The 72089-nt window shown below is 38.8% G+C and overlaps 1 protein-coding gene across 2 annotated transcripts; it reads right to left on the bottom strand.

The window, feature by feature from the left end:
* Positions 1-25986: 25986 nt before the first annotated feature.
* Positions 25987-55952, bottom strand: LOC133872797 (uncharacterized). Of its 2 annotated transcripts, none has more exons than XM_062310409.1 (10): positions 55663-55952; positions 55099-55260; positions 54860-54962; positions 52934-53046; positions 33307-33375; positions 32317-32432; positions 32141-32195; positions 26859-26979; positions 26483-26541; positions 25987-26371 (listed from the first exon to the last, which is right to left on the bottom strand). In XM_062310409.1, exons 2-10 carry the CDS (start codon positions 55237-55239, stop codon positions 26270-26272), a joined length of 879 nt encoding a protein of 292 aa, XP_062166393.1. In that variant the 5' UTR covers positions 55240-55260; positions 55663-55952; the 3' UTR covers positions 25987-26269. The 2 variants fall into 2 exon arrangements, with proteins under 2 accessions (XP_062166393.1, XP_062166392.1); XM_062310408.1 differs by having other exon boundaries at positions 26483-26625; positions 55663-55950.
* Between the last annotated feature and the right edge of the window lie 16137 nt (positions 55953-72089).

Here is a 72089-nt window from a genome sequence, read left to right as displayed (position 1 = left end):
GAAGTGGTTTTTCTCTTCACAGAGTTTTCATTTCGTAACAAATATCTTGTCTTATTTAAATTCCGCATTTAAGATATTTGTTTGCACACAAACACACACACTTGGTTAAATTAGAAGTCAATAATTATTTTCACTATCCACGGTAATGTTTATGTGCTCCCATTGGATAAGTTATTGAATATTGGATTTTAATTCGAAAGGAGTTAAATAAATATTATTTATGTGATCTTACAGATTTAGATGTCTGAGTGCAGAAACCTTCCACCTAAACGACAATCCCAGTATATGATAAGAAACCTGAGGTATGTAAATAGAAGTAATTTCATGATTATGATAATTTGATATCTAGTATTATTTCGAGGTATAGTCATGAAATGCTTTTTGGAGATATAGATTTCAAAATCCAAATGCTTAATACCTTGACAAAATTTATGGTTATCAAGTTGGTATATTTATTAAGCCCTCTACAAATATTTCATGCGCTTAAAGATAGTATTTTCTATGATCATAATAAGGATAACCTGAGGATCAAAAGATAAACATTGAGTGTTGAGGTTTATCCGATTAACCCTAGAATGTAAGAAAAGATATGTTATGACTAATGAGTATGTATTAATCCAAATTTGGTATCTTTTGAAGATAGGTTCATAAATTGTAGATTACTGATTTATATATATAATTGAGGAAATTAGTCGATTAAATAATTTGATGATAATTGGAGAGATTACCTTCCTATGCATCTGATAAACTTTGGAGAAGTTTGTATATATTACTTGATGAATTATTGAGGTTTTCTATAGCTTAAGTTAAAAATTGAATATGTGATTCATTCATTCTCTTGGAAATCCTTTCTTGATGGACAAATATTTTAATTATCAGATTTGAGGATTGATTAACTATATAATTAATTGGATTGATATTAACGATCTAATCTAATGATTTTCGAGGATGATAGTATTTATGCAGGGATAAGGAAAAGGTCATGGTACTATATAAAGAAATAGAAGTTTGAGGAATTGTGATAATTTTATAAGACCATATTATTTCCTCGCACATCTTTGATAAGATTGTTTAATGAACTCACAAAGAGGACCGCAATACATTGAGGTATGGATTATTGATCATTTAGGTATTTTTAGATTTACATTGCTAAAGTTTTGATAAGGAAAATGGTATATGATACCCTATAGGATATTTGGATCTGCGAATTTTGAAGTTATATAGGCAATGGGTTGCTGATTCAAATTTTGAGATAGGAATTTTGTAATAATTAAGGAATTAATCATTTGAAGAGATATTGATATCCAAGCCTTTCATTTTGAGGTATAGATATCGATATACATGGCATATGATGACTAAGATTGCTTTGCTTTGAGTCCTAAGTCATATGAATTAGTAAGATGATAGGTCTCATTTTATAACCGACACTAGATTCATTGTCTTCTTTCCTATTACTTGAATGGTCGATTGATTATCATTGCCACTGTGATTGTTTGATTGATTGATTAATTGTTCTTTGCCACAATTGAACAACGATGACAAGGAGAACTGTTAGTTTTTGTGTTGGCTATATTCTGTTGGACAAAATCACTTCTATGTAATGTTGCTACTTTCACAGGGATGCTGCTTTATACAAAGTCTACTCTTTAGCTATGTTCTTCAAGAAGATTCTATGAAGTTTTCAAGTAAGTCTATTTCGATTCCCTGTTAGCCGTCCGGACGACGTGGTATTCCGTCCGGACGCTCATCTGTCAAAGCATTATCCATCCGGACGACGAGAACTTTCCGTCCGGACGCCCATCAGTGTCTAGAAGCTTTGAACAGTTCAAGTTTGTATCCATCCAAACGTAATGGCAAATCGTCTGGACGCTCTTCAGAGTTTGAGAAGATCCCAGTGTTCTAGTGCATCTGTCCGGACGACGTGGTTATACCGTCCGAACGCCATTCAGTGTTTGACAAGCATTAGGGTTTCTGACTCAAGACACAGTTATGGGAAGACGGTTGCTACCGTCCGGACGATGTGTGATCCCGTCCGGACGATGTTCTCTATAAGGCAAGATGTGCATACAAAGTTCAACCGTCCGGACGGCAGTCTTCATGGTTCGGACAATCAAGCTTCATATATGGAAATTGCGTGCACCAGTTCAACCGTTCGAACATCAGCCTTCAGGGTCCGAACGTTCCAAAGCCTTATTATGGTAATTAGTTGCAGCCGAAGTGCAATCGTTTGGACGCTAGGGCAACACCGTTCGGACGCGGCCTTGTTATGGAAGCTTTCAATGCTATTTTGGAAAGGTAGTTGCAGCTTACCGTCCGGACGCTCGGTTAAGCCGTCCGGACACCCTCCGGTATTTTGATCATAACTTTTTACTCAAATATCGGATTGGGACGAGATCAGCGTCATTGGAAAGCTAACAAAATATTCTGTAAATTGATCATCTGGACGGCCAATAGAAGCGTCCGGACGGAAACATCTGGCGTCCGGACAGCCCTGCGAAAATTCTAGAATTACTTTCCAGACAAGGAAAAGGTTGCCCGTACGGATGGCCAAGGCTCCCGTCTCGACGCGCGTGCCTCAGACTCCATTTTTTACTCAATTTAGGCCTTCTAAAGCCTATAAATAAGGGGTTCTAGGCATGCATTCTACACAAAATTCGGTGGTGAATTCCTTATAGCTTAGAGAGAATGTTTAGGGAGATATTGAAGATCTGCTAGCTCTCTAGCTTTGCCAGTGTGTGATTTGATTAGCTGTAAAGTCTATCTTAGGGGTTGGCCCTAAGGTAAAAGATTTCATTGAAGACCCATTCACCTGGTTGGGAGGCGTTTGTGTTAGGTTACACGTTAGAGTACAAGGTACGACCACTGCATCAAGTGTATGTGAGTGCTACTACTTTGTAACTAGCTTTATCTTCTGAATAGTGGATATCCTGGGTTTGGCTGCTCCGGAGTGGTTTTTCTCTTAATTGAGTTTCTACTTAGTCAACAAAATATTTGTCTCCTTTAATTTTTGAATTTAATATTTTGTTGCACACTGTTCACACACACTTGCTTTGTGTTAATTAGAAGTCCAATATTTTTCAAGAACGATGTCGACAAAGGCATGCAACGTTTGGAACCTAGAAAGATTTCCTACACCAGTGAAGGATAACAAAAACCCTTACGTCTTGACAAGCCGCGCCTTGAAAAAGGTAATCTTATCTTAATCTTCGCAAACATACGAACCATTGGATTAGAGACTAGCCTAAAGAAACACTGAGAAGAAGCAATGGTCTGCAAAATCAGAATCACACATCCTTAATGCAAATACTTACGCTCACACCAAGAAGACCAAGAGTTAATATAAGGCAAGATTGCTATCAGTTAAGCATACAAGGTAAGTACATAAACCCTTTTGGTTATATTTAAAATTGAGTAGAGCTAGTACTCAACTTTTTGGATTAAGAATTTATATCCTTAAGAAGTACAGTATTAGCATGATAGCCTTATTCATATAGAGTTAGTACGCATCAAGACTTTTGGGTATATATTGAGTTATGAAATTGATTTAATTTTTGGGGCCCTCGATTCCACAGTTTTAGTTATAATAAATTTGAGGATGAGTTAGTATTTATTCCGATTCATAGTGATTTTGAACTAATGCTTAGGCTTAGTGATGAGTTTAAGCTGTTTTGGCTATTGAGTTGTGATTATGGTACTTATGAATCTTAAAAATATCCAACATTTTATCTCAAAATATATTCCAAAATATTAAATAGCTTAGCAGTTAAATAAAACTGAAAATAATGTAAAAGATGAAAAAAATACCTAGAAAGGAGATAAAATGCACAAAAGGATGAAATAAGCTGAGAACTCGTGAGAAAACACGAGAAAAAGCACCAAAAAAGACATAAATCTCAAGATAAAATTGAGAGAAAAGTAAGGGAGATGCAGCGGCTAGGGAAGAAAGCAATTCTTAAACCTGTAGGGTAATCAACCGGACGCATCACTAACCCGTCTAGACGCAGGCTACCACATAAGCATACGGCAGAACCGCGCGCGTCTAGATGTGTCACCTTATCGTCTGACCATCTGAGCCACACCCATCCAAACTGAAGAGGAGGCCGTCCCGACGCTTCAGACTGAAAAATAGAAACTAAAATTTGCAGAAAAATTATTTTCCCTAAAGTCAGCTTCAGAACACGCATGTATAATCAATTGATATAGGAGTCAGATAGCATTTCAAAAATATTCAGAGATATAATTGAGAGTTAAGAGTTCAATTAGCACAAAATTCCTTGTAGATAGAAATTTTAAATAAATTACTCAACTCATGCAATACGTGTGTGTGTAAAGACTATCTCAATAAGGTTTGAAGTTTACTGATATGACTCAAACCAACTAAATTTTCTAAACAAGGGAAAAAATTAATGACAGATCAGTCAAAAGTCAAACCTTATTTTACTAGGGCTTAGCAACCCTCATCTGATACACTCCCCCTAAGATGCAGCACTTTTCTTTTACTTAGTTCTTTAGTGACCGTCTATTTTCGCAATGATTTGGTCACTGGCTGTTTCTTTAAGGACAAGTTCAAGAACAGATTTACAGCACAATAAGCAGTGGATCTTTTTATTTATCCATATTCACTGATTTTTTGAATGTTTTTTATCACTTGGTGCTGCAACCTAGAGAGAATGCTAGAACTTTTAGGTTCTAGGTTCAACTAGCAAGTTGGTCAATTTGACCGTCTTACAAAAAATCCTCTCTCATAAGAATCTTCAATAGCAAAAAGTCAGAGACAGAAAAAAATAAATAAATAAATAAAAAAATCCTTAGGGGAGCCTTGGATAGTGCACAAAATCATCGCATGGGAAAAGTAATTATCTAGTATTAGGATGCAGAGGAAAACTTGGCAGATATTAGGCATCAACTCTCAATCATAAATAAGCATAGTCAATTAATGCACAATGAACTGAGATATCAAGTAAAAACACATGCAATATCTGCAACGCCAAGAAAAGAAAAAATAAAATTCCTGCATCTTCTCCCCCAATTTTTTTTTTTTTTTTTTTTTTTTTTTTTTTTTTATTTTTTATTAAAACCAACAAAAACATGCTACAAAGGTGAATAGACAATTATAAACCTAGCATGTGGTAAGATCAAACCTGTCTTCAAACAGAAGGGATCAAAATTACCAATATAGAAAAATAGTCGCCCAACGTGCTTTTTCTGTCATTCCTAAATAGCACCTGCAAAATTTTCTCAAGAGCAATAAGAGAAATAGGGAGCAAATAACAAAGGTTCCTAAATTGCAAGGCAAAAAAAGATATGACATGTAGAGAATAATGCAATGCAATCAAACTTGATGCTCTAGGATTAGGAACCAAATCCTAGGCATGTGTACCCTCACCAACTAGGTGAGTCCATTCCCCCTCAAAGGGTGAATGTCTGCCTCCTTTCTAACCTATGCTTGCCTTCCTTGTGGTGGTTGTTGAGAGGACTTCATCTGATGATTCATCCACTATATTATACTCTGCATCCATATAGGCAGCTCCCTATAGAATTGATCATCCTCAATCTTCTGCGGCTTCTTCATGAAGTGCCTTGAGTTGTTAGTATTGGGTTTGCCATTCTAATTGGTAGGAACAAATCTCTGTTGATGCCGCTGATGTTGAGGAGCCTGACACCGTTGGGCCTGGTGCCTTGGAACCTAATGCCATGAAGCTTGATACTGAGCCAGAGGTCTAGTGCCGAAATTAGCTTGTCTTGGCACCTCTTTCTTGACCTTTGATCTCTGATCTTTGACAAGAGAGCACTAGGGTCGGATGTGCCCGCTTAAGCCATAGTGGTGGCATATAAGAGGTCGTCTAATGGTGGGGGGTTCTGAGTAACCGATATATCTTCACCAATTACTTCTTTTCCTTTGTCCACAACTGTGAGTGGAGGCTCGGGAACTGTGGGCTTGACAAACACAGTCCTAGAAGTAGAGGGAATTTTAGAGGGAGGAGCTACATACCCGAGTCCGGTCTTGTCTGTTGGGCTCTTCTGGATTGACAACATATGGGTTAGCCTTTCATCAATGACCCTTTCCAACTATAGTTGTGTCTCCAATAGCTTCTCCTCTAGATCTTGTATCTTGAGCAGCAGCGAACTCTTCTCAGTCTGTAAACTGTTCAGCTCGTGACTGTGCTACTTACGAGTCTCCCTCAACTTCTCAAACTCTACATAGAGGATTTTATTGGCCACTTTGAGTTCTTCCCCGTCTTCATCACTATGCTCAGAGTAGTAAGAATCCTCATCTTCTTCATGTGGAGCCACAAAGGCTAGAAACTGATCTGGAGCAGGAGATTCTTCTTCTTCGAACTCATCACTGAGAGTCGCATTGTAGGCCTTCCCTTTTCCTTGCTTGAGGTTTCCATAGTCAGCCCGTATATGCCCAAAGCTTGAGCATCCAAAACATCTGGGGCCTCTTGGGACTTTCTTCTCAACTTTTTCAGGTTCAGACTCTTTAGTGGCCTTCTTTAGTCTTTTAGAGAATTTCTTCTTGAATTTATCATTCTTCATTAATCTCCCAAAATTCTTGGCCAGTATTGCCACTGCATCTTCTTCTTTCTCAAAGTCTTCTTCAGATGAGATTTTGGCTTTCTTCTTAGATGCCTTAAGGGCAATAGTCTTCACCTTCTTGACTACGGGCAGGGAAAGCTCATAGGTTTGAAGAGATCCCACCAACTCTTCAATCTTCATCTCTTCTAAATCTTTGCTTTCTTCAATGGTAGTCACCTAGATTCTGAAACACTCAGGCAAAGATCTTAGAATTTTTCAGATGAACTTTACATCTGAGACGGACTTCCCAAGACTCACCATCCAGTTCCTTAGGTCGCTCATCTTAGAGTAAAACTCTTTGAATGTCTCATCTTCAAGCATCTTGATAAGTGTTGAATGTTATACATTCGACCCCTTTAATTTTCATATGTTAAGCTCTTAGTTTTGTTATAGTTTGATGTTTTGTGTTGTTTTTATGTTTTCTTGTATTTTACAGGTTTTGGAAGAAAATCCATCAAATTCCAAGATTATAATGAAGTCAGAAAACTCACTTTTGGATAGATTCAATTCCAATCAATTTTGAATTTAAGGAAAGAGAAGTTGGCAAAAATTCGTTATTTTCGGAAAGAATCCAGAGTGAGTATGTCTCAGTAATTTAATCATAACGTTCGGCTCAAATATTATATTGCAACAAAATTTGTGGCGTTGGAAAGCTAAGAGAAAATTCAATAAATATGTAAGAAATAGGTTTTTCCTAATTCTGACGTTTACCATACCAAAATCGCCCCGTAATAAGAGACCGCAAATCTGTTTGAATTTTGGAATCCTTTTCCTACTTGGATAAAAATTTCAGAAAAGAAAAAGACTTGTAATTATTCTATTTGGACTAGAAGACCTAATTAGAATTGTTATAGGAATTCTAGAGCTTCTAGAGCTTCTCTAATCCCTATAAATAAGTCTCTTGTCTTTGAAGAAAAGACACACAAGTTTTGAGGAAGAATCAAAGGTTCCATCAAGAAGGAGGTTCTTCCTAGTTTTTATTTTCTTTCTTTATTTATTTTCTGTATGTATATAATTTTATTTTATATTAGTTGTAACTAATACTTTAGTTAAGGCTCGATTGAAGCCCTAATTATATCTCGTTAAGGTTTTCAATTGACGCATTTGCTACAATTCATATATTGATGCTTAACTTGATTATTTCCTATTTTCTTGAATTCCTCTCATGTTTATGCTTGATCATCATATGCATGTGGTATGGATTTGTTATTTATGTCAATTTGGATAACAAAAGAACCCCATCACAGGTTCTTGGATTAATCAACATAAAGACAACTGGAATAGACACCATGTTCCAATCTGAGTGTGTTTACCGATTTCCATAAATTTATGCTTTCTTGAATAACAACTTAGTAGATACCATGCTAAATACTTCAATGAAGAAAAGAGTTAGAGTAGATACCATGCCTAACTCGTTGCTCAGGGAAATCAATAGCTTTAGGAGAAGATACCATTCCCTTGTGGCTGGTAAGCATTAAGTATCAAGTTATGATTGTAGCATTGGCATTGTGAATCTTAATTGAGTATTTCAGGCTTCCAAGAAGATTTATGCGCACGTCTCAATGTTTTTATCATAACTCTCTGCTCGAGTATCGGATTGAGATAAAATTGGTGTCATTGGAAAGATAAGAAAAACTCCTACAACTTATATGTCTGGACAATGTCCGGACAGCCAACCGTCCTGACATAAAGAGAGTAGCGTCCGGACGGCCTCCAGATATGCACTGTTTCTGAAGTATATCACAGAAATCCGTTCGGACGTGGTAAACTTCCGTCCAAACGCTCGACAGACAGAGTCCAATTTTCAACAGCTTTTGAGGTCTCTTAAAGCCTATATAAATAGGGGGTCTAGGCCTGTGTTTTTGTACAGAATTCGGTGGTAAAATCCACAGTGCTTAGAGAGGGTGTTTAGGGAGATATTGAAGATCTGCTAGCTCTCTAGCCGTTGCCAATGTGTGCTCGTTATTTGTATGAAGTCTATCTTAGGGGTCGGCCCTTAGGTAAAGGAATCCATCAAAAACCCCTTCAGCTGGAAGATCTGGTTGGGAAGCGTTCGTGTTGGGTTACACGTCAGAGTTAAAGGTATGACTACTGCATAGGGTTATGTGAGTACAAGTGTCTTGTAACTAGCTTTGTTTTTGGATAGTAGATTTCCTGGGTTTGGCTGCCCCGGAGTGGTTTTTTCTCTTCATAGAGTTTCCACTTCGTAACAAATATCTTGTCTCATTTAAATTCCGCATTTAAGATATTTGTTTGCACACAAACAGACACTTGGTTTGTTTTAGAAGTCAATAATTTATTTTCAAAAGGATAACACTCATGAAATAAATCTAAACAGAGTGTACTAAGTTCGGATACCAATTGAAAAATAAAGGCATTTCTAATTTAACCGTGTGTGTGTGTGTGTAACAAAATATCAAAATGCGGAATTTAAATGAGATAGATATTTTGTTAACGAAGTGAAAACTCACATACCCTTATGCAGTGATCATATCTTGCACTCTGACACGTAACCCAACGTGAACACCTCCCCACCATGTCACCTACTTGAAGGGATCTTCAATGGATTCTTTTACCTTAGGACTCCTCCCTAAGATGGACTTCAACACGAGCACAGCAACAGCACAACGGCAACAACTTGAGAGCAAACTAATCAGCACAATCACTCCTAAATTATACTCTCTAAGCACAATCACTCCTAAATTATACTCTCTAAGCTCTAAGGAATTCAATACCGAAATCCTTGCAAATTACATGCCTAAAGGCCTCTATATACTCTCTAGAACGATTTTCTCTAGGCGGCGTCTAGACGGTAGGTGAAAGCGTCCGAACAGACAATTGTGCAACCGACTTTCCAAAAGCGCTGATATTCTTTCCTGAATAGGGTCGCGTTCGCACGGTGTTGCCCTAGCGTCCAGACGGTTGCACTTCAGCTACAAGCAATTTCCATAATAAGGACTAGCATTCGAACGGTTGCAAATGTTCTTCAAGTCTTGCCTTATCAAGGATAGCATCCAGATGGTGTAGACTTATCGTCCAGACGGTTGTAGCTGTCTTTCCATATCTGTGTCTGCGAAGGAAATCCTTTTACTTGTCAAACACTGAATAGCATTCAAACGTGTTGTTGAAACGTCCGAACAGATGCAACCTTGAACAGTTCGAATCTTTTGGACACTAAAGGGAGTTCGGATGGAATATCCACATCGTCCGAACGGATGTTGCTTGACTAATGAGCGTCCTAACGGTTGACAGGGATGTCCGGACGGATTCTTGGGATCCGACTTCTCTTGACTTGGAATCTATGCAGAATCTACTTGAAGCACATCTCTGAATAGAAGACTCTAAATTTAACGGTATCCCTGATTAAAAAGAAAAATTACATAGAAGTAATTTTGTCCAACAGTATGCAGCCAATCACAAACTAACAAATCTCATGATGTAGTTTTTAAACGATTCATCAAGGCCCTGAGTTAAGGACATCAAATATCCTGTGGGCTTTTTCCGTATTCATCTTGCCATGAATTGTGTTAGGAACGTCTTTCCCAGAGCCTTGAAATTGTTGATGGACTTCGAGGGAGCTTTCTGAACCAATCCCGGGCATTGCCCGACAATGTGAGTGGGAAGGCTCTGCAAGCTATCTCCTCTAGAGTACCATGGAGATCCAATTGAGATAAAAAATTCTCCAAGTGTTCGATCTAATCTTCGAGCCCGATAAAGGTCACAATGTCAAGGACCTTGAACTTTTCAGGGAGACGAAGCCCAGCCACTTGATCTGTAAAGGGTGAGGCTGTGCTTTGTAAGAAATTGTCTACCAAGGAAGTTTTGCTTTTATCCTGGTGATAAATCTCTTCGGCCATGAGATCACGCTTATTTTGCAGCTTATCCACCACATCTCTCAATTTTTCTTTCTTTTCCTTTCGGCAACAAACCTTCTTGGGATCATGCTCTCAGTGAAGTTCCCAGTCATTTCCTTCTGGTTGATGATGATTAGGATATTCTCGGTCTTCATCCTCTTCTCCGCACTCGTCACTATGGCTATTGTGCCCTTCTCGTTCTCCTTCTAGAATTCCCTCACGAAAAACTGTAGTTGTGTGAGATTATTTTGAAATGCGGCATATTAAAGCCACATTTTGCTTAGTCAGGGTCTGATAAGTGTTGAATGTTGCATATTCAAGCTTCTCAACTTATATATGTTAATTCTTTAGCATTGTTCTTTGTTTGATTTTGTGTTGTTTTATTGTTTTTGGGTTTTAAATAAACATGCAATAAATTCCATTGATTTTGGACTTAAAGCACACTTTGAGAAGACCAAAAAAATATGGTTGAGTTTAATCAAATCAAGGGAAGGATTTAATCGAAATTTCTCTAATAAGAGTCAAAATCAGAATGGATTCAAATTTGGATTCTGCACACATCTCAATGTTTTGATCCTAACTTTCTACTCCAATCTTTGATTGCAAAGAAATTGATGGCGTTGGAAAGCCAATAAACAATTTAACAAATATGTCAGAAATAGCTTTTTCCTAATTCAGACGTTTACTATGTCAAAATTTTCCCGCAATAAAAGACCACAAATTTGGACGAATTTTGGAATCCTTTTCCTACTTGGATTGAATTTTCAATTTCCTACTTGGACTAAGAGACTAAGTTCTAATTTTTCTTTGATTTCTATGGCTTTTAAGCCTCTTCTAGTCTCTATAAATAAACTCTAAGCTTCATGAGAATGCATGCTTACGCTTAGCTTTAGGCAGAAAATTCTTCTTGGAGGCTTGACAAGTTGAAGAGGAGAAGAACATGGCAAGAGGCCATCCCAGCACCACAATGAGCGGCTAAATTTGTACTAGGGTGTTGATGTAGCCCTTTCCAAGTAACAATGGTTTAATTGTATTTTAATTTGGTATTTTCTATATGCATGATGTTTGTATAACTGTGAGAATTAATCTTAATGTTTATATTCAATATTATGAATTTCTTATCTTGTCTTAGAAAGTCTTTTATATTGATTGAACTCAATCCTTCATATTTTCTGTGATTGTGTGAATGATTGTTATATAACAGTTTTAATTGACATATGATCAAGAGGGTTAGATAGGCCATGCCTAGGGAAGACGGATTGTACTACACCCTAGTTTAGTGTAATTTAGGTAGACAGTTCGTACCAACCAAAGATGGGTTATACTATTCCATTGATTGTGTGTATCTTATTAAAGACGTAGCTAATCCATACCTAGGGAAGACGGGTCATACCGCATCTTAGTGGTTAGGTAGACGGTCTGTGCCAACCGAAGATGGATTATACTAACTCTTTAGAGATAATTTCTTGACTACTCGATGAGATGAGCCCTATATCATGCATAGTATGAATTTTTCTTGTTAACTTATAATTGACTATTGTTATGCGGTGAGTAGTGAAATCAATCCCCTATTCTTTTTCTCAGCACTAGAATCTTTACTTTTATGTCTTTAGTTTTATGCATTTAACATAGTTATAAACAAAATAAAATCAAACATATTTTAAATTAAGTTATATTTAATCTCAAAAAACTTGATAACAACAGCTACGCAGTCCTTGAGGTTTAACACCCTCAATATAGCCCTATCCTACAAGGATTAGTACTATTGCGAGTGGTAATTTTAATATTGATATATTTTGGTAAACAAAAGACACATCAATTTTTGGCGCTGTTGCCGGGAACTGCAAACGGTTATGTTATTAAGTTTTAAAGATTGAATTTAACTTGATTCTTTTTTGCTTTTATTTTATTTCTAATTGTGATTTCCTTATTTTTTTTTTTTTATATTTATTTCTTTTGTTATTTTATTTTATTTTTGTCAATTTATTTCATGTGGGGAGGCATTCCAACACCCCATAGACCATGGTCATATTGCTATAGCCCTTATTACCATGTTAGAAATTGTCCTACTGCTAGATAATTTTCTAATTATTCTTATAAGCATATGAACACACTATTCTCTAGACCAAGGAATGACCCTTACTCTGATTCCTATAATCCGGTATAGAGCAACTAGTCTAATATCTCGTGGCAAGCTCAAGCTGCTGAAAATTATGCTCCACAATTTCATGTTGTACCATCAAGCATATTCCCATTCATATCAAGCAACTCCACAACAACAAACTTAGGTTGAACCACCTCCTCCGATGAGTTCTGACTTTCAAGATCAGATGTTGAAACTTATGAGCAAGATAGATCAAACAATGACCTCTCTCGATCAGACAGTGACCTCTCTCAGTCAGACATTGAACTCTCACTCTCAATGCATATCCAGGATCGAAGTTTAGTTGGAGTAGATTGCAAATCAAATAGAAGAAGAAGAGCTTCAAAGTCAGCCAGTGGCCAATCTTGATGGACACTACATGGTGGATGAGAGTACTTATCGTGAGCAAGCTATCACCACACTGAAGAATGGAGAAGTGGCCGAAACTCACGTGGAAAATAGGAAGGAGGAGCAAATTGAGACCCCACAAGCTCTACATCGAGCAAAAGGCGAGGAAGTGAGCACCGAGGCTCCTTCATCATCCACTCTTATTCTCAAAACTCCATATGAACCCTAAGCCCCTATTCCAGTTCATGATTCCCTTCTGGATGAGAAACTGTTTGAGAATATTCATAGGGATCTACCTCGATATGCAGACATTCGGAATTACCTTTCTGTAGGTAAAATTTATTCTCTTTGGTCCAAGAGAAGAAAAGACTGGTGCTTCAAATTTAAACTTAAGGGTCAGAGAGCACTGAGCGCATCAAGGATGTGGATTCCGTTGGCTTGGCGGATCCCACATATTTTGACTAAATGATTCAGCTTCATAGGTTCGAGCACAGGCCCTGTACGCTCAAGTCCTCCATCAGGCCATGGTACATGATCTCCTTCCAAGTTTATCTTCTCCATTGTTGTTTCATTCTTAATATATATTTTTACAACAATGTGTTGCACTTGACTAGTGTTTGGTTGGAGTATCACTCTCCTTTTTAGGATATGTGTTTTTGCAATCAAGTTTGGGGGTATGATATGCCCCACATCTACTCATTCAGGTATTCCTATCCTCTTACTGTTATATTCAGTTTTATATACACATTGGGGACAATGTGTTATTCAAGTTTGGGGGTATGGAAGGATGAAACACTGTCCAATATTTTTCTATGTTATCTCTAAGAATTTGGTTGAACTTTAATTCTGATTTGTATTTCATTGGTGAGCTTAACATGATGAACACATGATCACTTGACTATGAAATTTGGAGTTTTGTTATTTTCTTTGGCAGCATAAGATATTGATTGTTTCAATTTGATTCTCACAAGCACACTAGCACGTAGTCTGTGGAGTATGAAATTTGAAATCAATTATGTCTATTATCAATATCTTGGATGTAGCTGGGTAACTTGTTGGAGAAATAACCTTGGCATTAAAAAAATTGATAATAAAAATTATATAAAAAAAAAAAGAAAAAGAAAAAAGAGAGAATAATATTGATTACTGTGAGCTTTTTGCTGAGTAACCAGACCTCTTGCCTCGTTAAGCATTGAGTGTTCGCATCAAAAAGTGAAAGTTTTATTTGATTGAAAAAATGGCTAAGTTTAGCTTCGTAGCCTTTTTGACTCGAGCTAGTAATTCTTTAGGGTGTTTTACACCTAGTACCTTAAAACCATCTGGTTTGGGAGTCATGGACCTAACACTCGTTACATGGCTCAATTAGAAAGCTTAAGGGAGTTAAGCATGCCTGCATATATATATATATATATATATATATAATAAGTAAAAAAATAAAATAAAAGAAGAAGAAGAAGAAGAAAATATGCCTTGGTTGTTTTATCTAATGGGAAGTCCAACAAATTTCGAGTATTGAACCATTCATGATTGAGATTAGTTTTTGAAACCCCATAACTGTGTTAAGTTCACTTTACACTAGTTGAACTTAACACTAGTTGAATCTTGTGATATCTCATAATGCTATGTTAGTAGCTTAATTTTTAATTCCCTGAAATTGTGAAGATGAAGTTTATTTTGTTAAGCTTGCTAATGAATGAGAACCATTAATTTTAAGATGATGCTTTCTTGGGGATAACATGGTAGGAATAATGTATGTGGGTATCATTACTGGCAAACCTTCACAAGACTTCATTCGTCCACTAAGGAGTCCTAGGGGTTTAAAAAGTTTGTTGCATACACTAAATACAATTGTACATCCCACGAAAGATGATTTATCTTGTTATTTTTCAGTTTTATTTCTTGTTTTGTATTGCTAAGGGACTAGCAATATGTAAGTTTGGCGGTGATATAAGCATTGAATGTTGCACATTCAAGCTCCTTAACTTATATATGTTAATTCCACAGCATTATTATTTGTTTAATTTTGTGTTGTTTTATTGTTTTCATGTTTTAAATAAACATGCAATTAATTCCATTGATTTTGGGCTTAAAGCACACTTTGAGAAGACCTGAAAAATGTGGTTAAGTTTAATCAAATCAAGGGAATGATTAAATCGAAATTTCTCCAATAAGAGTCAAAATCAAATTGGATTCAAATTTGGATTCTGCACACATCTCAGTGTTTTGATCCTAACTTTCTATTCCAATCTCAGATTGCAATGAAATTAGTGGAATTGAAAATCTAAAAAAAAATCAACAAATATGTCCGAAATAGCTTTTTCCTAATTCAAACGTTTACTATGTCAAAATCGCCCCGCAATAAAAGACCACAAATTTGGACGATTTGGAATCCTTTTCCTACTTGGATTGAATTTTCAATTTTCTACTTGGACTAAGAGACTAAGTTCCTATATTTCTTTGATTTCTAGGGCTTTTAAGCCTCTTCTAGTCTCTATAAATAGACCCCTAATCTTCAAGAGAATGTGTGCTTGTCCTTAGCTTTAGACAGAAAATTCTTCTTGGGGGCTTGACAAGTTGAAGAAGAAAAGAATATGGTAGGAGGCCATCCCAGCAACACGATGAGCGGCTAAATTTGTACTAGGGTATTGATGTAGCCCTTTCCAAGTAACAATGGTTTAATTGTATTTTAATTTTGTATTTTCTATATGCATTATGGTTTTATAACTGTGAGAATTGATCTTAATGTTTATATTCAATCATTATGAATTTCTTATCTTGTCTTAGAAAGTCTTTTATATTGATTGAACTCAATCCTTCAAATTTTATGTGATTATGTGAATGATTGTTATACAACAGTTTTAATTGACATATATGATCCAGAGGGTTAGATAGGCCATTCATAGGGAAGACGGATTGTACTAGACCCTAGTTTAGTTTAAGTTAGGTAGACAGTTCGTACCAACTAAAGATAGGTTATACTATTCTATTGATTGTGTGTATCCTATTAAAGACGTAGCTAATCCATACCTAGGGAAGACGGATCATACCGTATCTTAGTGGTTAGGTGGACTGTCTGTGCCAACCAAAGATGGATTATACTTATTCTTTAGAAATAATTTCTTGACTATTCAAGTGAGACGAGCCCTATATCATGCATAGTATGAATTTCCTTTGTTAATTTGTGATTGACCATTGTTATGCGGTGAGTGGTGAAATCAATCACCTATTCTTTCTCTCATCACTAGAATCTTTATTTTTATGTCTTTAGTTTTATGCATTTAACTTAGTTATAAACAAAATAAAATCAAACATATTTTAAATTAAGTTATATTTAATCTCAAAAGGCTTGATAGCAACACCTACGCAGTCCTTGAGGTTCGAGACCCTCAATATAGCCCTATCCTACAAAGACTCGTACTATTGCGAGTGATAATTTTATTATTGATATATTTTGGTAAACAAAAGACCACATCAGGGTCTCCATGCTTTTTGACATATGAACGTTCCGCTCATTCAAAAGAGATGTGGTTGCTTGGGGATCATTCGAAGTCGTTGCATTGTCGTAGAAGTTCTTGACTTTCCTAGCATCTTTCGATCTTGTAGTCACCATTGCGGATTCTTTTTTGCGAAAAACAACTTTGTTGTTCCCACAAACGGCACCAAAATGTTGGTACAGTTTTTAGTTTGGTGACGTGTCGTTTCGGAATGCGCTCTCCCTGCAACTTACAAGACAAAAAGATTAAACAAATGAGCTTGTTAGGTGTGCTGACGAGGTCTCACTATGATGCCTAAGCCATATTCTTGTAGACAAAAATACGGGGAATGTGAGAGCACAGGAAAAATTAGAGAGATTTGATACTTAGGGTAGGGTCCTATTTATAGGCAAGTAGTTTTGATCTATTGGGAATATTCTCATTAGAATCCAACTAGGATTCTAATTCCAAATCATGTGGAGTTAGAGCTCGTCCAGCTAGGAATCTTGTTCGGCAAAGATTACTTCAGAATTGAATTCAAATAAGTCTCCTATCCCATATTGTGCAGGATAAGAGGTAATCCCGGAGGATCCGGGAATGAGACCTTCTAGCACCTTTCTAGGGATTATGTGTCAGATCTTCCCCGTAACTCCCTACTATAATACTGTGATAAGAATCCCTGTATATTTTATCCCAATCACCTCTTGGTAGTCTCTAGAAATCCGGTCTCGGGACCATCTAGATATGGGCATTGCGTATGGATTCTTTTCGTGTTCCTAGGTCGGTGATGTCCTGAGACTTATTGACTATATTTATCTCCGGTCCTGCCAACCGAGAGATATTCGCATTCAGGAGTCAGAGGTCTCTAAGTAAGGAGCATCCGAGGTTTCCTCTATCTGAAGTCTCTATGGGCCAAATCTGATGTATTTATGACCGACCGAATCTTCATGGACCTCTGACAAAGTATGACTTCTTGTTGGGCTTGATGGACCGGATGGGCCCACAGGCCCAGTCATGGGCTTGTATGGGCTGTGGGAATAACAACTTTCCCAACAAATTATACTTTCTTACCAAATCTTGAATGAAATAGGTTTCATTTTATCTGCATTCCACATGCTCTACTAATATAGTCTCTTTCGTTACGCTTCATGTGGCGCCTCTGCAACCCCCACATAAGCAAAACAAATTTTTTTTTTTTTTAAAAAAAAAAATGTAGGACCCTAATGATAGGAATTCGAGGGTTTTAAATAGGTTCAAAAAAAAAAAAAAAAAGCAAATAAAGGGACAAATTGATCTCTTTAAGGGGATTGAGCCTCCAAATGATCACTTCGAGGGATCAACCTCCAAATGCAAATTGAAAATCAAAACAATCTTGTCTTCCAAGTTGATAATTATTGGAATCTTCCGTGGGTAAATTATCCCTCTCCATCACAATCATTCGTACTATTATTGGACTTCCCTTTGATAGTCACCTGACTTGTACTAGTTAGAGTTGGCAATTTTTGACACGACCCGCGAACCCGACACGAACACGACACGGGAAAATAGGGTTAGGGTTTACTGTAATCGGGTTCGGGTCATAATCGGGTCAACCCAATTATGACCCGATTATAATCGTGTCTGGCGGGTCAACCCGCAGGTTGACCCGCCAGACACGAATGTGACCCGATTAGGATTATGAAAAAAAAAAAAAAAAAACTAGTCTAACTGTCTAACGGTAAGTTGTCTAACCCGGCTAACCCGACTAACCCGGCTAACCCGACTAACCCGACTAACCCGAAAGTGAGAAAATCTCAAAAATCAAAATCAGATGATAATATGATATTCTGATTTCTGAAATGAGTGAAATCTGAAGACTGAACTCGAAACCCAAACCGACGAAACGGTGGAACTGGAACCCTAGCCGGCCCGCACTCCGCCCGTCTGCCCACCGTACTCCGCACGCCCGCCCACCGGCCACCGCACTCTGCACGCCCGCCGACCGGCCACCGCACTCCGTACGCCCGACCGGCGCGACTGCCAAGTGCCAACCATCCGGGCCATCCGGCCAGACCGGCCTTCTACGCCATCCCCACCATCTCCGCCAACTGCCAAGGTCTGGTTTCCGACTTTCCACTTTCGCCCCTCCCTTTATTTTTCAATTTTTCTTTCGCTTACATTGTGAATTTGTGGATCACTTAGGGTTTCGGTTGCTTATATTTTGACCATGGGTTTGTTGGGTTGCCTTGAGTCTTGATGACCACTGAAATTAATAGAACAAACAAATGATTAATGAACTAACATTTTCAATAGCAAAACAAAGAAGATAAGAGACTAAACGGATAATGCAGTAATATATTTGATTGGTTAAGGTATTTGCCCAACATGAGATAAACAAAAAGAAAGTTGACCAAGATGGACGCTCCTTAATTAATTAGTGAAGCTTTAAACCCAATTAATTATCTGTTGATTGAACAAATTTCTGCTTGAGCTATCTATCCATAATCCCGTAAGCTAAGTTCAGGATAATTAAGTCGTCCCCATCAATCGATGAGATGCCATATATGCTCTGCCATTCCATCATATGTGTGACAAAACTTCCCTCTAATTGTCAAAAACAATCATGAAATGCCGCCCTGTTGTTTGTGGTATATATGTTGTGTTGTAATATGCACCCTCTCCTTCAGACAATTTTCTTACCAGTTGTTGTTTGTCTGTGTTTAAATGCCCTGCATGCTTCTTATGATTTTGTTTCTTATCTATTTATCTTCTCTCACGCAGCTCACCAACTTGCTCCCAATCCAATGCTTCTTGACCAAAATTTCTTGTCATGGGGGCTTTTCTTTTCTTTTTTTTTGAAGCATGAAAATGATGGAAACATGTTTTGGAGGATGAATTTCTGTGAAAAATGCCGACCACCCAACCTCCTTACAAATAGATAGATAAAGATTTCTTGATGAATAAATACAAAACATTTAGATAGAAAAGGCATGCAAGATATCTCTCTTGGAAATCACCCAAATGAAAACAATTAAGGAAAAAGAAAGAAAAAGTTGCACCTGATCCCATGGGTTCAAGAATGGGGGGGGAGGGGGGGGGGCGAGGCAATGCAATGTGGGAGCTGTCTGTAAGTAGCCGCAAGTGTAACCAAAACAAACCATGAAGGGACCATAAGCACCCACAAAGAAACAAACAAACAAACCCAAAGGCAAAAGCAAGCACCACAAAGATGTCACCACTGCAACAATTTCCTTCCAAAATTTTCAGGCTCATAATGATTGAAGCAATAATAACCATTATTCACATTAGTCCCCACCCCCTTAAAGTGGTAATTGAATTGGATGATCCAGATTTTTTATGCAAAGTTACTTTGTCGGTTACCAGTGTTATTTTATTTTCGGTATTTTGCTGAACTATTACAATTGGTATTAACTAGGTAATGGTTTTTTTTAAAAAAAAAAAAAAAAAAAAAAAAAAACCTCATATCCTAATTCTATTATGGTGTGTGCTCTACTACAGTACTACTGTCATACATATTGGTATCTGATGCAAAACCAAGACATGACTCCATGAGTTCTTATAATCTTAGACATTTTTCATTTGCATAGGATAACATGCTCCTCAACATCTTTGCCTGAGTAATAAGTAATCTTAAACACAATTATGTTCTCTATGGTGCTGTTTTCTTCTAATTTATTTGAAACATCTCGCAGGACCTGTGTCCAATCATAAATCAAGATCAAGAGCAGCCTGAGCAGGTAAAATTATTAGCCTTTTAAGTTTCAAGTTGTCTTTGTGAGCTAGATTTTATATACTATCTGATTTGGATTGAAGAACTAATTTACTAATAATGATATTTGCAGATGAGTAATGAAGTACTTGGTGATGATGATATTGTTGGAGACTTTGAAGATGATGTGATTGAATTGACTACGAGAGAAGAAGAAAACGACTCTGTTTGTGTGGAGAAGGATAAAGGGAAAAATTTGAAAAAAGGCCAGAAGCGTAGAAAGACTTCAGCCGTTTGGGATCATTTTGATGCCATTCATGGTAAGGAGGGTGAGAAGTTAAAGGCAAAATGCAAGTTGTGTGGTGCTGTGTACTTGGCTCCAAGTACTTATGGAACTGGAAATTTGAAGCGCCACATAGAAAATTGTCCGAGGAGAAGCACTCGTGATGTTGGGCAGATGCTCTTATCTAAAAGTCAGGGATCTCTGTCTGTAAGTAGCTCTAAATTTTGTCCCAAAAAATTTAGAGAACTGTTGGTTGCTTTGGTTATTAAGCATGATTTGCCTTTTCGATTTGTTGAGTATGATGGTTGGAGAGAGATGATAAAATACTTGCATCCTGATGCACCTCTTATCTCTAGGAATACCCTTAAGGCTGATTTGAAAAATTTGCATATGAGGGAGAAGCAAAAAGTTAAAGTTATGTTGAATGGTTGTCCTGGTAGGATTTGTTTAACATCTGATTTGTGGACTTCTTTGACTACTGATGGATATATGTGTCTCACAGCACATTTTATTGACAAGAATTGGGTTTTAACTAAAAAGGTGTTAAACTTTTCATTCATGCCCCCACCACATAATGGTATATCTTTGTGTGAAAAGACGTATAATTTGCTAGAATAGTGGGGGATTGAGACCAAGGCTTTCAGTATAACATTGGATAATGCTTCTTCTAATGATGTTTGTGTTGGTTTATTAAGAAATCAATTGAACATAAAGAAAGCCCTTGTTTGTGAAGGCGAGTTTTTTCACATTCGTTGTTGTGCACACATTCTTAATTTGATAGTTCAAGATGGTTTGAAAGAGATTAATAGTGCACTTCAAAAGATCCGTGACAGTGTGAAGTATGTTAGAGGATCACAAATTAGAAAACAAAATTTCCTTTTGGCTGTGAATAAAATGTCATTGGATAGTAGAAAGGGGCTAAAACAAGATGTGCCAACCAGATTGAATTCTACATATCTTATGCTTGAGACTGCTATTCATTATCGGAGTGCTTTTAGTTATTTAGAGATGATTGATTCAAACTATCAGCATTGCCCTACTGCACCTGAGTGGGAACAAGCTACTCATATATGTAGTTTTTTTGCTCCTTTTTACCATGCTACATGTGAGTTTTCTGGTACCAAGTATCCCACAACCAACCTCTACTTTCCTGTGATCTTTGACATTTATGTAACTTTGAAGGAAGAAGTTGAGAGCGAAGATGAATATAAGAGATTAATGTCAGCACAAATGCTCTCTAAATTTGAGAAATATTGGTCAGAATTTAGTGTAGTATTGGCTATTGCAGTTGCGTTGGATCCTCGTTACAAGCTTGAACTTGTAAATTTCTGTTATACGAGGCTTTATGGAGTTAATAATAGTAGAGAGTATTGTCATGTTCGTGACAAAATGATCTATCTTTTTTGGAGTACGGTGGTTCCTCATCTACATCTTCAAGCGCCATATCTCTTGATACAAGAAATGTTAATTCCCAAGCATCCCAACCACAAGTCAAGGCTGTCAAGCGGACTTCCGCAACGATGAAGGTAAAATTATATGTTTATGTTGTGATTTATGTGTTATTGTTAGTAACTTAGAATATAATATATATACTTTTAACTCCTTAGTAAATTATGTTCACGTTATCTTTTTAATTGTAGGCGTTTTTTAATTCTGGCGGGAATAATGCTCATGCAAATAAGAGTCAATTAGAAATTTATTTCGATGAACCCAGACTGATAATTGCTGAGGATGGAGATTTTGACATTCTTTCCTATTGGAAAGGAAATGAATGTCGTTATCCTATTGTAGCTGCAATGGCTCGTGATATTTTGAGCATTCCTATTTCCACGGTTGCTTCAGAATCTACATTTAGTGTTGATGGACGTGTAATTGATCAATATAGGAGTTTGCTCAAACCTGATATTGTTGAGGCACTAATATGCACTGGAGATTGGTTATTTGAAGAGGAAGGTAATATTTGTTATTTGTATATTTATTTTTTTCATTAACTTATATTATTATTTTTTATTACACTAATTCCTCTTATCTTTTGATGTAGAATTGACACAAATGAATGTTGAAGAGCTTGAAGAAGATATTTTGACTTTGAATCTCAATTCCAATGATGTTTCGGTTCCAAGTTCATCAGGAACAACTTCTATTAATATTCCTTGACATTGGCTTATATGTGGATGCATTCTTTTTATAGGGTTTGTTTTAATTATGGGTTTTGTTTTGCCCTTACGAACTGAAACTGAATTATGTAACTTATGTCTTGCCTTTAGTAGTTAGTAGTTGTAAAAATTTTAGTTATGTTTAGTTAACTTAAGTTTAACTTGAGAGGAATAGCTTAGCATTTTTCTTTTTGTATTCCTCTTAAATTTTAACAGAATATAGATAATTAAATATTAAATATTTGATAAAGAAGCTTAAATATGATTGATGAACTTGATGGGGATATAACCGATTATTAACTCAGAATTGGCCCCCCTAGTTGGTAGATTCACTACCTAATATTAGTAAAAGAAAATGCAATTAAGTAGAGTAGGTTTCAAATTTTTTTCATTTTTTGGTAGTTGGTCACTTTCACAAGGCATGCAGAAATTGGGTAAGATAAATAAATATGACAACTTATGTGTTATATTTTGTGTAAACCATATACTACAATTCTCGTAATATTCTAACACTATGGGTTGCTTGAGAAAAATTGATTAATTTGTTGGACAATTGAAGTAATGGAAATAATGTTGATTTAATTTGCACTTACCAAGAGCCAATGTAATTGTCAAAAATTACTGCAATTTAACCAACAAGATGAATTTACAAAAAAAAAAAAAAAAAAAAAATGAGAAAGAAACAAATAAGATGGGACCAATACGCCAATAAATTGGTAACAAAGATGAGGAAAAGGTAAGAAGACTATTAAATCAATTAGAAAGATATGAAGAGGTGCCATATCAATTTCCAAATCTGATTATAATAGAATATTAATTAAAAAGTTTTGTTTTACACTTTTACTAGTTCTAAATTCTAATACCTTACGACTTAAGAGTTGTGTTATTATTAATTAACCAACAGATTTGCGATTTGCAGAATTTAATTGTTTAGCACTTTAGTTACCTCAGTTTTTATTTTTTCTTTTTTTTTTTTATTTGTACCTTTTAATAACGTGGTGGTGGTCCTGGTGGAACACTGGAATTATATATATATATATATATTCCACCTAACTACACTCAAATTTTCTAGGACTTGTTTGGTAAAAGTCTTTGAGTTTTGTTTTTGAATATTGAAATTAGTAGCACCAACTTCTCTAAATCTTATTATCTTCTCTACGTGTAAGAAAAGCTTTTAAAAAAGTACTTGAAGTTGAATTAGATTCTCTTATTGTTATAAACTAAAGAAACACCGAAGAAACTAAAAGTTGTACCCTACACATCTTAGGAAGTAAGAAGTAATGGTTCCCTTAGCATTATTTTAATATAAAAAACTTTATTTTTCTCCTCTCATTCGTCTATCATTTATTTAAAATTAACGATATTAAATAATTTCTCTTTCATCTATCTATCTCTTAGCATTTAATTTAAATAATATTTAAATGATAAAGGAATCTAGAGTGCATTTTTTTAAATGAGAAAACAAAAGGTGGTTTACTTCTCTAAATTGGGAAAAAGTTTAATGAAAGCTCTTGCTAATACTCTAATAAGAGGTAATTGATGTGATATAAAGATGAAAAGTTTGTATGAAAAACTGAAAAATGTTTTGTTTTGAATCAATAAAAATGAAAAAAGTTAAAATGTTTGGAAATTGATTTTTTTTCTTAAAAAAAAAATAAAGTTGAAGGTGGAGACAAACTTGAAAAACTTAGAAATATCAAATGAGAAATGTTACAACTTTTTCTAATGTCCTCTTGTGATCATTCTGTATTAACATATAATCCTGTTTTTAATAAAGAAAAATTACAACTTGATTTATCTTTTTTATTTTCATTAAAAATCACAGGATATTTTATCAATATAAAAAGACAAAAAAAAAAAAAAACAACAGTAAATGAAGAGTCAAATAGGCCCCCAGAAACAAAGAAAATGACATAAAGCAACAAATTAGCCAATTAGGGACCGGATGCTCGAGTGTTTTTAGTCTTTTTGCTAACCAAATTTCAATTTAGGAAATTTTTAATCGGGTCGTGTCGGGTAACCGGGTGACACGTTTATTAGTCGGGTTTGTTGTGTCGGGTTCGTGTCACCCGATTATTAATCGGGTCGTGTTCGGGTCGCGTGTCACAACCCGATTAATAATCGGGTCGGGTTCGGGTTGACACGTTTAAATAATCGGGTCAGTCGGGTTGACCCGAACCCGACCCGTGAACCCGATTTGCCAACCCACTACTAGTGAACATAAATCTCATGGTCAATTTTTTATGAAGTTTCAAAAAATATCACTCAAAGTTCACAGCTACTCGGTACCCAAAACAACCTCAAACGAACCCAAGAAATTATGTTTAACAACCTAGCAATTAAGTAGGGCCAATATGCTTAACAAGTCAAGGAATGAAATTATTAAAGAATTTTATATGTATCATATTGTGACTTAATTGTCGTTTTTCCATTATCACGTGATTAGCAACTGATTTCATATGCTATTACAAGTATGAGATTATGAAACTCTAAGAAAAGAAAATGCCAAGAAAAATTGTAGTTAGTGTCTATTATTATGAGAAGCCTCTCTCTAAAGTGAATGACTTGGGCCTGGTTTGATAATGCATTTTTGGGAGCTCCGTGCTTTTTAGCTAAAAAAGTAAAAGCATTAAAAAAAAATTTCAAACACAAAATACTCAAAATTAATTTTTCACTTTTATGTTACAGTACACTTTTTCAACCAAAAAGAAAAATATACCATTTAAAATATTTTACCAAACGAACCCTTGATAATTCCGCTTTGGCACTTTGATATATAGATTTTATGAAGAAAAAAAAAAAAATTGCATCCATTTAAAATACGCTTTGAAGAAAAATGAGGGCTCACATCACACAAGGAACGTTTAGATAATTTTGTACTTACCGAGGCGTGGACTTACAAAAATCACTTTAAAAATTGTTAAATTTACAAATGTGGACCCTTACACAAGTTTGGACTACTACCCGTTAGATCAGTACGAAACCTCAACTTTTGAAGGGTGAACTTTTGTCGATTAGTCTTGGTTATGAATGCCTTAGGTGGCATTTTTTTAAGATGCAAAACACTGATAGAGCATAGGGCTACGTAATAATTTCTAATTATGTATAAAATGCCTTTCAGTTTTGAGTTCTGATATATTACTTCATCTGAGTTTTTTTGTTTCAAAATTAAGAAAAGAAAAAGAAGATACATGAAATGTTCCACTGCAAGAATAAAAAGATATTAGCGCCACATGAAATGAGCTTATTCCACTTGTGACTCATTATAAAAGTCGGAGCTTTACAAAAAGGGCCTCGGTTCAAAAGAGAACGTCTCTCTCTTGAATGGTTACCATTAGAGCGTGCTGTCACATACTAATCTTACAGGAAATGAGTCCACTATTGACTTCTTTTTTTTTTTTTTTGAACGAGTCCACTATGACCTTGGTAGGAAGAGAAAGATGCAGAAAAATTTCCTGAATATTGATATGTCCCACTTGAAAAGAAAAAGACAATCTAATAAAACTAAAGGTATGTTAAAGGAAAGGAAAGAATCGAAAAATATAAATGCAGACCCACATGAATCTGGGGCATTACAAGCTCTATTTTAACATTACAATATGAGATGAAAAAAAAAATTATATATGCCTTGGTGTGATTTCTGAGATATGGACACACTTATGTAACAAAATTTAAAGAAAAAAGAAAAATATGATGGTCAAGGAACTAATATAAGTATAGTGGACTATGCTTTCAAGAGGTTGTATGCTGGTAAATCTCTCACGCCGGAGACATCTTCAAGCGCAAGCTCGCGCTCTAACTGAGTTCTTGTAGACTTGAGAACATCCTGGAAACACAAAATAAGAATTACAAGCAATGGCAGATTTCATTAAGGGGAAAAAGAACACACTTCATTATAGGGAATATGCTCGTGATATGACATGTTAAAATGATTTACATTGAATTCCATATAAGACGCATGCTTTGCGAGCCATTGAGCATCCATCATTTGAAAGGCTACACAATAGAGGTTATCAAATGCCATTTCATCTTCATTAAGCAATTCTAAAAAGCGAATGCCAGCCAAAGAAGTTGGCTTTCCTGCAAAATAAATAAATCTATAAACAGTTTCCCTGCATTCTTCATAAATAAAGCATTAGAATTTAAAACGACCGTGAAGTCTGTTTGGTATCAGATGCAGCTAAAAACCAAGTGTCATGCTCTGCCATAGAAATGTCTTAGGATGTTCTGCTTTATTGTCCAGCATTCATTACAGCCGGAACATTTTTCAGCATCTGGTCTGTGTGATGAGAGGTTTGAGAAATTCATATTACCTGATTGAAGATCCAACATTTGGGCCAACATAAATGAAATATTGATCCCAGCAACAGCAAAAGGATATTCCCACTCAGCTCTAGTTCCATCTTGTTTGTGCAACACTCTCTGGAATGTTTCCTGTAATAGAAAAATATTAACAAGTGTTTTCAGTTAACCCTTTCCTGTTTTAAATGTACATATGATATGAATTCATCCACAAAGTCTGCTATGCTTCTCCAATAATGTAATTGGTTGCAGGAAAACATTCTCATGCAGAGACTCAAGCAAGCATAGGAAATATTCCTGTTAAAGCACACTACGGAATGAATAGAGACTTTCCTATACTACTGTATAAAACGAATTCCCCTTCTTGGTCTCATCTTTGTGAATGCCCAAAAACATATTGCATAGGTATATAAACAATACTGAAAAATAGTAAATGAGGTTAAAGAGAGTAGCTCTTAATATTAGCACAAATTTTTTTCTACAACTCTTAACGGCTTATCAACTTTTTCCTACACGTAAAAAAATTTAAAATTCCCCCACTTTGGCTGGCTTAAATTTTTAATCTAATGCCAATAAATCTTAGCCCAAGATATGACAATGGTAGATACACCTTAGACCACTAAGCTACAGAAGGCACAAGTTTTGGTATGTCTCGAGATCAATGCCAAAGTAGGCACTAAGACCTGCCTCAACAGCACAATTCAATACTGGAGGGAACTGCAACTGTGTCATGTGATGCAATAGAAATGCTGCTAGGGTCGGGAAAACAAACAGTACAATGTGAACTCAGAAGACCTGTACTTGTTTCTTGGTCCTGAAAAGGCATCTTCATGGGATTGAATTGCTTCCAAAAGCAAAGAGGCGTACAAAGAAGAGAGGTATAGCAATAGAACTAGCATTCTGAATGATATATTCATTCTCTTTGATTTGACAGGATCTCCAAAACTTACCCAAATTACCTAGAGTACTACCCAGTGACTTCCTGTCCAGACCTGCCCCTAAGATATCTCTTTCTCCCCTATGAGAAACAACGGCATGGCTCCTTAAGTGTCTAATGCTTCCTGCAAGTAAAGGTCCTACAATTGAGGGAGGGGAATTGCTATAGAACTACCTTTCTAAATGATAGACAGGCTCCTCATTGCTTTCATCTATCCAAGCGACAGTGGCATAGCTTCTTCAGTGTCTAATGCTAAATAGCCATGTTTAATATCAAAGATCAAACTTGATCTATTTTCAGTGTCTAATGGTAGGTGTGTTTTTTAATCTATTTTCAGCTACTTGATACGAGGATTGTGAGGTCCTATCCTTCTATTCAACCTCCACTGATACACAGTGCAGAAAAAAAGATGTGGCTGTTTCCTAATGAAGAGGTTTTACCATAAAATCGGAATGCCTTAATTGGCTAATCATCCAGGCAAAAAGATCAGCCTGTTCAGAAGCAATCTCTTACACAATCTGAAAGAAGTTATGGGCTCTCAAGGTATTCAGCAGATAAATGTGGAAGGATAGGGTTCATATTATCCCCCCACCAAAAATAAGAGGGGGGGGGGGGGGGGGGGGGGGGGGGAAGAATGTTACGACTGCTTTGTTGAGAAGCTATAAGGAACAATGAAAATTTTGCTAAATCCTCAATGTCGCTAATTGTCAAAGACCGGTTTTCTCCTGGTCCTGGACCACTGCTACAAGAGGGTGCTCCAATTTCTGCCAAGAAATGTTATTTCAAAGTGACGAAATTTCAGTGGGAAATTTGACGAGACAATTCTCTTTTTAGTGACCATTAAGCCAAATACAAAAACTAAACATGGATTTCATCACGTTCCTAATATACATGTTTTATTTTACTAGGAAAATGTAATGCTTGCACTCATAGTGGATCAATCCCATGACCTCACCCTCTACCCTTTGTTTATGGGAGGTTTCACTTCATCCAAAGACCACTAGCACATTCTTTTTTTTCCTTTCTTTTTTTGATAAGTAAAAGCAATTTATTGAAAAGCGCAAAGGGGCGCAACCCTTATACACAGGAAGTATGCAAGAGAGCCCCTAAAAGGGTCGAACAGAAAATAATTTTAAAAAATCTACAAAAGTAAAGACACTCAAACTATGATGTGGCGCTATCCAAGAATATAAAGTATTGAGCAACCGCTTCCGTAGCTCCACCATAGGTGTCTCTACATCTTCAAACAGACGAGCATTCCACTCCCTCCAAATGCACCACAGCAAGCATAGAGGAGCTAACCGCCAAGCCTCTTTAGCATGACCACTCCCAATTGCCGCCCCCCAACTATTCAATAACTCCAACACCGTTCGTGGCATAACCCACTCAACCCCAAACACGCTTATGCATTCCATGCTAACACAAATGATAGCTCAAGCAAGTACATCACTGCCACTGGTTCACTCAAAAGCATATTTTCAATGAAATTACATGAGCCCACCATTAAAAGTCAAAGCCTGAATACATATATGACCTTACACCTGACTGGTGGAAATGTAGGCCACAAAGTATTTTTGCAAAGTAGAAGTTTCAATTACAGGCTCAACACATCGATTCACGTTACAAAGAATTTTACCAATTGAAAACCACACAATCCACCCACTTAGACACTCAGTTTGTCGGAGAGTAAGACAGAAAAATGAACTGAGCCCATCCAAGGCAGTTCTTTCATATTGGTTTCCTAAAATTAAGCTTCGGCTTCTGAGAATGGAGAAAGGATTGGGCTCCACTCTTCTCACAGCCTTGGGCTTGTTTTAATCCCGTCTCCACAGTCCAACCCCCTCCACATGGTGGATTGCATTCTTCAATTACAGGTTATAATCTATCAAAATCTCATACGGGTATTCTTCAAATAAATATTATGGAGCTTGTGAATTTATCTTTTGGTTCGTATAGGCTTATTTGTGGAACTCTATCTGACTGTCTCTCTCTTCTCACTCTTTTTTTTTTTTTCATTCCTTTTTTCTCAATAGAATGAAAGTTGAGACTAGTTTTGCAGTAGCAAGGAAGCAACAACATTTAGTCCCCTTGCAAAATGTTGAATCAATAATGTTCAGTTAGGAAAAAAGAAAAATATTTTTTTAATAAGTAATTGTAATTCAATTCATTAAAAGCGCAGAGGGGCGCAACCCTTATACACGGAAAGTATACAAAAAAGCCCCTAAATGGGACAAGAAGATAATAAATTTAAAAAGTTTACATAAGTAAAATCATTCAAGCAATGATGGGACACTATCCAAATATATAAAATATTAAGCAAACGCTTCTGTAGCTCCACCATTGATGTTTCTACATCTTCAAAGAGCCACGCATTCCGTTCCCGCCAAATACACCACAATAAACACAATGGAGCTAACCGCCAAGCTTCTTTAGCACAACCATACCCAACCGACACACCCCAACTAGTCAACAACTCCAACATCGTTCGTAGCATAACCCACTCTACCCCAAATAGGATAAGAATGTAACTCCAAAGATCACCGGCGACTTCGCAGTGAAGCAACAGATGATCAATAGACTCCTCATTCTTCTTACACATACAACACCACTCAATCACTACGGCATTCCTCTTACACAAGTTATCATGCGTCAAAATATTATCCAAAGCTGCTAACCATACAAAAAAAGCCATCCTAGTCAAAGCCTTAACATGCCAAATACTCTTCCACGGAAATGATGGGCCATTTTTCCTAATAAGCACTCCAAAAATAGGATCTCACCTCAAAAAAACCCCTTTTAGAGGGGTTCCAAACTAACAAGCAACAATGAGAACAGTCTAGAGCTCCAAGAATGCTTAAAGAAAGCACAGATGGAAAGCGAAACATAGAAAAGATAAGCAAAAAGCAAATGAAGGGGGCCCTCCGTGACCCAACCACCTCCACCAACTAGCATCCCACGCCCTCTGCGCAAGTGGGCCGAGTGTGACCTCCCCTCCACCCCAAGTGATTTTTTTCAGACTTCTTTTTGTAATTTTTTGCTGCTTTACTTATTTTTGTAATTTTAATTTTTTTTTTTTGTTATAATTAGAATTTCACACGGTGAAATAGAATAATTGATAGAATAGTGCCAAAATTAGTAATTTGAAAATCAAGCAAAACTCTTGTAGTTGATTGCAAGATTAAAAACATAGGCAGCTACTTGTAGTTGGGCAATAACCCAAGGACTAATTTTGAATTTGCCCAAAAATTTACACTTCTAAGATTAACTAGTTGCTCTTACATCATAAGGGTTCCAACAACTGCCAAGGACACAACCAATAATATTTTGAGGTTTTCTACCCATTATAAGAACAAAGCTCTTTAAAATAACCAAATTTGCTCTTCTAAGGTTGACTATATGCTCTTAAATAGTAGGGTTCTCACAACTACTAATGACACACAACCATATCTATTTCTGTGGTTCACCCACTATAAAAACCAACTTCTGCACCAAAAGGGAAATTATCAGAATAATGATATCCTCCATATTCCTTCTTTTGTTTCTTCAATTCTTTGCGTGTTTATGAAACAATAACTGAAAGGTGTTTACTACAGAATGCTTGTTTATTACTACCAGGCCAACACACCCATGCTTTTGCTTCCTACAACCAAGCCTTTATCCACAATGTCACCGTCATTAATGGCTTAATATTTAACCAGACATATCTGTCACTACTTAAACACTATTCCAACCTCAACAATTTCTTATATAACTCAGAATATGGAACATGCCAAATGTTAAATTCCTTATGTTACATTGACAGTAAAATGTACAACCACACGACAGTTAAATTCTCAGATGTCATAATCACACATTCTACAACTTTGAAATTTTTGCTGTGTAACAGCTGAAAGAACCTTACCCACTCTCCTTAATCGCACTAGAAATAATAGTACCTTAGCTATTCTGGATTGGCGAAATAACTCCTATTTCTGCTCTGTCTACAACCACATTTTTTGGTTAAATCATAAACCATAATGCTTTATCCCCACAACTAAGCCTCTTTTTCCTATCTGCCCCCTCTTTTATTGTGTACTTGGCTGTACGGTACATTCAAATGCTTATTGATGCAGTAATCATCTTCACTACAAATGGATAGACCATTTAAAAGATGAGGACTAATGCGATATAATAAATCATATAAGAAAGCGGGACTTGAGACCATGGTATAGTACTAACTTAATCAACCAAAAGGATGAAATAAACCTTGAAAGTACATCGAAAGAAAGAAGGAAGCTGAAGCACCAATGTAGCTATTTAGAATGAAAGATTCAGATTCATGCAAGTGGTGCTTATATATGGATGTAGTAAACAAACCGGATACTTCTGGGCAAAAAATATCAGATTCTCCAATGATATAAAACCCCCACCCCTGCAAACCGAGTTGATAACTTCGTGTTTTAGTATAATATAGATCAGATCCTCAGGAAGAAATCACAATAACATGTTTCGACTCTTTAAGATTTAGTACTCATACAAGTTCTTCTGCATACCTAAAATCTGTTGAAGGGTCTGGGCCTTGCCAACCCATTTCCTTCCAAAGCTCCGATTTAAGAGATGGGAGCTCCCTATCAGGATATGCCAACCTCCACAACAATTTAAGTGCATCCTGCAATCCAGATATTCAGTTTCTATGCACTGAAGGAATATGAACATGAAAAATTAGATTGAAAAACTCTTCTTTCTCTAGCAAGTCTTCTACTTGTACAGCACTCTATTCATGAATCCATCTCCAATGCGCATAAAAAATATGCTAGATTACAAGTGTTAGACAAACCAAGATGTGTACAAAGACGCTTTTAATCGAACAACAGAAACTCAAAAATTATGTTTAGACTAGTTTAGAATAAATAGATACAGGTCCTGAATTTAGGTAATCCAAATTATCTTCACTTTAAAAAAGGCATGAAACAAATAACAGCCCATTAGATGTACAGAGGCATTATGATGGAGAACACGTATCAAAACTGGAATGATTTTTACTGGAATAATTTTCTAGACAAGTGGGATGATCAGGCCATACATTTAGATGAAGAGCATTCAGCTTGTGTATTTTGCATGCAACAGAGAGTTGAGCATCATTACAGCACAGTAAAATCTGGAAATATTAACCTGACAGGGATTTTAACACTAGGAAACACGTAATGGCTGACATGACTCGTATCACCGGTAAAAAAAGATCCTTTTACATGGTAGTAAGGCTGATGTTATAGTCATCAGAAGTCCAAACGGAAAGAATCTATATTGCACCTCAATCAAATGTAATGACAATGTTCCAATGGCTTCATGCAAATTTTTAAATATTTTTGTGGCTTCATATCTACCTTCCCTAATCAATAAAGTAAAAATAAATAAATGACACTGACTTCTACAGCTTAATTCAAGAGTTCAACATTAAGATCTCATAAGAAGATACAAATCAAGGACAGATAGCATATGTCCCAAATAAATGATCACAAAGAAGTAAAACAGGAAGAACCTACTTGATGCTCCACACGAGAACCATCAAAGGGAACTTCAAGCCTTCGCCGTAGATTTCTGAGTCTTTCTTCCTAAAAGGACACAAAAATTAGAGCATCAAGGACAATATAAAGTAACAAGTTTATTGAGACAAATTTTTAAAAGACGAAAGGTTTAAATCATAAAAATAACATTCCCATTAGATTGTAGAGCAATATGAGTAATCAATACCCCATGTAAAAGTGAAAAGCAAATGATTAATAATGCAAGAAAAACCAAAAAGTGCATAACAATGAGGATTTTTTTTAAACACCACTAACATGAGATGATTAATAATTCAAGATAAACCAAAAACTGCATAATTATGCAGACTTTCGTTAAACACCACTAAGTTGACCATTCATGAGGAAATACCACCAATTTAAATGTTTTCTCCAATAAAACTTGCTAGTATCATGGAGAAGTGATAACATTTCATTACCAATGCTATAAGCATCGACAAACATAGTGCAACATAGCCGATACCATTACTTCAATGAATGAGAGAGGAAAAAAAAATAGACACATTACTTTTTCTTTTTCTTTTTTGATAAATAATAAAAATATATTACAAAAGCGTAAGGCACCCCTAAATACACAAGAAGTATACACTGGAACAACCAAACCAACCTAAAAAAAGAAAGAAAACCAACAAATCCGCTAGACCCTAAAACCCTAAAACCCAAGACCCACATAAGGCACTCAACACTACATCATGTGAGCCTTTCCTATCCAACGCCAAGAGGGTGCGCTTGCATCGCCGTAGTTAATGGAGCTTTTCAAGTTCAACAGCTCCCTCATACCTTTGGTCTTTTGGCAAACAACCATAGTTTTCCGATGAAACTCCTCATCAATGGCATCCACGATTGCCAAGGACGGATCTTTGCCCTCATCGCCATCCATCACCCAATCCAAGGACATGTCGGGATGTAACACACCTAAAGGGTAAGGGCATGGATTCTCCATGCCACACTATGCCCCTTGCTTTGACAACAGAAATGTTGTCTTAAGCATCTCTGGAAGTTTCCCATAGGTCTAAGAGGTCTTCTCCGGCACCAATAGGTATTGGTGTTGGATCTGTTGAGCATCGGATTCAATCTACATCCACTAGGCCGGAATCTTTTTCTTCCAGTGACTCTTTATTTATGGTGGCTAAGTTGGGAGAAAGGTTACGTCTCTCTACTCCAGCGCCGTTGGAATCTAAGTCGTTTTAGAGTTACTTTAGGAGGGCTAGAGAAGGCAAAGTAATGCATTTGGATGAGAGCTTATTTGCAGAGACTATGGCGGCATTGAGGATAGATATTGTCAGTGAAACCAAGTCTTTGCAACGCTCTAAGAAAGGAATCCAAGATGAGGGGATTCCTTCGGAGTGGGTTTCTCAATCAGTCAGTGCAACCCACTCTCTTGCCTAAAGTGTCGGTCGTATCGTCATCGACTCTTGTTGCTAAGGAAGTTGGGGTGGAAGCGACTCCTTCCCAAACCTAAGGCATCTTCAAGCAAGGAAACAAACCCAAGATCCGAAGAGACCCTAGGACCCGCTTCGGGCCCCGAACCTAGACCCACATCCATAACCACAACACCCTCAACAAAACCAAAACCCATTTTCTCACAATCCAGTTTGAGCTTAGATGCGAACCGACCCAGACGAACACCTTTAAAACCCACTATGGGTAATTGATCCAGCCCATAACCAACCACCCGACCCACTTCGGCCTTAATCCAATTGCACAACTTTCACCACGCAAACCCTAGAATCTTCTTCTGCGAGTGATTGATGAGAGTACCCTTCATCTTCTTCGCCTTCTTCACTGACCCAAAGCTCTCCTCTGAACCAGCCTCTGCCCTCTCTAGATTCTTCTCCATCTCAAAACAATCCACCGCCAATCTCAGATTCTCAACTCCATTCTCCCACTCAAAACAAGCCACCACTGGAAACAGATCAAGGCAACCCAAAGACAGCTTCTTTAACCCACCAGAGTCTGCGGGAGAGAACTGGTTGTAGCCTGCACCACTTCCGCTAAGGAGCACCTAGACGAAGAATCCTCAACGCCTACTCCCACCTACTTCCCCGCCGATGAAAACTCAACAAACTTGGCTTGAAAAGGCTCCAACAACCGACACAACTCTCCTACAAACCGACGCCATCCCCACCCTCCAAGACCCTCGGGAAGCCAAATGATACCATTCCGACCACCCTCTACATAAACCGCCACCTCTAGAAAATAGTCGGCCTTATTACCGGCCCCACGGACCATAAGCACCTTTTCAACCTCACAATAAGACTTGGCGAAGTCTTTTATACCCAAAGACTTCAACACCTCTTCAACTGTATCCACCAACCAAATAGAGCATTGGACACCCAAGAACACAAACCCAACAAAATCTTTCCTCCTTTCCTCCAAACAAAGTTCTGCCTTATCTTCACGCACTGAAAAGAAGAATTTTTTTGCTTCCACATAGAAACGCCGCTCCATATCAGCACCACATGATAGCTCTGCATGCAACCTAGCTCCGCTCCACCACCAGCTGGAAACCAACACCAACCTAGCTCAGAACTGAATAGCCAAAACCAAACACGAAAAGTTAACAAAAAACAGAGAGTTTGGCGAAAACCCGAAGTCGTCCGAGCTTCTAAGATGCGAGAGAATGGAATCCCAGCGAGACGCGACTTCATGCGCTACTGCTAGGGTGAGTGAGACGAGAAAGAAAAAATGAGAGGAGAATGTACTGGCACATTACTATCAAATGCTAAAAATATATCCCATCCAAAAACTATATGATGTAGCACCAGTAAATAGAGGGAAAAAGAAAGCAATCAAGAGGAAGAAGAAGCAGAAAGATAGAGAGAATAGAGAGGAGAAAATAGCGACGCTCGCTCAAATAATCATTATTCTTCAAAAACTATCTTTGTCTTCAGTTAACAGCGTTTAAATAGTAAATAGAAACCCTAATTAAACCCTAGAAGAGTTATAAGTGGACTAAACAACTAAAACAAATAAAGGCTATAATTGAAGCCCATTATTACAACCCAAATAAATAAATAACTAAATAAAATAACAAGATAACAAGTTGTCCGTATCAACTCTCCTGGGGTGGGAGAAAACTCGACTCCGTCGAATTGTCAACTCTCAACAAACTGCGGTCAATCACCCAAACATAAGCTAAGCGGTTGAGCGAACCTCTTGCGACGACCATAAACATGTGTGAGTGGAGGGTGGAATCGGATGTGCGGTGCTCCAGGCAGAGGAAGATCCTGCTGACTCCGATAAAGCTCTAATAAATCTGGATCAAGCTGCTGTAGTAGCTCTCTGGGAATCCAGGCACAGTCTGAATCAGGACGATCTAACCAACGAACAAGGAAACGCTGCACCTCTCCATCATTGATCAACACAGTTTGTTCATCTAAAATAGCATCAATTTTATCTTTGTGTTCTGGATGATGGTACTGGAGTAGGGGTAGCAATAGGTTCAGGGTCAAGGTCCACAGATGGAGGTAGAAAAGGATCATTGGAGGGGTTAAAATGACCTTTGTAAGCAACTAGATCCTCAACACTGAAAGTAGAGTGGTAACCAAAATGTGTTGCAAGATCAATGACATAAGCATTTGGACCAACTCGCTTTAAAATTTTGAAAGGACCAGCACTACGAGCCTGCAATTTGGATGCGGATCCAGGTGGACGCCGTTCCGATCGAATTCGAATCATAACATAATCCCCAATATTAAATTCAACCTGTCGTTTATTCAAATCAACTCTAAGTTTATATGATGCATTACTTGCTTCAAGTTGTTTATTGATCTCAATTTGCAAGTCATGAAGATGTTGTGCAAATGCTTCAGTTGACATGGACACACTAGCATAGGGGGACATGGGAATAAGGTCTAAAGGCTTCCTAGGTTTATAACCATGAACAACCTCAAAGGGACTCGTACCTAAAGACCGATTCACAGAACTGTTATAAGCAATTTGAGCTGTAGGAAGGATCAAATCCCAATTTCTAAGATTTTTCTGGACTAGACACCTTAATAAATTGCCAAGACTGCGATTAACAACCTCAGTCCGACCATCCGTCTGAGGGTGGTAAGCAGTGGAGAATTTCAATTTAGTACCCACCATATGCCACAGAGTTCTCCAAAAATGACTAGTGAAACGAACGCCCCTATCAGAAACAATAGTCTTAGGAAGGCCATACAATTTGACAATCTCGCTAAAATACAACCTAGCAATCCTATATGCATCTGAAGTCTTGCTACAAGGGAGAAAGTGAGCCATTTTCAAGAAACGGTCGACTACCATGAAAATAGAGTCATGTTTCTTAGGAGTACGTGGGAGTCCTAACACAAAATCCATACTGACGTCTTGCAAGGGACAACTGGGAACGGGTAGGGGGGGTGTAGAGACCAGTGTTTTGTCTCTTTTGTTTGGCTAGCTGACAAGTGTTACAGGTGCTGACTATCTTAGCCACATCTTTCTTTAGGCTAGGCCAATGAAATTGACGTTCTACTCCTCTATGGTCTTGTCACGTCCAAAATGTCCAGCCAAACCTCCAACATGAATTTCCCAGACAATAAAGTCCCGAACTAAAGTCCGAGGGATGCACAACTTGTTGGTTTTAAAGAGATAACCAGCCTCAAGGCGGAAACTATTCGTGGTATTCGACTGCCCTCTTTGCAACTCAAGAAAAATATCCTTAAAGTCAGGACAAGAATCATACTCGTCCTTCAGCCTTTCAAAACCTATGACTTTGACAGTCAGAACAGACAAAAGGAAGTTGCAACGACTCAAAGCATCAGTTGCCTGGTTCTCAACACCTTTCCTATGTTTCAAAACAAAGGAATAAGCCTGTAAGTATTCAACCCAACGACCATGCCTAGAATTCAATTTCTTCTGAGAGTTAAGGTAGCGAAGGGCCCATGGTCTGAATAAAGAACAAACTCCTGTGGCAACAAATAATGGCGCCAATGGCGCAAAGCCTGCACAACTGCATACAATTCTTTGTCATAAGTGGAGTATCGTTGTTTAGCATCATTTAACTTCTCACTGAAATAAGCAACAAGATGGCATTCCTGGCTAAGGACTCCACCTATTCCTACCCCGGAAGCATCACATTCAACCTCAAAAGCCTTGGAGAAATCAGGAAGTCGCATGACAGGAGCTTTCGTCATTAGCTTCTTGATGAGCTTAAAGGCCTTACCCGCTTCCTGTGTCCACTGGAATTCTCCTTTCTTCATGCATTCCGTTAGAGGAGCCATGATAGTGCTAAACCCCTTGATGAAACGACGATAAAATGTAGCTAGGGATGTATAGACTTGGGCTCAGGCCAACTAACAATGGCCTAAATCTTTGCAGGGTTAGCAGAAACTCCGGTAGAAGAGACAACGAATCCTAGGAAGACAACTTGGTCAGTGTAGAAAGAACACTTCTTCACATTAGCATACAGACTTGAGGCATGAAGAGTAGAACACACTGTGTCAGATGATCTTGATGTTGTTCCTTGGTTTTACTGTAAATGAGTATGTCATCAAAGTAAACAACGAGAAACTTTCCCATGAAAGGCCGAAAGGCTTGTGTCATTACTCGCATAAAAGTACTTGGAGCATTGGATAGACCAAAAGGCATGACCAACCACTCATAAAGACCATTCTTCGTCTTGAAAGCAGTTTTCCATTCATCACCCAGACGAATCCTAACTTGATGATACCCACTCTTTAGATCAATCTTAGAAAATATTGAGGCACCAACCATCATATCCAACATATCATCGAGCCTAGGGATGGGAAAGCGATACTTTACAGTGATTCGATTAATGGCCCGACTATCGATGCACATCCTCCAAGAACCATCTTTCTTAGGAGACAAAAGGGTCGGAACTGTACAAGGGCTTAAACTCTCGCGGATAAATCCTTTGTGAAGGAGTTCATCTACTTGTCTCTGTAGTTCAGCATGCCCAGTGGGATTCATCCTATAATGAGGCAAATTTGGAAGGGACGCTCCTACAGCAAGATCTATAGCATGTTGAATATCCCTTAAAGGAGGCAAATGGTCAGGGAGGTCCTTAGGGAAGACATCCTGAAATTCCTGAAGAAGAGATTGGGCCCCAGTAGAGGAGATGATAGGAGAGTCCAAAGGAACCTCCACGACAACCACAGCAAACACCACAGCGTCCTCCAGGAGAGTTTGCTCAAACTCCGTAGGGCTAATGATATTTAACCCTTTACGTTCTATACCCTTCTTTGCTGGCGGCAAACCCATGGGTGTTGGGGGTAAAGGGTTCAGATGGATCTTCTTGCCCTTAAACACAAAGGAGCAAGAATTAGATCGACCATGGATGGTCACATCCAAATCAAACAACGAAGGCCGACCCAGAATAACATGACCAACATCCATAGGAATGACATCACACCATATGTGGTCCTTATATTCCAAGAATTGGATAGGCACTAGACAACGTTCTTTCACTGCTATGGAAGAATTATCAACCCAAGAAATGCTATATGGTTGAGGGTGAGGAGTTGGCTGCAATCCCAGGCGGGACACAGTAGTCACGAAAATGGCATTAATGCAACTCCCATTATCCAAAATGACCTTACAACCCTTACCATTGATTTTGATATAAGTATGAAAAATAGCATGACGATGCCAGTCATCAACATCTTTGGATTGGGTCAGGGTATAACGAACAACACTTAACCGGGGTGTATCAGAAATAGGGAGCTCAGGACCTAAATCCATAGAAAGGGTCCGAATACAACCTAAGAATGTGCCATCAGCATCAACCAAATCATCAAACTCGTCCAGCTTAGGTTCATAGACTTGATCTTCCAGTGGCCCATCAATGATATCCTCACGTTCCTCAATAATTAGGGCTCGACTAGGACAATTGGCTGAAATATGGCCAAATCCCTTACAATTGAAACACTGTACACGAGAGGAAGTCTTAGGAATTTCTGGCCCTTTAACCTTATTCTCCCGTGCAGGGTAACTAGACGGTGGTGGCCCTAGAAGAGACCTAGAGGGAAGAGTGGCCGCTGGGGAAACGGAAGGGCGATTATCACTACGCTTGCCATATGAAGGCCGAGTAATTGACTCATAATCTCTTACTAAAGAATATGTGTGATCAAGTGTAGTGATGTCCCGAAGGACAAGCTTGCGTCGAAGATAATCTTTTAGGCCTTGTCTAAACCGACTCAAAGTCATGGCCTCATCCTCAACTACATGGCACCTCATTCGCAATTCATCAAATTGAGTGACATACTTAGTCATGGGCCGATTGCCCTGTGTAAGAGCATTCGATTGGTCCAACAGGTTACCCCAGTAGGATTGGGGTAAGTACTTCTCTTGCAGGCGACGCTTCATTTCTTCCCAACTTCCAACACGAGGTGCATTGCGCCTCTCAAGGAGCTCGTCTACAGTTTCCCAAAAGAGCTGGGCAGTGCCAGTTAACTTCAAGCTGGCGAATTGAACTCTCTAATTCTCAGGGATCCCATACCAACTAAAGAATCGATCCATGTCCCTTGTCCAGTGAGTAAAAACTTGAGGGTCTAAACAACCATCAAAAGTAGGGGCAGTTAACTTAATGTTTTTAAATAAGCGCTCTTCATGACGAGTAGGAGATTGAGTACCCTGACAGTAATGCTCTCGTTCACGCTCATGGTCACGACCCCGGCTCCAACGATCACGTCCAGCATGTTGGATGTCCTCCAAATTGTCTAACCTAGTTGCTAGACCCCTGGTCTCCTCACGGTGAGCAGCCATCTCAGTTTGTAATTGTTGCTGGATAGTGGTTAATTGAGCTAACTGACGTGTGATGGCATCAAATTGGGCCTGATCCATAATGGAGGTACTAGATGTAGGGGTAACTAGACGACCGCTACGCAAATGCATGCAATGGAAAACCACTAAATGAAGTGCAATTGAGATCAATGAACAGTAAGAGGCAGTAATGAAAAATATAAACCGAAGCAATTTTTTTTTTTTTTTTGGAGATTAAGTAAATCTAAACACAGCAGACAAGTAATGTAGGTATTTAAAAATTAAAGCAAAGGTCTAATACCAGCAAAGAGAATCTGATAAAGACGAAGTTTTTTTTTTTTTTTGGCAAGTTGGGAGGTTGAGAATACGAACAGTGGGAGGCCAAATGTGGGTTAAATTATCTAGGGAAAGTCAAACAGTCAAAGGTCCAATCAAGTGGACTTGGATTAGGTGTTACGGATAACAGCAACACAAAAGAAAAATTTAACCAATTTTAGAATAAACAGACAGCATAAAACCAAAGATAAAAGAGCAGGGACTCCCTGTTTTTCGTTGAGAAAATCTGGCAGGGGTGTGGCGACAACAGGGGCATGAGTGTGGCTCGATGGGTGTCACGACTGGAACGGCGGTCTTCGTCGGCACACCACGGCGAGATGTTCACTGCTTGGGGCTCTTCGATCTACCGCTGTAAGTGTTTCTTCTCTTCTCTCTCAGATCGAGCTCTCTTTCTCTCGAATATACCGAATGGGTTTTGGGTGAGAAACTGAGGCAGGTTTTGGATCGAAGGGAGGTCTTTCGAGGGTGGGTTGTTTGTGAGTGGTGGTGTATCTGGGTATTGGGGTGCCGGCCGATGCTTGGAGCGGACAGAGGCTACCGGACTCGTGGGTCGGCGTGGATGGAGGCGTAGCGGTGAGTTGTGGCGGCTAGGGTTTGGGTATGGACAGCGCAAGTTGGGGCTTCTTCTATGTAGGTTTCGTGGGATTTATTTTGGGGGATGGATATCGATTGAAATTTGGGAGGTGGGTAGCGGCGCTGGTTCAGGGTGAGGAGAGTGAACAGGGGTATGGATCGTCGGTTGGGCTCTGATACCAAATTTGATGTAACACCAGTAAACAGAGGGAAAAAGAAAGCAATCAAGAGGAAGAAGAAGCAGAAAGATAGAGAGAATAGAGAGGAGAAAATAGCGACGCACGCTCAAATAATCATCATTCTTCAAAAGCTATCTTTGTCTTCAGTTAACAGTGTTTAAATAGTAAATAGAAACCCTAATTAAACCCTAGAAGAGTTATAAGTGGACTAAATAACTAAAACAAATAAAGGCTATAATTGAAGCCCATTATTACAACCTAAATAATAAAGCCCAAATAAATAAATAACTAAATAAAATAACAAGATGTCCGCATCACCATATATATTTTGGTATTCTAAGGATTTTGTTCACCACTAAATATATTTATACTTTCAGAAAATGAAAAATAATTCTCAGTTGTATCTTGAGGATTATAGTGTTGAAGATGAAAACTACCTATTAAACTATGATTTGATTTGATTTATTTCCTTTTATTACGATTGTAATCTACTATTAATGTCTTTCCATACTTTTCTTTTTATAAGTAATCGAAATATCATTAAAAGCGTAGACGCAGTCGAGTACACAAGAATTATACAAGAGAAAACACCTAACTAGCTAGAAGGAGAAACAAGAATAATAAAATCATGATAACTAAGCACCATAGGAGAAACAAATGCAATTGTCTAAAGACAGAGTATAGAAGAAAAAAGACTCAAGCTCTTCCAACGTCCTCTCACGGTTCTCAAAAATTCTATTATTTCTTTCCCTCCAAAAGCACCACAGTAGGCAATGATGTACCATCTTCCACACAACAGCACTCTGAGTGCTACCAACAACCCACCACCAACAAGCAAGCAAGTCAACTACTTGGCGAGGCATAACTCAAGACAGCCTAAAGTGATTGGAAAAAAAAAATCTGTAAGGTACAAGCAAAGTAGTCATAGTAGGTTAGTGGTCTCTAAACTGTTTCAGATTGATGCTGTTTTGTTGGTGTCTATATTTGTATTGTCCCCATCTGAACCTAGAAGCTTAGTTGCTTGTAGCTGTTTCCTATTTTAGTATATTAATCAAAATTAGTTGCAAAATTTTCCTAATGGTGATTTCTTCGTGCTGGTGGTCGGTCGAGTCAAAGGAGTTTGCTTTGTCGGTGGTGGGTGGTTTTACAGACATTAGGATCTTTGAAAAACGCAAAGTAGTGACAAGGTCCATTCTCATAGACAAAGATGAGGCTGCATGGTTGCTTAAATATTTTCATGATCTGGTAACGGTTAAAGACCGTAGAGTGTTCTAGAACCAATCCGTTTCGGGCTTTCCTCGGATTCTTGCGCAGCAATGCTCCAATAGGCATGGCTTCTTTCTGATCATAGAAGAATATGAGGGTAGAAGGAGAGGTTCTGTATTGGTGCCTAAAGGGATACTTGGCAAAGGGTGGAAGCGTTTCGGGGAGGAGCTTCATTTAGCTTTCAATATTCTTCATGTTGGCAGTACTAGCTGCGCGAAGCAGTTTCATGTTAAAGAAGTTTCACAACCCAAACCTAAATCCGAATTGAGGAGTTTTGCTGAAGTTCTGAGATCCTCTCCTCCGAAGATTGAAGAGCCCTTTGGTCCTTCCAATTCCACTATTGCTAGGGTCTCGAGGTGGCTTGTTGTTCCTGCGCTTGCCGGGGCTAAGTTGACATATTCTGATACGGAGATATATCCAGGCCTGTACAAAGTCTTCGGAGAAGGGCAGTCGTGTTCAGGCGTTTTCAACGGAGAAGTCGTCTTCGACGAAACTTGCTATGTCGAAGACTGAAACGATGGCAAAGGCTTCTCCGGTGAAGGATAATCCTCTGAAGATAGCTCCAGTGTCTTTTCCTGCTTTGTCAGGAAAAGCGTCTGTTTCAAGCCTAAGGGGTAGGGTGGTGATAGGAACTTAAATTACTGAAACTAAAAGAGGGAACTTTTCATTGATAATTCATTGGTTAAGGCTAAGGCGGGTTTGGTCCTTCGTCCCATTCCAACTCCCCATTTCTCACTGGACGCCCGTGCTTCTACTTCCGTTGTGCAGTTGGCGACGATAGGTCTGGGTTCTGGCAATTCGACATCCGTGTCTAGACTTGGTTTTTTTGGCCGGGTTTTTCAGCGTCAAAATTTTCAAAATCATCAATCTTCAGCCATTTGGAAAGTTAAGCAGGGACAGGCCAAACCGGAGGTGGGTTCGAGTCAGAGCGGGGAGAAGGCTGTGCTTAATTCGATGTCTGGAGATGAGGCCTCCTTTCCGGCTTCTAAGAATGTGTTGTGCGGTGGGGGAGGAGAACCGGAAGCCTTGCAATAAGCCATAAGATAGTCGGAGGAGTTAGCGGTCGCATCTCCAGGGTCAGAATCGGAGTCTGGGTTCGGCTCATATGAAGGTAGAAAGGCTACCTATTTAGGGGAGAAGGGTTCTGTCGTTGAAAAAGGGTCTACATTGGTTTTGTCGAAAGCTGGTGGAGATTTATTGCTGGCTCCTCAGGTTTCCAGTTCGCAGGTATATTTTGTATTGGGGAATTCCGAGTTTGGTACAGAGTTAGTGGATCAGAGGCAAGAAGAAGGCACTCTCGAGCTGGAGATTTGTTCCACAGAAGAGGGCAAAGTGGGCTACAAAACCGAAGCATCTTCAGTAAGATCTCAAGTGGAAAACCGCCTATGGGAAGGTACAGGGGATAAAATGGAGTTTGGGTCTTCTTTTAATGACTTGGTGGCTGAGGAGGGAGCTCATCTTGATTGTTCTTTGAATTTGCAAGACCATTTTTCTGAAGGCCTCTTGCTACAAGATAAAGATAGGGATGTTCAATGGGAGTTAGAGAGTTGTGAGCCGATGGTAATCACACCATTGGCTGTGGAAGGTGGAGACGGGCAGAGGGTGTCACCTAGATGGGTGGTGGAAAGAATCAAGAGATTTTATCCAATTATAGGGCTATCGTGTGGTGGTTTGGAGGACAAATTGTTGGCTGTGTTTGAGGAGATTGAAGCTGCCAGAGACCGCTCTTTGGCAGCACCCAAGACTAATTATTTGTCTTCACGAGGGGCGAAAGGGCAGAGGGAATTAAATAGGTTGGCTTGGTCCATTAACTATGAGAAGAGAGGGGATCATTCTGATAGAGGCCGACATAAGGGTAGGGTATCATCTAGTTTCTATGAAACCTAAAATACTTACGTGGAACGTTAGAGGACTTAATGCGATTAAGAAAAGATTGGAGACTAGAGGACTTCTAAGGGATTGGAAGGCGGATATTGTATGCTAGAGACAAAGATGGCAGTTATCTCTAGGGAGGTGATGCGAAGTTTATGGGGTTGCTATCATGTTAATTGGATCTATTTGGGTGCCAATTGAGCGTCGGGTGGGATTTTGTTAGTGTGAAATAGAAGGGTGATGGAGAAAGTGGAGGAATGCGTAGGTAGGTACACCGTTGCTTGTTCTTTGCGCAACACTGTAGATAATGTAGTTTGGGATTTTGGGGGGTTTATGGCCCAAATGATGACATGGATAGGAATGAATTGTGGATTGAATTAGCTGGATTGACGAGTTTGTGGGAGTTGCGTTGGTGTATTGAGGGAGATTTTAATGTGGTCCGTTTTCCAACTGAGAGGTCTAGTGGTGCCGGTTATTCTGCAGCTATGGAAGAGTTTTCAGACTTCATTTTCATGCAAAATTTGGTGGATCTACCTCTTGAAGGTGGCCAGTTCACTTGGTCAAATAATCAGGAAGACCAAAAATGGTCTAAAATTGATAGATTCTTAGTTTCTCCGAAGTGGGAAGAAAGATTTCCTGAAGTGACACAGAAGAGATTGCCAAGACTTCTATCCGATCATTTTCCTTTGTTGTTGGATTGCGGGGCACCAAGAGGAGGTAACAAGTACTTTAAGTTTGAGAGCATGTGGCTGAAACATGAGGGTTTTGTTGAGCAGGTTAAGAATGGGTGGTTGTCTTATGAATTTTCTGGTTTACCTAGTTATATTTTGGCGAATAAGTTGAAGGCTTTGAAGACAGACTTGAAGAAATGGAACGTAGAAGTGTTTGGTGATATAGGGAAAGAAAAAGAAAGAATTATTGGAGGGTATTCGAGAGCTGGATGTAATTGAAGAATGTCGTGGCTTAGAGGAGGACGAAAGGGTTCGTAAGATTGATATGTCGAGAGAGATGGAGATAACTCTTGTTTTTGAGGAATTGAACTGGAGACAGAAATCTAGAGCTTTGTGGCTGAAGGAAGGGGACAAGAATACAAAATTTTTTCACAGGGTGGCAAACTCTCATCGTAAATTCAATCAAGTAAACTCTTTGAAGATCAATGGTGAAATTTCCAAGAACCCTGAGGAGATTCAGGAGCACATAGTCCAGTTTTACAACAATCTGTACTTTGAGAATTGTTCTTGGCGGCCAAGGGTGGAGGGTCTATCTTTCCTATCCATTGATAAGGATGAAAGTATTTGGTTAGAAAGAGATTTTGAGAAGGAGGTGTGGGATGTGATCAGGGAGTTGAACGGAGATAAGGCACCAAGTTTAGACGGCTTCACTATGGCATTCTTTCAGAAGTGTTGGGATATTTTAAAATATGATATTATGGCTGTCTATGCATAATTTCATTATCGAGGTAAGTTCGAAAAGAGTTTTAATGCTACTTTTGTTTCTTTGATTCCAAAGAAGACTGGTGCCATGGATGTGAAAGATTTTTGCCCTATTAGTTTGATTGGAGGGATTTACAAGATTATATCAAAGGTCCTCGCGAACAGATTTAAATCAGTATTGGGCAAGATTATCTCGAACAGACAGAATGCGTTTATTGGCGGTAGACAAATCTTGGATGCTGTGCTTATTGCTAATGAATGTGTGGATAGTCATATTCAATCGGGGGACCCAGGACTCCTGTGTAAGCTGGATTTGAAGAAGGCATATGATCATGTGAATTGGGACTTCTTGCTTTATTTGTTGCAGCGGTGTGGTTTGGGGGAAAAATGGAGGGATTGGATACGTTTTTGTATTTCTACGGTGAGATTTTCTATTCTTGTGAATGGAACCCCGTCGGGTTTTTTTAGTAATTCTCGTGGTTTGCGACAAGGAGATCCTCTTTCTCCTATGTTATTTGTGGTGGTTATGGAGGCTTTGAGCCAAATGCTGACTGCCGCATTGGATCAAGGTAATTTGACAGGGTTTTCAGTGGGTTCCAAGGATTCTGAGGCTTTAGTTGTGAATCACTTGTTGTTTGCTGATAACACATTGATTTTTTGTGGTGCTCAAGAAGAACAAATTCGACATCTGAGATGTATCTTCTTATGCTTTGAGGCAGCTTCTGGTTTGAGAATTAACTTAGGAAAATCAGAAATTGTCCCTATTGGTGAAGTAGAGGATGTCGAAGGGTTGGCTAATCTTCTTGGATGTCGGGTTGCATCTTGGCCTATAACTTACTTGGGTTTGCCTTTGGGTGCCTCTTACAAGTCCACTTCTATTTGGAATGGTGTTATTGAAAAAATGGAAAGGAGGTTGGCGGGATGAAAGCGAATGCATTTGTCGAAGAGTGCCTGATTGACTCTTATTAATAGTACACTCTCCAATATTCCTATGTATTACTTGTCGTTGTTTCCTATTCCAGTGAGGGTGGCTAATCGTCATGATAAAATTCAAAATGATTTTCTTTGGGGTGGCATTGGTGACGAGGCCAAATTTCATCTAGTGAACTGGAACAAGATTTGTACTCCTTTGCATGCAGGTGGGTTGGGAGTTTACAATTTCATCCAGTTCAATCGGGCACTCCTGGGTAAGTGGATGTGGAGATATGGTAGGGAGAGAGAGGCTTTATGGCGATCGGTGATTGATGCCAAATTTGAGAGTCGGGTTCTTTTGGAGTGGGTGTGTGGAAACATATTAGGAGGGGGTGGGAGAAGTTTCGCAATTTTGTTCGTTTTGAGGTGGGGAATGGATCACATATTAGTTTTTGGCATGATTGGTGGTGTGGGGATAGATCCTTGAAGCAATGCTTTCCAGCTCTTTTTAGTATTGTGAGGAACAAAGATGCGATGGTGGTGGATAATTTGGTTGTTCATAATGGTGTTATTCAATGGAATGTTCTTTTTACACAACAAATCCAAGATTGGGATATGGATATGCTCATTTCCTTCTTCGATCGACTGTACTTCATTTCGGCTCGACATGGAGAGGGTGACAGGTTAGTATGGAATCCCTCTAAAAATGGTTTATTTGAGGTGAGATACTTCTATGAAGAGCTTATTAGGAAAGATGGCCCATCATTTCCATCTTTTCCGTGGAAGAATATTTGACGTGTCAAGGCTCCAATTAGGGCGGCTTTCTTCGCATGGTCCGCAGCTTTAGGCAAAATATTGATGCATGATAACTTGCGTAAGAGGAATGTTATAGTAATTTAGTGTTGTTTGTGTAAGAAGAGTAGAGTCTATTGATCATTTGTTGCTTCACTGCAAAGTCGCCTGGGATCTTTGGAGCTACATTCTTATTTTATTTGGGGTAGAGTGGGTTATGCCACGCACGGTGTTGGAGTTGTTGAATAGTTGGGGGACAACGATTGGGTATGGTAGTGCTAAAGAAGCTTGGCGGTTAGCTCCTCTGTGCTTATTGTGGTGTATTTGGCGGGAGCGGAATACACAGCTCTTTGAAGATGTAGAGACAACTATGGTGGAGCTACGGAAGCGGTTACTCAATACGTTATATATTTGGATAGCGTCCCATCATAGCTTGAATGTTTTTACTTATGTAGATTTTTTAAAATTATTATCTGTTCGTCCCTTTTAGGGGCTCTCTTGTATACTTCTAATGTATAAGGGTTGCGCCCCTCTGCACTTATTTTGAATAAATTGCAATTACTTATCAAAAAAAAAAATGTACAAGCAACCTCACAATGGAGAAGGAGATGATCCATATTGGGAAGATTAATAGCCCATGTGGAGTGGGTGGTTTATAAAGATAATCATGAGTGCCAAGTCCCGCATTGCCTATTACAAGGTGAAACTAGGCTTTATAAGAAATTTTAGGGAAGTTCCAAATTGACTTAGTCTTTTTAGAGTGATAGTGCAAATGTGGCTAGCGCTTTTCCCTGGATCGGTACAATGCTGCTTCCTCAAATTGCTCATGGTAAGGATCTTTCCTAGGGTTTCCGACCAAACAAAGAAAGTCGTCGTCAAATGAACTTTAGTCTACCAAATACTCTTCCAAGGAAAAAGAAAGCCATCAATTTGAACTAGGACACTGCAGAAGAATGAGCGGGCCAAACAAAGCTTGTCTTCACCTTTTCGTCTCCCTCTAATTGAATACAAGAAGCTGAAAATTGAGGCAAAGACATCCACCTTCCAATCATGAGCCCCTCTAGCAAAAATTACGTTCCATTGATTGGAGCCACCAGAAAGCTTCAAGTGAGCCGCTACGAAAGCATCCTTCGTGTATACTTGTGTAATTCTCTTCTATTTAAAGCCATGCAAACGTACGGAACCATACAAAGGAATAAACAGATTTCATCTCTTCTCCTTTTCTTCTTTCTCAACTTGGTATTAGAGCAGTATGTTCCTACTATTTTTCCTACTTTGCATGTGTTGCTTGCTGTGACTACAGAATTTTTGGTCTTTGGCCGCTATCATCGTAGCCCCATGTTTGAAACTCTTCAGGACAACCGAAGTCTTGTTTCACGTGGGTCAGTTCTAGCGAGATTTTCTCATTGGTCTGTGTTGGTAGCGCCTTGGGCCATCGGTGTCTCTATGGGGATCGATTACCATCCTTCCCGATTATTGCTGGTGGATGATAGTCGATTATATGAGGGTGAGAAGGCTCGACAGCGAGTTATGAGGTGGTTTCTAGTGAAATTGCCGTGTTCTAATGTGGTGATGAAGTTTTTTGGAGGCTCTGTGTAACGTTGGTGGAGGAGAGACCCAAGGACATGTTGTTCAATATGGTGATTCAAACGGCAAGTCACATAGCCATGTACAAAACGACACGTCATATAGAATTGACCCAAATGACAGGTCGTTCAGTCGGAGGCAAAACGATAGGTAACGTTCACTAAATGACAAAACAACATATAACCTTCACTAAAAGAAAGGTTGTTTAGAGTAGTTCTCAAAAAAAAAAAATGTTGGTTTAAATTTATTTTTTTATGGTTGAATTCTAGTATTTCATTTTATGGTTCTTTAATCTCTCTTGACCCCAAGTGACAAGTATTGGAACTATTTGGGTGGATGTCTAAACTCAAGATGTCGGAAACGAGTCAAACCTAATAAGCTCATAAAAAGGGGATAGAGAGCTAGGTGACCTCCCATAGTGAGAATCCAACGCTCCAAATCACAACTGTGAAGCTGGATGGGCTCAAATACTTTTTTGGTCGCAGTCGGCCATGTTAGATGATCCTAGACAAGTGAGAGGCCAAGAATTCGATGATTATGTCCTGGTTATTACACTATGCTATCGAAGATTAGTCAGAGATATTTGTTTCTCCGCACGGCAAAAGAGGTTTGGGAGGCATCAACTCAAACATTCTCAAAAATAGGGAATGCATCACCAATTTATAAATTTAAGTGACAGATACATGGAACAATCCAAGGTGACATCCGTAGCTATTTATTTTCATAAACTTCATGGTTTGTGGCAGGAGTTGGATTATTATCGAAACTTGCAAACTAGAGCGCAACAGATGCAATCAAGATTAAGAAAATGATAGAAGAGAAACGTACATATGAGTGCTTAGTTGGTTTGAACTCAAAAGTATGATACAGTTCGCATTCAGATTTTGGGCAAGGATCCTCTTTCGTCATTGAGGGAGGTATTTTCATATGCTCAAAATTAGAGTAGTCGTAGCAGAATGCTCCATTGCAGTTCATAGGCTCAATTAGCTCTCGTAGGTGCATCTCAACGCCATTTGAAAGGCGATTTCAGGAGTTGGGATGGTAGCAAAATAACCTATGCAACATCGGATGACAAGGATAAACTTTTTTGTGATCAGTGCAATATCTCTTAGAATACTCGGGAAACATGTTGGAGATTTCTTGGTTGTCCTACGGCCGAGGTTGTGGGGGTCGTTCAGGTGGATGAATAAGGCCTCGTGCCCATCATATTTCTATGGCCGAGGCAATTGTTTCCACACTAGAGGCTAGTTCTCTTGTAGCTAATACAAGAGACTTTAGCAAAGAAGAGGTAGAGACACTTTGTCAACTTATCTCTTAATTGGAAACATCGACTACTGCATCTTCCTCCTTCTCTGATACAAGTAATTTAGAATAGCTTATGGTTATCTGTCACTAATGTCTAGTAAAGGCTCCATTTCTATCACCTCCTAAGACACCACATTAAACACAAAGAAGCCAGCCTCTATATTTTCAAAGCATTTTAGTTTCTCAGTTGTCCCCTCCAACTTACCAACATCTCACTCACCCTTCGAACATAACCCAAGCAACACCAAACAACTGAAAAGATACACTCCACTATTCAGTTACAACCTCACAATTAAGGAAAAGATGATAAATAGACTCCCCACATTTCTTATACATACAACACCACTCCACAATAATAACATTCTCTTTTCGTAAATTATCTAAAGTTAAGATTTTCCCTAAAGCCGTCGTCCACACAAAAAATGCCTCTCAGATGAGCCTTAACTTTCCAGATACTCTTCTAAGGAAAAATGGACCTTACCGAAGTAGATAACACGTGATGACTTAACTTCAAATGATTTCCTTTTAGAAGGAATCCAGCAAATTTTATCATCGCCTCCATGCCTTACTCTTTGAGAATACAGCAACTCAAAGAACCCAAAAACCACTTCCACCTCCCTCCCAATCATGCATAGGTCTTGTAAAGATAATATTCCAATGAATGTCTCCATTCTGGAATTGCAAATGATCCGCCACCCATGCATCCTTACCACAAGCAATAGTGAATAATTCCATAAATGAGAACTTCAAAGGCTGCTCCCCACACCAAACATCATACTAAAACTGCACTTTAGACCCATCTCCTACCTCATACCTCACATGTTTAGAAAAGCCTTCCCACTCCCTCCTTATACATTTCCACACTCCCACACCATAAGGCCCCCCAGCCTCCTTAAAACACCTATCTCCACTCATACTATTATATTTAATGTCCACCACCTTTTCCCATAGAGCCTCCCTCTTTGTAGCATGCCTCCACAACCACTTACCCAAAAGGGCTCAGTTAAACTAAATCAGATTTTTCACCCCTAAACACCTTGAAATTATCGAAGTACATATATTCGACCACTTAACAAGATGAAACTTAAACTCATCACCAATACAAACCCCCCCCCCCCCCACAAAAAAAAAAAAAAAAAAAAAAGTCCCTCTGAAGTTTTTCCAGTCGATTAGCCACTCCTGCCGGAATAAGGAAAAGGGACAAATAATACGTTGGTAAATTAGAAAGAGTACTTTTTATCAAAGTTAACCCTCCCTTTGATAAATAAAGCATCTTCCAACCCACCAACCTATGTTTCATCTTCTCAATAATGCCCACTACAAATTGTAGAAAATAAATTATTTTGTTCCATAATTATTATTTTTTTTTAATAGGTAAGCAAAGAAATATATTAGAAAAGCATAAGGCGCCCCTAAGCATACAAAAAGTATACAACAGAAACAAAAAAAAAAAAAAATGTCAACTAAAATGGCTAAATGCAATAAATTAACAATATGGATATCAGTTTCCCTTTGAGAGCCTTCGTATGGAAAACTTTCCTCTATTCCAAATGGATAAATACAATAAATTGCCATAAGTTAAATGTATTGAATCATTGGACATACCTGCAGAGGACCAAGTGTAGGCGTACGCAGCTTATTGCTTTGTCCTCTTTGGAAGTTGGATGGAAAAGTTAAAAGGCGTCCAATAAGCAACCCAGGTCCAAGAACAATATTTGCTAAAGAGACCAAGATGAAATTTTAGTCAACAAAACTAATGATATGTACCCAACATCTAGAATGCATTTAAAGCATGCAAAGAACAAGACATCTACGGCATCTAGTATGATTCTTGCAGTAGTTAACCACCAAATGCAGTCAAATAGTAACAAGAATGAACAGACAGCATAATCATTTAACACCCTACTTGATGCTTGCGACCTATAGATATCATTCCATACATATGTACCTCTCTTGTAACATGTATAACGCCTTTATTAGCAACAATCCTTCAAATATATTGCCACCTAAGGGAATTTCAGCAATCTAACACTTAAACGACAAGGTTCGTCTAAATGATTGCTCAGCAGACAACCATTTCTGATTGGCTACTTTACGAGGCAGAAAATCATGTAGTGAATAATGGTGATAACTTATCTTCTGATCCATTAAATATTCCACAAAGGAGGTAACTGATCATCATTCCAACCTACCATATTGCATTCAGCTGCATTATGATCAAATAAACATAAAAGCTAGGTGGTCAAGTCAGAAGCATACTTGTTGTTCACTTTAATTCAGAGGTAGTTATCACCAAATTCTTTAGTGTAGACACCACATTTGTGGTGGCCATCATAATTATACATTTCAATCATTTTCATTAGTTAAATTATTCAACTTTTTGAAGAAAAAGCTGTTTATGATAGCATTAAATTTTTCAATTATGCAATTCTGAAGATACTGTATGCTCATTAAAGCTATCTTACAGAATAGTAATCATGTACGGAGAAATATATGATTGATAAGAATGTTTTAGAATTCAATCTCATGTTTATAGCCCTACTTATGAATACCTACAGTACAAACAGAAGAATATACGTTTACAGCAAAAATGGTCATTTAGCTTTGAAAATGTGATGCAGATCAATTTTAGGAAAACAAAATCAAACAAATCTTGTTTTATCAACAAAATTGAATACATATTGGTCAATACTTCGTGTATCATGAAGATCAAAGATACTTACCTAGAGTAATACGTAAAGTTAATATACAATACTTGAGAGTCAATACATAAGGTTTTACAACACCTGACTAAAATTCACCCTTTTCTCGCTTCTTTTCTTACCATGTGAGTTCCTTACTAGCTCACCCCCTTCTTGTTATAGTAAACACTCTATGCTAATTTGTTGACAAATAGTTATTTGAAAATCCTTGAAGCTAACTGCCGACTGAAGCACCAAAAATACAGATACCTTGCAATGAACAAGTCATATGAATTTTAAAAATCATCCATGATGAGACTTGTTTATTGTTCTACAAGCCACTCTATACTCAAAAGGTAAGCGACAGCATAAGAAAATTTACTATGAATTCAACTTATATTGCCATGTTATTGATGAATCAACCATGCGCAACAACTCAGTGACAATATAACAGTCACTCACTATACATACATCAGATAAAGACGGTTTTCTAGAGCAAAAAGTTTTTAATGCAATTTGTTTACCTACCAAAAAAAAAAAGTGCAACTGTAAGCAAAAAAATTTCTTAGATAGTTTCCGATCTGTTAGAAGACCGACTTCAAGAAGAAAGTATTAAGATAAAATAATAATAGGCAGGAATCCAATTATGATGGCAACGTGCTAATACATTGCACTTTCACAATAGCAACAAGAAGGAAAAAGGGGAAGAAGAAAAAAAAAAGTTGATTTAAATATTTTGGATAGTAGGCCATGCCTATCAACAAGCTACAGAATCAAATGATATAGCATATTTGACAAAAGATAGCATGTGGAAAATATGCTCTATTATTCTACCAACAAAACAACGTACCTAACCATTGTGCCCATTGAGCGATCAACTGTGAAAATATAAGTGTCCAGTGGAGGTGTTCCTTCCTCTGCTCATCATCGCAAAGATCTTCTAGTGTCGATCCCTATGATAAAGCCAAATATGCGTCACGGAAAAGGTTAAACATAAGTAAAAATAGCAGAACTTCACTATTTCATGAATTATCAGAACACAAAAACTTTTTTAAAATTTAAAAAAAAAAAAAAAAAATGAGGAATCACCTCCGAATGCCTATCATCATGCTCATAATTTCCTAGTAGAGGCTCATTCAGACCATCCAACTCCGATGTCTCCACATTCTCATGCCTCTTTCCGTCAACATCGCCATGATGGAGCCTTCTCCTCAGAGTACTGGATGACATCAGTATGTTTATTATATTAGCCTGCATATCAAGAACAATCATTTCTAAGGGAGCAGAGAGCATCAAACAACTGAATTAAGAGAGCATCAAACAACTGAATTAAGGATCTTTTGATAGGGTTTTTTTTTTTTTTTTTTGGATAGGTTACATGAATTAAGGATCTTCTAAGAGAGGTGGTGTTTCGTGGAGGCTAAAACTTTTGTGTTCTCGGTGGTGAGGTTGGAAGAAAGGAGGAGGGGCTTCTCCGGGTTGGTGAATTTGGGAGCTCAGTGTATCGATTGGTGGGTTTTGACGATGGAGGATTTGCTGTGGTTCCCGGGGGATAAGGAGTTTGTCAAGTCCTTCAGAGAGGGGTCGAAGGCTCTCATTGTTAGGAGAGGTGGTAACAATGCCGGCAGGGTTGGTTCAGGGTTCTGCTCTTACCGGAGGGTCTGGGTTTATCAGGAAAGATGGTGCGCCGTCTTATGCGGAGGTGCTGAGATCAGCGGCCAGCCTATCAGCGGCGTAGAAGGCGACGATGCGGCTAGGGGATCCGTTGGGTAAGGACCTGAGTGATGTCGAGAATCTGCTGGGTTTGACTCTGTTTGACGCCAAGCCTGGTTCTGCTGGGGAGGGCAGGTTGATTGGAAAAGGGAAGACGCATGCTCTTCTTTGGGAGTGGAAGGGACATCTCATGAAGTTGAAGGCTGAGATGGATCGTGCGTTGTTAAGGATTCTATAAGGGTTAGAAATGTCTCTCTTTAAGCCCATAGATGCTGGGAGTAAGAAGGGGAGGAAGAGATGGGCTCCAAAGAGAAATTCTAAGCCCGCGTGGAAACCCATATCCGTTTTGAAGCTTGGAGAAGTTTTAGGATACGTGCCGAGTGTGCCGTGGGTGTGGGTCTTCGATGCTGGTTGCGACACTAGTGGAGGTTTTTTTTTTTTTTTTTTTTTTTTTCAATATAACACTAGTGGATGTTTTGGTTCCTGTTGGAAAAATAATCAGCTCCAAAGACACGTGGGCCGAATCCATCGGGTCGAGCCAGCAAGATCAGACCCAATTTATAAGACCATTCGTTATCTCCAAAAAGACGTATATCCCGAGTATATCAAGATAGACTTTTATCTCATCAAATATGGGATAAGGTACCTAATAGTATGGCATCAGCTAAAGAGATAGTGTCCTATCCAGTTTGAACTCTACTACCCAATTCAAATTCTATGAAGATAAGATTAAAGACTATGTGATCTATGACTCAGACTCCTAATCAAATTATGCTCCAAGTATTCTAGCAGTTTTATAACTGTGAACTGTGAACCTATAAATAAGACTATTACGCTAGGTATTTTAGAACACAGACAGATTCTCTAAGCTCTGAGATTATTGATACTCTCCAGAAAATAAATAGTTTGAACTGACTTACGCATCGGAGTGGGGGTATGGTCGGCACCCCCACGAGCCGACGAGCCGTTTATTATTTTGCAGATCACGAGGAGAGGGAATATCAAGGAAGGCAACAAATCACAAGGCAACACGTCACCGTACCGGAAACTATACCAACAGTTTGGCGCCGTCTATGGAAACGACATTGTTCCTTAAAAAAAAAAATCAGCAACGGTGACTGCTCGATCAAATCAAGTTTGAAATCTCATCTAATCGCACCAAATCGGTTCTGGCAATATACAGACGTGGTATCATCCAGATCTACGCCCAAAAGCTCAGAGGTAACAATTTTACAAGGGTGTACAGTCTCAAATTCGTGTTCATACAAACTCAACTTAGTTCGGTGATTATGGGTCGATTTGTTTCTAAAAAAACAAATCAAAAAGAAAGGAGATTTTGGGGTCTAGCAGGCCTGGTTCAGAAGGTCCAAACGGGTCAATCCAAAAAGAAAAACAAACTGAGGGGTATGTCCAACCCGGTCCGGTTCTGATTTCTTCCCGAAGAACGGAAGAACCCCTCGACTAGTCGGCTCTTCCTCTTCTGGCGCTGGAGAACATCCCATCTGGCCTTACTGCCGGTGATTCCGAGTCAGTCGACAGAGGATCTGCCACCACGCAGGAATGACGATGGCCTTCACTGGCTAAACGGATGTACAACAAGATCTTCAGTTTCTGGCCAATGGTGATCGTTGGTAGGAGATCAAGCTCGTCTCTAGAAGATCCAAGAAGATAACTGGGCTTTGACGGCGACACGCTGAAGTGCCTTTCTTACCTACCGAGCCATGGTTGTCGAGGATGAACAGATCGTAGCCCAGGCCTTTCTCGGAAAGGGTTTGCATGGTGATATCGGCAAAAGGCTCGGCTATATCCGGATTTGATGATCGGAGTTCTTTTATATGCGAGGACGGTCTGACGAGAGTGAGCGAAGGCAAAACTGTTTGGGTTGTTCATTAGCAAATGAGTAATGACCCACTACGGAGAGATGCTGAACTCTTCCACTGGCACTTTTACCTCCAAAGTCTTGAAGAGATCGGATAGTGGAGAATTTTTTTAAAGAAAACACAGAGATGCGATTATCGGTGTAATACCGAGCTCGCATCCGGACACTCCAACAAGTTCCAGAAGCCTCCTCCACGAAGCCCTCTCGTCTGCAGAGCACCACATCGAGTTCGAGTCTGGTAGGTGTGACGTTGAAGAGCGTGGTGTCGTCTCCGGTATCTGGGTCTTTGCATGGCCTTCCGGTGACTAGTTCACCTCGAAGGAAGAAGATGGAGACACGGTGATGTGGACACAAGGCGCTGTGCAAGGAATGGTTTTGGCCAAACTCTTGAGCTAGAACACTGATGGGCCAGAACTTCAGCGACTTGCTGATCAACCACATGCCGAGGCCTGACTCGGTCAAATTCTCCCTTGTCTACCAAGCCGTGGCTCAGAACCTTTGTGGCACCAAAGATAGTCAGAATTCGAAGGATGCCCGGATTGTTTGCATGGTCTCGGCAGTTGGGATGGTCTACTTGGCCACCGAAGCTATTGTCACCAAAGGCCCCATGCTATCCTTCGGATCAAAGTCACCCCGTGTAGTGCCCCGTTGCTAGGTCGGGGTATGCAAGTCATAGATCGAGTCCACGCAAGGTGACTACTGGTGAGCAGCTTGAAGATCGAAGGACTCACTGCAACATGTTTTGTAAATTACCTTACAGGGATGAGGTTACGTGGATAGGTATTCACACAATCTGCACATTCCAACATAGATTTGGGTTCAGAATGGCATCCAACGATTCCAATATTTGAACGATGTCAAGAATAGAGCTTTTTTAACTCATTCCAGAAGAAGAAATCAAAAAAAAAAAAAAGGTAATAGCATCACCACAAGAGCTGGATCAGCCATACACCATCGATCACAGCGCTCGCCTCTGCCAATTTGCCTTTAATGATCGCTGAGTCTTGCTGGAAAATAAGGTGGCAGATTAGATGGCAGAAAAAGTGAGAAAATTGCCAAGAATAACGAGAAGAAGGAGAGACTCCACTCAGGAGGATCCGGACCTCTGAGGCAGCGGCAACATGGAAGATTCACACCGACTCCCCTCTTCTATCAGCCCATCCGGAATAGACCCCGGAGAGAACACGTTCTAATTGGACTCCGTGAGCCATAGATCAGTCGTGTTCCAGCTCGACGGGGAGCCGGAATTTAATTCTCAGGTGTTTTAGGTCCGCAGGGATGTCAGGCAGGCTGTGTTTTCTTGCAAGCTTGGTTTCAAGAACGCCAACGACCGAAGTTCGCTATCTAGGCCTACACATACACAGAGTCAAAGAAGAGAATGACACCGAGACTGAGCCATTAGGCTGAAGGCTCGGCTTATCTGTGTCCAAAAAGAGAAAAAAAAAAAAAAAAAAAAAAAAAAAAGGAAAGAAAAAAGAGAGAAAGGGTATACTTTGATGGTGTTTTTTACCAAGGGAGAAAGGATAGATCCGAGAGTGTTCTACCAAGGTGAAAGTATACTCCGAGGAGAAGAGATAGATCCGAGGTGTTCTATCAAGGAGAAAAGCTAGATCCGAGGTGTTTTACCAAGGAGGAAAGTTAGATCCGAGGTGTTCTACCAAGGTGAAAAGATAGATCCAATGGTGTTTTACCGAGAACAAGAGTTAGATCCGAGGGTGTTCTACCGAGGCGAAAAATATGTACCGAGATGACACATACCGAGAGTATTATTCCGAGGGTACTATCCTGAGGAGACTTTGTCCGAGCTCCTAGTTCCAAATGGCACACTCCGAGGACCCCTCCAGATTTGCCATCCACCGAAGGGCATAGTCACGTGTCGAGGGTCCAGTTTGAGGAACTCTCCCATAGAGCCCCATATTGAGTGGCATGCAAGATAAGGAACTCCAAGTAAGACGGTTCAGCTTCATCGAATTCACCAGATAAGTTCATACTCTTCTTTTACAAACGTGATTCATGTTAAAGTAAGGATAAATGTTGGTTTTTATTTTATCAACCAGAAAAAAATAAATATATGCATGCACTTGTACGCTTTGCCGAAATATATATATATATATATATATATATATATATATTGATAAAATAGACTCATGTGTTGAGGCCTCACTCCTGCCATGAGTGAAAGGATCACAAAATCATCCCGACGGATGAAAAGAATATATGATGCTACTGTGCATTCTGCTATTTTGTTTTAGTATATGCAGTGCTTTGTTAACTATTTTCGCAGAAAAGACATGGGGAGACAACCCCTACAACAAATTATACAAGGAAAGTCTCTCGGTTAGTCCAACACCGAGAGCCAGGGAGACAACCCCGCAGAGAAAACAAGGAAAGTCTCTTGGTTAGTCCAACACCGAGAGCCAGGGAGACAACCCTGCAGAGAAAATAAGGAAAGTCTCTCAGTTAGTCCAACACCGAGAGCAAGGAAGAATAGACAGTCCCCAGGTATTGATTGATCTCTGCTAAGAATAAAGTAGCAGTCCGGAACAGACTAAAAGCACTTCTTCATCAAACTTCTCCAAAGATGATCAAGCTACATCAACATCCACCCGACTCCCCCCCTCGAACGACTCAAAAGAGTTATGGTGGGGATGCTCAGGGAAGGATCCGCCCGAATCCTTTCCTCGGACAACCCGAAAGGGTCATGGAAAGGATTCAATGGGAAGAAATCCCTCGGTTGGGGGTTTCCAAAGGGATGAGGATTAGAATCCGCCCGATTCCTTCCTCGGACAACCCGAAAGGGTCATGGAAAGGATACAAAGGGAAGAAACCCCTCGGTTGGGGGTTTCCGAAGGGATAAGGCTAAGGATATCCAGAAAAGAATCCGCTCAAATCCTTTCCACGGACAACCCGAAAGGGTCATGGAAATGATACAAAGGGAAGAAACCTCCCGGTTGGGGGTTTCCGAAGGGATAAGGCTAAGGATATCCCGATAAGAATCCGCCCGAATCCTTTCCTCGGACAACCCGAAGGGGTCATGGAAAGGATTCAATGGGAAGAAACCCCTCGGTTGGGGGTTTCCAAAGGGATAAGGTTAAGAATTGGCCCGAGTCCTTTCCTCGGACGACCCGAAAAGGGTTATGGAAAGGATACTAAGGCGAGATTGGAGATTTCAGAAAGATAAAGCTTCAGGATGATAAAGACTCAGGAAGGCAAAGATTCAGGAAGATAAAGCTGCTGCAAAGGAAGGTAAAGCTCAGCGACCTGACTACCCACCTCGAACAACTTAGCATGCGGTCGCAGACTAAAGTTATGGAGGGTAGCTCAGGAAGGTAAAGTTTCAGTATGACAGAGCTTCAGGAAAGGTTCAGAATGATAAAGCTTCATGAAGGTAAAGCTTCAGGAAGATAAAGCTTCAGGAAGGCAAAGATTCAGGAAGATAAAGCTGCTGCAAAGGAAGGTAAAGCTCAGCGACCTGACTACCCACCTCGAACAACTTAGCCTGCGGTCGCAGACTAAAGTTATGGGGGGTAGCTCAAGAAGGTAAAGCTTCAGTATGATAGAGCTTCAGGAAAGATTCAGAATGATAAAGCTTCAGGAAGATAAAGCTCAGGAAGGTAAAGCTTCAGAAAGATAAAGCTTCAGAAAGGTAAAGCTTCAGAATGATAAAGCTTCTGGAAAGATCCAGGAAGGTAAAGATTCAGGAAGATAAAGAGTCAGGAAGGTAAAGCTTCAGAAAGGTAAAGCTTCAGAAAGATAAAGCTTCAGAAAGATAAAGCTTCAGAAAGGTAAAGCTTCAGAAAGGTAAAGCTTCAGAATGATAAAGCTTCAGGATGATAAAGCTTCAGGAAGATAAAATTTCAGGAAGGTAAAGCTCAGCGACCTGACTACCCACCTCGAATGACTTAGCCTGCGGCCGCAACTAAAGTTATGGGGGGTAGCTCAGTAAGATAAACAGGAAGGTAGAGCTTTAGGAAGACAGAGCTTCAGGAAGACAGATCTCTAGGAAGATAAAGGTTTAGAAAGGTAAAGCTTCAGAATGATAAAGCTTCAGGATGATAAAGCTTCAGGAAGATAAAATTTCAGGAAGGTAAAGCTCAACGACCTGACTACCCACCTCGAACGACTTAGCCTGCGGTCGCAACTAAAGTTATGGGGGATAGCTCAGTAAGATAAATAGGAAGGTAGAGCTTTAGGAAGACAGCTTCAGGAAGACAGATCTCTAGGAAGATAAAGGTCTAGGGAGATAAGGCTTCAGGATGATAAAGCTTCAGGAAAGTAAACAGGAAGGTAGAGCTTCAGGATGATTGAGCTTCAGGATGACAAAGCTTTAGGATGACAAAGCTTCAGAAAGATAAAGCTTCAGGATGACAGAACTTCAGGAAAGATTCAAAAAGATAAAGAGGATGTAAAGCTTCAGGAAGGTATGAGGATAAAACCTCTTTAAAAAATCATCAAGTAAGACTCAACACTTCGATGCAAATAGTATTTTCTATTCTCCTTTGTAAAAATTTTCAACAAACCGATTGTTTGTTCAAAATTTTTAGGGGTAGCCTAAATTTTTTTTAAAAAAATTAGACCGATTCTTCCCTTGGAAAAGGTTTTTAAGTGAGAAACACTTCAGAACTAGTAAGATAAGGAAAGTGAAAGTCAAAATGTCCAAGACTTCCATTGAAATTTTGTTCATTACAAAAAAATTTTACATGAAAAAGAAAAGATACATTTGAAAAGGAAAGTTCAAGTATTTACAGGCTGAAGCCCCGAGACTCACTCCGAACTCCAAGATCTTTTTTTACAACATCGTCCAGGATACCAAGAGGACTTGACTATTCACCTCGAACGACTAAGCCCGCGGTCACGGACTAAAGTTATGGGGGGTAGCTCAACAAAGTTAAAGATTTTGCAAAGGGAAAATCAGCGAAGCTGCACCAAGCTCTTGGATTAAGTTCTTTCAAGAGCAACTCGGACAAAGATACGGGGAGACAACCCCTACAACACACCTTACGGGAGACAACCCCTATAACAAACCATAAGGGGATACCACCTCTACAAAAAAAAAATAACCAAGTAAGTTCATCGATTCTAAAAAGATTTTTCCTATCCTCCTCGGTCATAACTTACACAAACCAATTGTTTGTTCAAGTTAAAGAGGATAGCTTAAAGTTTGATTTTTTCCTCCTAGTCCCGAAGGTCGAAACAAAAGATTTTTTCCCTCCTAGTCCCGGAGGTCGAAACAAAAGATTTTTTCCCTTCTAGTCCCGGAGGTCGAAACAAAAAGATTTTTGAAAGAAAAGATATTTCCCTTCTAGTCCCGGAGGTCAAAACAAAAAGATTTTTGAAAGAAAAGATTTTTCCCTTCTAGTCCCGGAGGTCGAAACAAAGAGATTTTTGAAAGAAAAGATTTTTTCCTCCTAGTCCCGGAGGTCGAAACAAAAAGATTTTTGAAACAAAAGATTTTTCTCTCCTAGTCACGGAGGCAAAAACAAAAAATATTTTCCTCCTAGTCTCAGAGGTTGAACAAAAAATCTTTTCCTCCTAGTCTCGGAGGTTGAACAAAAGATTTTTCCTATCCTGCTCGGAGTTAACTTACGCAAACCGATTGTTTGTTCAAGTTATTAGAGGATAAGTCAGAATTGATTTGTTATGGAAAGTTTTTCCATAACAAAGAATTCAAACATTACAAAGTTCAAAAATAAAGATATTCACAGGTGAGACCAAGCTAGATGGTGTTCAGATTAGAAGATTCGGTACGCCAAGCATAGAACCTCGGGCCACCAGAAGCCCCTAGCCGCTGTAAGTCTCGAACAACCAAAGCCTCAGCACTAGTCTGAGCCTCCAAAGCTGCCAAGAGAGATTTTTGTGGAAGCAGTCTGCGAAGCACTACCGATGAAGAAGCTTCGGTGTTCTCTCAGAGTGGCATTTCACCACGATCTTGGTGAAATCAACTACATCAGTCCGATCCATCTCCTACCGAGAGTAGGAGATCATCTTCACAACTTTGGCCCGACCGACAATATTATGTAGAGGCACTTATGTAGAAGATATTTATGGGGAGTTGCTATTAGTACTTTGACAGATCATAAGTGCCCAAGATTTGAATTGGCATCCATCAGGTCAGACGCCACTCCAATCCAGAGATTCGGGCACTATTCGCCATAATTACTTTGAAAGAGGCAACAATTGTCAGATACAGATTATGGAAGATCCAAATTCAGAAATTGAGGTACTTAATTCTCTTACATTCTAAATTCAAATAAAAGAATTAGGGGGGTAACTGTTGGAGAAATAATCAGCTCCAAAGACGCGTGGGCCAAGCCCATCGGGTCGGCCCAGCAAGATCAGACCCAATTTATAAGACCATTCGTTATCTCCAAAAGGACGTATATCCCGAGTATATCAAGATAGACTTTTATCTCATCAAATATGGGATAAGGTACCTAATAGTATGGCATCAGCTGAAGAGGTAGTGTCCTATCCAGTTTGAACTCTACTACCCAATTCAAATTCTATGAAGATAAGATTAAAGACTATGTGATCTAGGACTCAGACTCCTAATCAAATTATGCTCCAAGTATTCTAGCAGTTTTATAACTATGAACTGTGAGCCTATAAATAAGACTACTACACCAGGTATTTTCGAACACAGGTAGATTCTCTAAGCTCTGAGATTATTGATACTCTCCAGAAAATAAATAGTTTGAACTGACTTAGGCATCGGAGTGGGGGTATGGTCGGCACCCCCACGATCCGACGAGCCGTTTATTATTTTGCAGATCACGAGGAGAGCGAATATCAAGGAAGGCAACGAATCACAAGGCAACACGTCATAGTACTGAAAACTGTACCAACAGTTCCGATGATGGGGTCTAGTGGTGTTCGGTTTGATGGGTTGACTCCAGCAAGGCTAGAGGGTGCTGGTGGCTCGATTCTCATTTCGTCGTGTGCCAAGGTCGTAGGTATGTCTGCAAAAGAGGTCGAGCACGTCCCGGCGACAGCAAATCTTGACATCCAGCAGGCTGGATCCTCTCTAGATGAGGTCGATTTCGTCGGTGATCCTTTCTTGCTCCTAGCAAATGGTCACTCTGAGCCCATATATCGTCGGAGGAAGATCTTGTCACTTCGTTCGCCAATGACGTTGTGCAGCAGGCTGGGTCTCCTTCGGTTAAGTGTGTTCCCACCGATGGTTTTGTTGCTCAGTCCATTCTGATTGAGGGCTTCTCTTTGGGTGTTCTACATCTCACGAGGGTGGCTTCTCTCATAGGCTTCCATGCTGAGTGTGAGGTGGAGGAGTCCTCTTCAATCTTTGTGGTGCCAGATATTGGGGTCAATCTGATATCGCTAGAGAAGGTAGGTGTTGCTGCTATTGTTCTCTATCTGGAGTCTCTTAGGTTGTTTCTTGTTTTGGCTCCTCCTCTAGAGAAGGTTCAGTTTTTTGATGAGGTTGGTTGTGCTAGTTTTATGGGTCTTGGGGATAAGTGCATTGAGGTTGAGAGTGAGAGGGATGGAGAAGGCGCTCTACTCTCTCATTTGGGTTCTTATTCTCCATGTTCAGTGGGTGAACCGAGTCACTCCAATTGGGTTGTGCAGTGTACGAAGGAAATTTACCCCATTGTTGGGATCTCGTGTGAGGGTCACAAGGATAAACTTTTGGTTCTCTTGAAGTTTCTTGAAGATGAATGTCGGCTCGAGGCATTGACTGCCTCCTCCAAACGTGGTTCGAATGTTCGAAGGTGTTCAAGAATTTGGAGTGTTCTATAAACTATAATACTCAAGGTGAGTGCTTTAGTCGTGGTATAGGAAATGTGAGGGCTTGTTCGGTGTTTTTATGAAGACAAGGTTTCTTTCTTGGAACTTGAGAGGGTTGAACGAGGGGTCTAAATGTTTGAAAGTTTGGAATTTACTCTAGAATTGGAAGGTGGACATTGTATGCCTTGAGGAAACCGAGCATGATTCTATGTCGCGTAGTTTAGGGAGTTGTAGTCATGTGGATAGGTGTTGTTTGGATTCCAATGGGCTTCAAGTGGCGTCTTGATCTTGTGGGATAATAGGGTGGTGTAGAAGGTGGATGAGTGTGTGGGGGTCTAGTCCTTGGTTGTCTCCTTCAGGAACGTTGTTGATAATGTCATTTGGGCCTTTGCATGTGTTTATGGCCCTCAGTCAGATAGGGATAGAAGACTTTTATGAGAGGAGCTGGATGGTTTGTGCAGTTGGTGGGATTTCCCTTGCTGTATTGGGGGGAACTTCAATGTCACTCACTTTTCCAATGGAAGGTCGGGTGCGGCTCGTTCTCGTCTACCATGTTGGTGCTCTCAGATTTTATTTCTGGTCAAGGTCTGATGGACCTTCCCCTTGGTGGTGGTGCTTTTACGCGGTTTATTTCGCATGATACCCGGTGTGGTCCTCGAAGTGGGAGGAGTTGTTTTTGAGTGTCTCAGAAAAGACTCCCCCGTCTTTGTTCGGATCATTTTTCCATTCTTCTTGATTGTGGCGATGTAACGACCCGCCTTTTACAAAAAGGCATAAGTGAAATTTTTTTATTTTTGCACATGTCGTTATGACATCATTAATGACGTCATCAGAATATAAAATAGTAGTGGATTATATTTAATTAACATCTAGGTTAAAACATAGCCAACACATCAAAGCTTCTAATAAAAATACCTCATATAATAATAGCATGTGTAATTAAGTTGTTATACATAAGATAGGTCTTGTACCACACAGGGCACGAATAAAACAACTAAGTTAACTAGAGTATTATTATTATTACAATACAACATAAATATGAACATAATATCCGTCCTAAGTACATAATGGACTTCAGCATAGTAGCCCACAAAACGAAAGACATCACAGTCTCAAAACCTACTATCAGGATCAGCGTAGCCCTCAAGGAAATCCTGATATTCCTCATTCTCAAGGCTTGTATTAATGTTTAACATGGGAGAAGAATAATACAGAAGAAAATATTAAGTGAGTCAACCGTTTTCATTAATACAATGAATGCTAGTTTATTTATAAAATGCAATAAAATGAATATATAACTTCATAATCACATGTATATACAATGTATAGTCCACGTCACAAAGCATAGACATAAGTTGTACATAAACATAATCATAAAGCAGTAATGTGGCAATTTTAATGCAATATCTTAATTAATCATCTTTTGCACACCATTCGTTTGTAAATTCATAGGTCCAGTATAATGTGTTAACCCGGGATTATTGTCCCCTCACTTAATGTATATTGGTTTGTTACTGGAAGCCAAAGGTCCCAACGTCAAGTTACTTATTAGGTTCAAACGGGATCTGATGGTCCCACCACTGGCCTATAACCCCCTCTGCCTACTAGCTCGTTATTAAGCTGTTTAATTAAAATATAAAATATGTAAAATCACATGCACAACCAAATAAATAACATAGTAAACACAATATTAATGAAAGGTTCACATCCCTCAGTAAGTAGAGAAATACTTACAATTCCGTTCCCAAGGCAAGTCTGAGTAATTGCATAATTACATTTATGCATTAATAAATTAATTAAAGTAATACTAAATGAACCTACTTATTTAAATGTCTGATTTTGGACATCGTTATAATATAACTTCATTTTATATTTATAAAATACCTTATACCCAAATATTTATAATGGTATAAAATATTGTTATTCTGTCCATTTAAGTTAAACAGAATAACAGCATTAATATATTAAACGCCCGATATCAAAATAACACATTAGTGCTATAAAAATATATTTTTCCTAATAAAACATATTTCCCTTTTATTTTTAAAACATCATTATATATTCATACATATATATATATACACTCATACATATTCATATTCATATTCATATTATCCATTAAATACAAATATATATATATATATATATATACAATTATACCTCTTTAATAAATATCTTAAATATCCTTTTTTCTTCTTTCTTCCAACTCTTAAACAGACTTACACTTTTAAACACACAAATATATACCCATTTTAAACACAATACACTCACTGTTCTCTCTCTACCCGAACCGCACACAACACCTCCTCTCTTTCTTTCTCTTCTCATTTACACCAAAACTCTCCCCTCATATTCTGTCATATCACAAAATACACACAACACTTCTTTCTTCACTACCAACTCACACACATACACAAAACATCACCACACTTATTCCATAACCAACACACATGTTACCCTCTCCATACACCCTTGCTGTCCAACACCAAAACACACAAAAATATCTTCTCTTCTCATACACACACTGCCTACAGTACACAAACACACACATACTCCCATTTCCGCTTTCTTCTCTTTTTAGTTCTCACATCATATTTCCTTGTGTTAGTTTTTGTGTTGGCTGCATTCTGTTGGACAAAATCACTTTTATGTAATGTTCTTGCTTTCACAGGGATGCTGCTTTATCCAGAGTCTACTCTTCAGCTATGTTCTTCGAGAAGATTCTGTGAAGTTTTCAAGGATTTATTTCGGTTCCCTGTCAGCCGTCCGGATGACGTGGTATTTCGTCCGGACGCTCATCAGTCAGCAACATCCGTCCGAACGCCCATCAGAGTCTAAAAGTTTCGAACAGTTCAAGATTGCATTCGTCCGGACGTAATGGCAAATCGTCTGGACGCTCTTCAAAGTTCGAGAAGATCCCAGTGTTTCAGTGCATCCGTCCGGATGATGTGGCTATACCGTCTGGACGCCATTCATTGTTTGACAAGTATTAGGGTTTCTGTAACGCCCCGCCTTTTACAAAAAGGCATAAGTGAAAATTTTCGAATTTCCACGTGACATTACTATAACCTCTTCAGAGTTAAGATTTGGCAGCGGAATAAAAAGGTATCCAATTGGTTTGGAATAAATAACACAACAGAGCTTCTAACTGAAATACTTCTAGACGTTCATAAAGAAAATGTTTAGACAAATACATGTAAACATGTGTCAACAGTGACACAAGAGAATACAAGGAAATTATTAGCAATCTTGTCAACATAAAACATTATAAACATAGAAAACTATAAACAAATGCAAACTATGCGTCCTTAGCTTTAAAATCCCTTGAGTTCTAATCCTTGTCTATAAACTTGCACCAATATACGTATATATATAGAAGCAAAAACACAAAACACTAAAGTGAGTCCACTGTTTCCAATAATAATATGAGTGCTGGTTTATTTAATATATGCAACATAATGCAATAACTTTATAATCACATCTATGCACAATATATGAACCATGGTAGCTAATCATAGTCATATATTGAATATAAACATAACCATAAAGCAATAATGTGATAGTTTTAAATGTAGAGTTTTAGGTATTTCCCTTTTTCCACTACTCTGTTGGCCTTGGCACGATTAGCGTGTTATTTGAAACCTTGGTTTCCTCACTTAACTTTTAATTATAATCTTTGGGAGCCTTGGCTCCTGGAAACCTTGGTTTCCCTGGTGACCTTGGTACACCAGTTTTTGTATTTATTATTCTTTTCAGGTACCTCCTCATTCACTAAGAACCTTGGAACTCATGTGAAGTCTCGCATACCCACCGTGGATCTTGATCCAACAGCTTGTTATTAGACAGGTTATTAAAAATAATAAAATATGCAAAATCACATGCACAAACAAGTAAATAAAACAGTAAACATAATATTATAGGAAAAGTCAACCAGCTTCGTCCTCAGTAAGTATAGAGATACTTACAGCCTTTTGGTGCAGTTCTTATAATGGCTTATTCTCTGCAATAAATATATATTTATATACAAAGTGTTAACATCGTTACTTGTGATTATACGCTTAGGTACACTTAATCATTTTAGTTTGGAAAACCACTTAACATAATATACTTTAATAAGACAATTACCAAAATACCCGATTCTAGACCTAACCAAATCACTCCCAATTGTGTAACATGCATTCATTTTGGCCGAATCATCAACACTATCGAAACTTCCCAATATCAAAGCATAATAGCAACTAAAACAACACCTAATAGCTAAAACCTACGCATATAGATATTGGTCCAACCTCATCTAACATAATTGGCTAAAAATCATCAAACCAACATAAATATGATACTCACAAGAGCCACAACTCAACTTAGCTAACTCCTAAATCATAACTCATAATCCCCACAACTAAACACATGAACGGTATACACCAAAAATACCATTAATCCAACCTAAACATATCCATATAGAGGATCCACAAGAAATCGGTCAACAGCAAAGGTATACACACATCAAGACTTCAAGAACAGCCACCCATTCGGTTAGAGCGCCGTAAAACTATCAACACCCTAAAATACCAACACATATTTTTAGTATATAAACTTCTAACAGAAATATCAATAATTAATCATACAACTTCATAAAATATGATTGATCATGGAAGGGTACAAGGAACCCGAATCTGCCAAATCACCCATAACCACAGCTTCCATGAATTCCATTCTCAAAAACCAACTAAAATAATCAACACTCACACCCTTAATCAGCCGAGTGGCAAAACAGAGGAACACCACACACATTCACACATGACTAGCCGAAACAGGGAACCAAAAACAGAGGTAAAGCCGATCATCCACACACACGGGTTCTACCCAAAAATACACACAATCGAGCTAATCTAAATACACAACAGAAAACCCCAAAAATCAAATAGAAATTACAAGAAATCATCAGGAATTTAAGGCTAGAGAAATTCACCGGAAAAGCTTCTGATTCCACTGGAAATTTCACCGGAAAATCACCCCTGGAAGTCGCCGAATTTCTGGACAGAACCGCCGGAAATCACCCCCAGCACAACCGGCCAATGATCCACCGGGAGTCGCGCCTCTGCCTGCCGGAAATCGGGTCTGGGTTCGTCGGAGGGTCGGGTTTCTTTCGGGTTTTGGGTTTCACTCTCGGCTCCTCCCTCTAACTCTCTCTCAATCTCTCGATCTCTTATTCTCTCTCTCACGATCTCTCCCTCTCTTCTCTGATTTCTCTGTCTCAGTCGGCTCCTTTCTCTCTCTGGTCTCTCGGTCTCAGAAAAGAACATAACAGAAGGAGAAGAAAGAAGAACAGAAAAGGAGAAGAAAGAAGGGAAAGAAGAAAGAACAATAAAGGGAAAAAAGGATCGGGTTTCTTCTCTCTTTGGCTCTCCTCTCTGTCTCCCTCACTTTCTAGCTCTCTTTTCTCCCACGATCATCTCTTACTGAGAGACTTGGATGGAAAAAGTAAGAGAAAGAGCAAGAGGAAGAAAAGAGAAAAGAGGAGGAAGAAAGAACAAATAGAGAAGGAGAAAGAATCTCAGTAACTATAATTGAGTGGTGCAAATTTTGTTGAAAGAAAAATGGGTTTAATTTATAGAGGTAGTAAACTATGGTTAATTTTTACCTCAGTTAAATTAACACGAGTTAAAAGTAAAATATCGGATTTAACTCATGGTTAAATTTACCTTAGTTAGACTAACTTTAGTTAACCTTAAAAATATCTAGTTAACCTATGGTTAACTTTTATCTAGTTAAATTAACTAGAGTTACTTTTTAATAAAAACTAATAATTAATAATCATGAGTATCTTTATATAAAATCTTTTTCATTAATGACTTACTAGGGTGTAATTTTAAATCCGTTTTGAGTCCAGTTCATTTCATAAATAATGTTAATTTTTGAATAACATTATTACACTAATGATATTATTATACTAAATAATATTAGGATAAAATAATATTACATGTCAATAATATTATTAAAAAATATAATAATATTAGGAATGTTATTATTCCAATTAATTTACCAAATATTTAGGTTTTGGAACAAATGGCACATAAAGATACAATTATCAGAATAATGTCGATCGAGCGATTTTAAAGTCGATCGAGCGATTATCAATTGACAAGTCGATCGAGCGATAGATATTGTCGATCGAGCAATGATAGAGAAATAAGTCAATCGATCGGCAGAAATGGTCGATCGAGCGATTGATCACCTCGGGTCTTAAATTCTATTTAAGGCGTCCTGTCTTAAAATCTAGGGTATTACAGTTTCTGCTTCAAGACATAGTTATGGGAAGACGACTGCTACCGTCCGGACGATGTGTGATCCCATCCGGACGATGTCCTCTATAAGGCAAGAACGTGCATACCAAGTTCAACCGTCCGGACGTCAGCCTTCATGGTCCGGACGATCAAGCTTCATATATGGAAATTGCGTGCACCAGTTCAACCGTCCGGACGTTAGCCTTCAGGGTCCGGACGCTCCAAAGCCTTATTATGGTAATTACGTGCAGCCAAAGTGCAACCGTCCGGACGCTAGGGCAAGACCGTCCGGACGTGGCCTTCTTATGGGAGCTTTCAGTACTATTTTGGAAAGGCCATTGCAGTTGACCGTCTGGACGCTTGGTCAAGCCGTCCGGACGCTCTCCGGTATTTTGATCATAACTTTTTACTCAAATATCGGATTGGGACAAAATCGGCGTTGTTGGAAAGCTGACAAAAAA

The sequence above is a fragment of the Alnus glutinosa genome, chromosome 7 (genome assembly GCF_958979055.1).
Source record: "Alnus glutinosa chromosome 7, dhAlnGlut1.1, whole genome shotgun sequence".
NCBI lineage: Eukaryota > Viridiplantae > Streptophyta > Magnoliopsida > Fagales > Betulaceae > Alnus > Alnus glutinosa.
Note: the sequence above shows the minus strand (reverse complement) of the source record. Positions and strands in the feature narration are given on the sequence as shown.

What these genes read in the sequence shown, in the direction of transcription:
- LOC133872797 (XM_062310408.1), bottom strand. Translation starts at nt 55,239, where the DNA reads ATGTCATCCAGTACTCTGAGGAGAAGGCTCCATCATGGCGATGTTGAC. An exon ending in TTTTTGCCCAGAAGTATCCG is followed by an intron (nt 26,980 to 32,140) that starts GTTTGTTTACTA and finishes TTTCTATTACAG; the next exon opens with GAAACATTCCAGAGAGTGTT. An exon ending in CGTCTTATATGGAATTCAAT is followed by an intron (nt 26,372 to 26,482) that starts GTAAATCATTTT and finishes TTGTGTTTCCAG; the next exon opens with GATGTTCTCAAGTCTACAAG.